The sequence below is a fragment of the Amborella trichopoda genome, chromosome 7 (assembly GCF_054954075.1).
Source record: "Amborella trichopoda isolate Santa Cruz 75 chromosome 7, AtrichopodaSantaCruz75HAP2 v2.0, whole genome shotgun sequence".
NCBI classification, from domain to species: domain Eukaryota; kingdom Viridiplantae; phylum Streptophyta; class Magnoliopsida; order Amborellales; family Amborellaceae; genus Amborella; species Amborella trichopoda.
Genome location: NC_142342.1, coordinates 8,869,505 through 8,941,593, shown reverse-complemented (window position 1 = coordinate 8,941,593; position 72,089 = coordinate 8,869,505). Strand labels below are relative to the sequence as shown.

Sequence of the window (72,089 nt, the reverse complement as noted above, 5' to 3'; positions counted from 1 at the left end):
AAAAAAAATTAAAATTCAAACACTATCGAGCATCTGTGATCGTCTGATCGGGCAAAATTCAATCTAAGCCGTTGGGCTCATTTTTACTTGTGAGCATATATATATATATATATATATATATATATATATATATATATATATATATATATATATATATATATTATTCCCAATGCCTATAGGTGAAAATAAACAATGATTTCGTCTACCGTCATCACCGTCCAAAGTTCATCTCACGGTCACGGTTGTCCGGTAGTGTTTCATTTTTCATTTTTTTTCTACAAATTGGAATGATCTGATATTTGGAGTGTGTGTACATCATAGTCAGGCACACCTAATAAAAATATAACAACAATAATTTAAGAAAAAATGGTCAAAATACCCCTGAAACATTTCAGGGTTATTTTGGTCAATTTATTTCATAAAAAATATTTTTTTGATATTTTTTGTAGATTGGCACATTTTTTTAAACACATGCTCCAAATTTCAGATCATACCAATTTGTAGAAAAAAATGAAAAATAAAATACTACCGGACAATCGTGACTGTGGGATGAACTTTGGACGGTGATGAGGGTAAGCGAAATCACTGTTCATTTACGTATATATATATATATATATATATATATATATATATAGGTGCAGTTGACATACAGATGCATCCGTAGCTGTAGAAGTAAGGTGCACCTTCAAATTTTATCATGGTATATAATTTTTATGTACAATGGTCTTAGGATTATCTCAAAATCTATGTTTATATCTAATTATAAAATTTTAAATTTCAAAAATGGTTAAAATCAAGTAGATCTATAAACATATGAAAATCTTGAAAATGGATGGTGTAGATAATACATTGTAAAATGAACTATTTATGAGACTTAAAATCTCTTTATTTTTCATGGTCATACATCTCGACATCGAGATGATCAATCAAAGGGTTTTTCAACATTAAAACAACCTTTTTCGATGGATTTTTAAGGTGCATCCGTAGTTCTACATTATAAGGTTGCATCCATATATAAACTTTATATATATATATATATATATATATATATATATATATATAGAAAAACACTACGCAACGCCTATAGGTGAAAATAAACAGTGATTTTGCCTACCCCCATCACCGTCCAAAGTTTATTGCGCGGTCGCGATTGTCCGGTAGTGTTTTATTTTTCATTTTGTTTCTACAAATCTTAATGATCTAAAATTTAGAGCGTATATTCATAAAAAATAGGGAAATACTCGAAAAATATAAAAAAAATATTTTACAAGAAAAAAATTGACCAAAATACCCCCGAAACATTTTTGGGGTATTTTGGTCAATTTTCTTTTCATGGATAATTTTTTTATTAGATGCGCCTTAGTAAAATGTATATATCCTCCAAATTTCAGGTCATTCCGATTATAGAAGAAAATGAAAAATAAAACACTACCAAACAATCGTGATAGTACGATAAAACTTGGACCGTGATGAGGGTAGACAAAATCACTATTCATTTTACCTATAAGCGTTAGGAAGACTTTTTCATATATATATATATATATATATATATATATATATGGAAAAGATGAGATCAGCCTACTAGCTCATATGAACATATGAGCCCAACATCCCAGATTGAATTTCGGCCGATCTGACGATCACGGATGTCTAGTAGTGTTTGAATTTTAATTGTTTTTCTACAAATCCAAATCACTTGAAAATTTAGGTGTGTCTTCATCAAAAGTATGTGAATCTTCAAAAAATGTCAAAAAATTATTTACATGAAATGACTTGACCAAAATATCCCCAAAATGTTTTAAGGGGTATTTTAGTCATTTTTATTTTCACGGATAATTTTGTTTATGTTTTTATTAGGTGTTCCTTGATGAGAAGAACTTTCAAGTGATTTGGATCTATATATAAAAAAAAAAATTTCAAGCACTACTGGATATCTGTGATCATTAGATCAGCCCAGATTGAATCTGAACCGTTGAGCTCATATATTCATATGAACTAGTGGGCTAATCCCATCTTTTTCCATATATATATATATATATATATATATATGATTTTCTAGGATTAACGACCCCAAAAAACCAACAAGTTCAAGTTAGAATAAATTGTGAAGCATATTTTTACCCCATTTGCCCTCATATTAATGGAACCCAAAAACTACCCCCAAGGGCAGTATGGACCTTTCCTTCTCTTCTCTCTCTACACCTCATGCTCCCCTAAACCTCTCTCTCTACACCTCACCCTCCCCAATCCCCTCTCTCTCTCTATCTAAAGCAAAAGGCGGTTATGTTCCTTCTTTGAATCAAAAGTCCAAGAGGATTTTCTCTCCGTGTGATCAAGGTATGTCTCATCTCGATCATTAATTTTTGAAATTCAAATTTTAAGGTATGTCTCCTGTGGATCTTTAATTTTTTAAATTCAAATTTTACCTCATTAAAATACGTTTTTTCAAATTTTGAAGTAAAAGTCACAAATTGCCTTCTATAGGTTTTGGTGTTCAAATAATATAGGGGCAATAAAAGTAAAACTGATGTTAAGAAAGGATTCTAATTCGAACCATAGTAATTTTGGGGTGAGGTTTAGAGAGAGATAATAGAATCAAAGGTCCATATTGCCTTTGGGGGTAGTCTTTGGGTTATATTAATATAAGGGCAAAAGGGGTAAAAATGTGCTTCACAATTTATTGATTATCCTATTTTTTAAGAATACACACCTAAAATTTCAAGTTATTTGGATTTATATAAAAAAAATTAAAATTCAAATACGAAATAAGGTCGTGACCGTCAGATCGGTCCAGATTCAATCTAGATCGTTGGGCTCATATGTTTATATGAGCTAGTGGGCTAATCTCAGCAGTTTCTTATATGGAAAATGCTATATATATATATATATATATATATATATATATATATATATATATATATACTACAAAATGCCTATGGGCAAAAATGGATAATGATTTCGCTTACCCTCATCACCATCCAAACTTCATCATATAGTCACAGTTGTCCGGTAGTATTTCAATTTTTGTTTTTTTTTACTGATTGGAATGATCCGAAATTTGGAGCGTGTGTACATCTTAGTGAAGTACACCTAATAAAATTAAAAAAATAATAATTTGTAAAATATAAATGATTAAAATACCCCCATAAATTCCAAATTTCAAGTAATTTGAATTTATAGAAAAATAAAATAAATTTAAATACTACCGGACAACTGTGATCGTACGATGAAGTTTAGATGGTGATGAGGGTAGGCGAAATCACTATTCATTTTTGCCTATAGGTGTTGGGAAGAGTTTTCAATGCATATATATATATATATATATATATATATATCGAGAGAGAGAGAGAGAGAGAGAGTACGGATTCTATAAGGTTGCAACCTTAAATAATCCAATTAATGTGCATCTCCAAATTTTATCATAACGTGCAATTTTTGTATAAAAAATTCTTAGGATTATCTGAAAATCTATTTTTATATTTATTATAAAAATTTAAACTCCAAAAATGATTAAAATCTAGTAGATCTATAAATATATGAAAATCTTGAAAATAAATAGTCTAGATAATGTGTTGCAAGACGGCTTTTTTTTAGATTCAAAATCTTTTGTTGTTTTCATATCCATACATCTCTATATTAAAGTATATAGTAAGATGATTAATTAGAAGGTTTTTCAACATTAAAAGAACCTTTACTGATAGATTTTTAAGGTACATATGTAATTCTACATTTTAAAGTTGCAACCTTATATAAACTTTTTCTCTATATGAGTTTGTCTAGAGTTAACAACCCTTCAAAATACAAAGCTTTTTGGCTGTTATGGGTGTATTTATCACAACAATAGTTATTTTTTTATTAAAAAATGATTTAAATAGATAACTTTATCATCAAAGGTAAATTTAAAATTTTTATAAAAGTACAATAGCATTTTAGAAGTTGGTGTTATGAAATTTTATTTATAGAGTGCTTTCATCCTTTAGTTAAAATTTCAACTTTACCTCTTATAGAGATGTTATAGAGAGGATAAAAATATCCTTTGTCTTATAGTAATATTTACAAAATTGCCCTCCAAAAGTAATTTTGTTTAAAAAATAGACTACAAAATTAATAAATCCACCCCTCACAACTCTCTCTATCCTTTGTGATATGAAGGGTTGTGAAGTTTAGATTATCCCTATATATATATATATGAAAAACTCTACGCAATGTCTATAGGAGAAAATAAACAATGATTTCGTCTACCCTTATCACCGTCCAAAGTTCATCGCACGGTCACGATTGTCCTGTAGTATTTCATTTTTCATTTTTTTTTTCTACAAATCAGAATGACCTGAAATTTGGAACGTATATTCATCAAAAATAGGGGAAATCTTTGAAAATTATAAAAAACTATTTTAGATGAAAAAAATATTTTGATCAATTTTTTTTTCACGAATAATTTTTTTTATATTTTTATTAGATGCGCCTCAGTAAGATATACATACCCTCTAAATTTCAAGTCATTCCAATTTGTAGAAAAAAAATGAAAAATAAAACACCACCGAACAATCGTGACCACACGAAAATATTTAGACGGTGATAAAAATAGACGAAATCACTATTCATTTTCGCCTATAAGCATTGGCAAAACTTTTCCATATATATATATATATATACACAATAAGAAGGAACTACCAATGCCTATGAGAAAAAATGAACGATGTTAGTTTTGGACGACGTGGGAAAATCAACCACACCGAACATATTATATATGTTACAGTCAAGTTTTAATACGAAAAGCACGAAAAACCGCAACAGTCCTCTCTATGAGAGCCATTACGACTTTTCAGGCTAAGCTACAATGAGAGCGGTTGTGAGGCGAAACACTATTCATTTCACCCCAACTGGGTTTTGAAGACTGTTCCACGGAAAGTTTCTTACCTTTCAAAAGCCAAACTCTTACTAAAAAAGTACATGAAATCAATGAATGGGAAGGAGAGCAAATGTGGGGAACACAAACGGATTTATTAAAAAATAAATAAACTCTCTTACATCAAATTTCTCCAAAACTTTAAACAGGGCATAGACTGTAATCCTCTACCATAAAGAATTTCTGAAGAATCTATGGCCACATATATACATGTTTTAGTCACCACTCCCCAGTGCCCAACCTCCCCTCCAAAGGAATTCCTCCAAATAGCAGCCAATGTCCTCTCTCCCTCTATCTCTCTCAAAAGAATTTCTGAACCAGGCAAAACATACCAAATCAAAAATTCCTACCTCCCCACCTTCCTACCCACACCCCTCTTCTTCAGCAAGATCTTAGAACTTGGTACATAAGAAATCCACAGCAAAGGCACCAATGCAGCGAAAAACTGTAGCCCAATGGCAACAGGCAAGCTTCCATAACCATTTGAAGAGACACCCATGAATGAAGCAAGAACAACCCCAACATACCCACTAAATATCGAGGCCAGACAGAGAGCTGACATGAAAAAGGCCAGCAACGAACCTTCAAGACCTAACGGACACTGGTTCGCTAAAAACACAGTGAAAGGCAGAATTTTGAACTGAGAAATTGCTTCCCCAAGTGCCGAAATCCACAAAACATGCGCCTCATTTGAGATCCCCAATCTTAGATTGAGCTGTTTCACTAGAACCAGGTCAAAGAGAAAAGAAGCTGCATATAGAATTTGAACTGCAAAAACCAGTCCTCTCACAGGAACTCCCCTTAGAAATTGGTTATATAAAACAGTCATGGTAAGCACTAAAGCCTGACCTATAACTTTTGATAGGCCAATTTTGGAAGCACCCACCTTGAGGTATTCGGTTTGGAAATAGAAGAGGGTGCCTGAGAGAATGGGCACAATTGCAGTGGAAGCAACAGCCCAAGAAAGAGGGCGGGATATGCTCGGGTCTTTTATGGCCCTCTTAAGGTCAGAGAATTGCTTTTTGATGGTTTCTGACATTGGGTTTTTGATTAGGGTGAGAGTAGCATTTGGAACTGGGTGAACTGGGTGCTTTTCTACAGTTTTCAGGAAAGGTTTCTCTAGTATAGAGAGACTTTGAGGCAGTTCAGTTTTTGTGATTTTTGGGATGGGTTCTGTGAGGAGAGAAAGAATAGGGGTTGAAGAGGGTTGGTTCTCTGTGATTTTTGAGATTGGTTGTTTCAGGAGAGGCACACTGGGGCCAGGAGATGGGAGGTTGAGGGATCTCTCATCAGTGGTGGAGGAGACAAAGAGTTGTAGCAAAAGAAGGAAGACAAAGTTGAGGAACATGACTGTAGGTCTAGTTTTTTCTAGGATTATTCCTCCCCATAAATTGCCCATAATCCCTCCTAAAGCAAGGGCCATAAATGCGAGGGATTGGAGCACACCAGAGGATGATTGGATTTTGCATTTTTTGCTACATTCTGCAAGGAGAGCATCACTCGCTACTTCTGTAATGGACGCACCAAGGTTACTTAGAAGGATTAAAGCCATTAAAGCTGATATGTTTAGTCTTGAAAATGGCAAGAGAGCTATGCTTCCCCACGAAAATGCCTGCAAAAGAACTGGAGATTTTACTTGTTTCAGGACACTTGTATTGGTTTGGATATTCTCAAAGCCATAGAAATTCAGAAATTCCAATCAAATTGAGTATAACTGAGGTAGCAAGTTACTGATTAAAAGATTGAAAAAGTGACCTCAATAAGTGCCGCATAAGTTCAAAAGAACAAGAAATTAACATCTAAAGTTCAGGGAAAAAGAAAGAGGAGTGGCGTCTAACAAAACTCATGTTTGTTACTGCAAAAAACATAAGTCTGCTATTCATTCTAGCCAAAGAAAACAACAGACTTTTTACCTACAGACTTGAATCTTTGCATTTGATAATAGAGAGCAGCACAAAATAGGACAGCATTTATAAGTAAAGTTCTCCAGCAATTAAATATTACAATTAATAAATATATGTAAATTCCCTCCATAAGATGGTAAATCGGAGCTCAAACAAGAATCATATTCGAATGTATAAATTCCCTCACTCATCTTTGCATACAATGATCTCCATGACATTAACCAGTATGTAGCCATGTATACATAACTTCCAGGAAAGTAAATGAATTAACAAGAGAACATGGCATATGAAATAAAATTTTATTTCTATATAAAAATTCAACTAGTGTAGACTGCAGAAAAATGATCAATAATGAAAATAAATTTTTTAAAACTCAGGTGCATCCACTCTGTCTACCTACAGTTACTCAGACTAGGCAAGGTGTGCGGACTCCAAGCAGGAATCAGCTAAACTCAGCTGATTCAGATTCATGCTTTAGTGTACAGACTAGGCTGAGAATGATGGACTCGGCCGAGTCTGTACAGACAATGCGACTCGGGTCAAGCCTTGTTTTCTAACATCATTGATGATGGTAATTATAGCAATGAAATTTTCTATAAATATAGAAAATGATTCATTGATAGTTATTGATAGCTTACTAATTGAATGAGAAGAAATATGAAAAAGAAAGGCAAAGAAATGCAAATAGCATTTCAATTAATTTTGCACAATATACAATTCAAAAAATAACTGATGAAAAACACGAATTCAAGAAAACAGGTATTGTTACTGATAAAAAGAAAATCAAGGAAACAGGATAATAGACAAAAATGAATAAATTAAATAAAAAAGAAGAAGAAAGGGTCATGATATTAAGAGAATCATTCACCAATTGAGGTGCTTCCAACCACTATCAACCCAACTAAAAGCCACAACATTCATGGAAATCAATACGAGGGAGAGAGATAAAGTATTTCTTCACATGTCAACTAATTTCAGAGCTTGCAGACCTAGTTGTAAATTCATATTTCCATCAACTAACAAGCAATAGAGAGAGAGTGAGAGAGAGAGAGCGAGAGAGATTATTCAGAAGAGAGAACAAAAAAGAAGAGAGAAAGATGCGAAAGACTAACCTCCTAGAGAGATATAGGGCAGACGATGCGCATCTCCAATATATACAGAATCAGTGACAAGGCCATAGATGGGCTTGGCCACCATGGGCAAGTTAGCTGAATACTGAACCAGTTGAAGAGTTGCAAGGTCCACACCCAACCCATCTTTGAAGTAAAAATTCAGAGCAAGCCATGGAAAACACCTAAACCCCTGAACCCAATAACTTAACCCACTCATAACCACCATTTCCAATCCATAAACTTCTGCAAGATCCAAGAACCAGTTCTTTCTGTAAGGGACATATTTGGTCAGGGGTGGTAAAGATGTGGTGGATTGTCCGCTGAGGTTTATGCGGGGTTTAAGGGGTTTCCCTGAGTTGTTTTGCAGAGAGAGAATGTGGGTGTTGGAGTCTTTGGGGTGGTTGCTATTGGGGTTGGTCTTGTTTTGTAGAGAGAGAAAGTGTGTCTTGGTGTTTTTGGGGTTGCGTACAGAGGAAGAGATTTGCAGAGTGAGGTGTTTGAAAAATAGAGGTCTGGGAGGGGTGACGGTGAGTACAGGGAGAGAGGAATGATGGATGTGGAGTTTTGGAGAGAGAATCATGGCTGCTGCATTGACAGAGTTGCAGGATTTCGTAAAGTGCTAGGATACAGGGGAGAGAGAGAGCCTCCCCAAACCTATGAGTCCTGTTAGAGAGAGAAAGTAACGATTTTCCAAACTTTTAGAGAGAGAAAGGAAGGCGGGGAGAAAGCGACTCTCTCCACTGAGCAAGAAACGCATTAATGAAAGGGTGCGGTTTGTATACGGGCGAGGCTCTAAACAATCAAAGTAGGGCGCGCTTTTAAAATGGCGCCGAGAATTGTGGTTTCGGAAATATTTATGACAGTATTTTTATTTCTAATTATAAAATTTAAAACTTAAAAAATAATGTAGGTAAAATAGATCTATAAAAATTTAAAAATCTAATCTTTATGACAGTTTTAAAATATACTTTTATTTTTAATTATAAAATTTGAAGCTTTAAAAATAATGTAGATAAAATAAATCTATAAAAATTTGAAAATCTTAAAAATTGATGATCTATAAAATACATTACAATATGCACTATTTTTAAAACTTAAAATCTATCTTTTTTTTCATGTTTATGGTTCTTGATGTCGAGATAATCAATCTGATAATATTTAGACATCAAAACGACGACAGTTAGTGAAAATTTTCAAATGGGCTCTAATTTCATTGTTTAAAGCTTCTATATAAACTTTTTTCTTGATGAAGACAATTTGCCAAGCAAATTGGAAGTCTAATCCGAGGAGAAAATAGTGTCTAGAGAGAATGAGAGAGTTCTCTGGTTTTGTGATTTTTGTTTGTTAACTTATTCTACATACTTTCCAACTTACACGCTATTTTAGACTATAGGGCAACACTTAGCAAACCTATTGCTTTTAGGGCAAATTTGGTTCACGTGATTTAATCATCACGATTGGGATATTGTTGCATTTGAATGATGATTTGTGGACAAAATTATTTTTGACTGTCAAAATCTAGAAAATTTTAAATTTTTTTTAATGATGATTAAAATTATAATTTATGAAATTATCAAAATCATTGTATTTTTTCAGAAATAGTTTATACGAAGAAATTCTCATATACTTAAACGTGATAATTTTGCAGCTAACTAATGGATATGAAAATATTCTCACACTTTATCACATGGAATGTTTTTCGTATGATTAAATTGCTAATTAATGCAAAACAATTTCCAGATATAAGAAACTTTTTTATATATAAATATTTCTTAAAAAATATTTTTACACAAACTAAACATACCTTTACTGCTAAAATAAAAAAATAAAAAAAATTACAACGCTACATCCTCGCTCAAATCCTACCAAAGGTAAGGACCCGACCCTTTCCCCAAACAGCATCAATAGAGAGAAATAAAACAATCAAATGGCTTAGACTTGGTGAAAGCTGAGTGTTCTCTATTTTTAGCACCGTCTTATTCTCACCGTTCGTTAATGTTAAAATATTGCAATAATTTATTAAAGCATTTTCTCGAGAAGGTTCCGTACCCTCATGGATCCAAATGAGAGTGACCCCTTTGTTTTTTTCCTGTTTCCCCCGTGAACTTTTCAGAGTGAGCATGCTACCCATCCTCATATTTTTTAAAAAATGGAAAAATTATTATGATAAGAAGTCTATAGCAAACCATAGTTCATAATTGGCCATTTTTGTAAGGGATTGTCGATAAAGACGAATTTATCTTTGAAAAAAGTTTATATAAGGTTAACCTAAAAATGTAGAATTATATTAAAAAAATGCATCGGAAAAATGTTATTTTGATATTGAAAAACTTTCTAATTGACCATCTCGACATCAAGATGTATGGATATAAAAAAAAAGAATTTTCAATCCCTATAAATAGTGTATCTTGCAACACATTATCTAGACCGTCTCTTTTCAAGATTTTCATATGTTGTTTATAAATCTACTTGATTATAACCATTTTTGAAGTTTAAAACTTTATAATTAGATATGAAAATAGATTTTCAGATAATCCTAACAATTATTTATGCAAAAAATACAACTTATGTTGAAATTTAGATGTGTTAATTGGATTGTTTAAGGTTGCAACCTTATATAAACCATACCTTTAATCATTTGTACATGGATGTCATAATTATATTTGTCCCTTAAAAAAAAAAAATTTGAACTTCATGGCTCATCCCAAGTTATTTAATTTGACCGGTAATGAATGCGACCTACATTTACAAATCAAATTTGACATCTAATGAGTGCTAATGATTTTGACCTTGTACAAAAGATAAATAAGCACTTTATCGACAATCCTAAGGGTAAGAATTTTTCAGATCGACCCAGATCTAAATCCAAATAATATGCGTTAGATCCAAATCTGAATCCAAAATTATATAAAATCTAGATCTGTTCCAAATACAAGGGCTAATTTTGTCGGTCATAGAAGATATTTTGAATGGGCAGTGTAGTGAGCTAGAAAAAGAGAAAAGGGAAAATAACTTTTTGAAAAGTGCCCTAAGAAGAGACCATTGTAAAGAGATTGAATATCCTCTGTCTCGAGAACATAGACAAGAAACATTGGTATTTCATAGCAATGAAATTCAGGCATCAAATTTACACAACCCTACTAAATACAGTCCAACACAAAATAACGTTTTCCTTCCTATAGCAACTCCTCCGACTTTCAAATTTCATTGGGTTTTGTCAAATTTGTAAAGAAGAAAAAAAGATACAAATTCATGATTAATTATCAATTAATAAAACAAATTCCATGAAAACCAACAAGAACTTTAATTCCTTGTGCTAACCTCTGTAATTGGAATCTCTATAGTGCGCTTGGATGCAGGCCTAAAGGCAACCTATGTGGTAGCATCAGTAGTAGAAAATGGGAAAATTATGTAAATATTCGTTATATTTTTTGTTATTATAAAAATACCTAAAATTTTTCGTTATTACACAAATATCCGTTATTTCAACTTAATAATACAAAATTGTCCCTTTTCGATTTTTGAAAAACCATTTTTTTTTAATTTTCGTGTACTTCTTCCTGTACTCCCTCAAATTTCGGTGAGTCATAACGGACTCGCCCTAGTCGATACAGGAATCGGGCACCCCGTGTCGATTCTTCTGCAAAACCGGGACTTCTGCAAAACTGGGAATCATCCGATCCTAGAGGAGAATTGAATTGTCCAATCTTAGAGGAGAATTGGCGATTTTGAATTGATAGCCCCTATTATGTCATAAATCGCGATTCTAATCGCTTAGTGACCCTATTTCATCATAAATCGCGATTCACAATTGGCGATTTTGAATTGATCGCCCCTATTACGTCATAAATCGCGATTCGCGATTCTAGTCGCTTAGTGACCCTATTACGTCATAAATCGCGATTCACAATTGGCGATTCACAATTGGCGATTTTCAATTGATCGCCCCTATTACGTCATAAATCACGATTCTAGTCACTTAGTGACCCTATTAAGTCATAAATCGTGATTCATAATTGGCGATTTTGAATTGATCGCCCCTATTACGTCATAAATTGCGATTCTAGTCGCTTGGTGACCCTATTATGTCATAAATCGCGATTCTAGTCGCTTAGTGACGTCACAGGGTAAGTCGTTACCTGAGGACATTTTTATAAGTTTTTTCAAAAATATTATAACTAGTGTACCCTTTCTCTCCGTCATGCTAACGTTGAGGCTTTTGTAAAGGTATTTATACCTTCTACACTTTCTCCAATTCAATGTGGGACTTGCGCTAAGCCATATTATATTGAAAATTCATACAATATAGGTAATTATTGGACAAAACTCTTTAGCAGCACGTGGTTCTTATGCATGACGTCCCAAGTTCAAATCCTAGTTGAGATGTTATTGTGCAAAATTCCAAAAAAAAGAAGATAAGTTTTTACTTTTGTCTTAGAAAAAAGCTAAAATTTATCTTCATAAAAAAAAACGAAAAAAAGATAATAATATCATAAATTTTTTTTTAAAAAATAATATCATAAAAAAAAAAAAAAAGATAGGTTTTTACTTTTCTCTTAAAAAAAAACCTAAATTTATCTTCACAAAAAAAAAAGAAAAAAAAGATAGGTTTTTACTTTGTCTTAAAAAAATCTAAAATGAAGAAAATAATATGATAAAAGAAATAACGAAAATAAAAAGTAATACAACAAGCAAAAAACAAAAAAAGGTAATATAACATCATCTTTTTTTTTCTTATATATATAAAAAAAGTAATACAAAAAATAAAATATTTTATCATAAAAAGAAAATACAACAAGTATTTCTTGTCAAAAAAATAAAAGATATTTCTTAATACAACAAATATTTTTTAATACAAACTAGGAATAACTAATCTAGTTATAATTTTTATTTTTATAAATGGTAAGCTTTAACATAAATTTAAAAATATTATTTTTAAGATACGATTCATACACATTTGAAATATTTCTCTGTTTCTAACAATCTCTTCCATTAAATTTATTCTAGAATTCTAAAAAATTATATTTTTTAAAAATTTGAAGTGTTATTTCGAAAATTGATGTGCATTCGAATAATTTATATATTGATAATCAAATATTTTATTTATTTATTTGCATTATAAGTCTTGTAATGTATTATTTTTCTTACAGTTGTTAATAATACAGTTTAAATCAATGGTTTAAAAAACGGATCGGTGACCCGAATCGGGCACCCAAAAAACCTATCCGGATCGGCAAATAGGCGATCCGGATCGGGAATCGGGTGAATAAATCAGAATACAGCTTAAAAAAAATCCGAAAAAATTATTAAAATTCATTATAAATATTGTTTTTTAGGAATTCAATAAGAAATGAGGGTACTCCATTAAGAATTTTCATGTTTTTGAATGAATATACGAATATTGATATGTTCTTTCCCTGCATGAACCGCCATTCAGCATTTAATTTACATCACATAAAAGGATAAACATAGATTATCATGGAATAAGTATATCAACATACATGGACTACAATAAAGCATAAAATTAGTAACATATGATCTAAAAATAAAATGATAGACGACGTTATTGTTCTTCTTGGTCATGCTGGTGCCATTGATTGAATTCGTTTAACAATTCATTGATTTGATCTAAAAACGAATCATCGATATTAACAGGCGTCTAACTATTTCCAAATCCCTGAGTGTTAGTTTTTTGTTGTGTTCCCAATCTAAAATCCCCGAAGCTTGTCCATCCTTCTTGCTCACCTGCACTGTCGTGCTCATCCCTACACTGTTGCTCTTGGAACTCGATATGTGAATAATATGGTTGGGATAGGGTGGCCTCAGAATCATCATCTCTCTCATTTTCTCTTTGAATAATATGGATTAAAAAAAAAAAAAACAAATTTTCAAAAAAATCGATCATGGATTAAAAAAAAAAAATCACAAATTTTCAAAAAAATTCTATCATGGATTACAAAAAAAAAATCGATCATGGATTAAAAAAAAAAAATCACAAATTTTCCAAAAATTCTATCATGGATTACAAAAAAAAATTCGATCATGGATTAAAAAAAAAAAATCACAAATTTTCAAAAAATTCAATCATGGATTACAAAAAATTCGATCATGGATTACAAAAAATTTGATCATGGATTACAAAAAATTTGATCATGGATTACATAAAATTCGATCATGGATTACAAAAAAAAATAAAAATAAAAAAACAAAAAATTCCATCGTGGATTACAAAAAAAGAAAAAAACAATTCGATCATGGATTACAAAAAATTCAATCATGGATTACAAAAAATTCTATCATGGGTTACAAAAAAAAAAAAAAAACAAAAAATTCGATCATGGATTACAAGAAAAAAAAACAAACATTTCGATCATGGATTACAAAAAATTCGATCATGGATTACAAAAAATTCTATCATGGATTACAAAATTCGATCATGGATTACATAAAATTCGATCATGGATTACATAAAATTCGATCATGGATTACAAACAAAAAATAAATAAAAATTCGATCGTGGATTACAAAAAAAGAAAAAAACAATTCGATCATGGATTACAAAAAATTCAATCATGGATTACAAAAAACTCTATCATGGGTTACAAAAAAAACAAAAAACAAAAAATTCGATCATGGATTACAAAAAAAAAACACAAACATTTTGATCATGGATTACAAAAAAAAAACAAACATTTCGATCGTGGATTACAAAACATTCGATCATGGATTAGAAAAAATTCTATCATGGGTTACAAAAAAAAAAAAAAAAACAAAAAATTTGATCATGGGTTACAAAAACAAAAAAAAAACAAAAAATTCGATTTTGGATTACAAAAAAAAAAAAAAAACCATTCGATCATGGCTTACAAAAAAATCGATCAAGTATTACAAAAAAATCTATCATGGATTACAAAAAAAAAAAAAAAAAAAAAATTCCGTACGGGACTCGCTGATTCCGTACAGTGAATCGGCGAGTCACTGTGCAGAATCGTCCAGTTCTCTCTAGAACCGGATGATTCCCGTTTTTGTCGCTGATTCGATCCGTCCATGGCGATTCCCGAGTCGAATCGGATGAGTCCGGTTCGACCCGACGTTTTTTTAAACACTGGTTTAAATTAAATGATATTATAAAATATTTTAAATTTTTTATTATTTATATAATAAAATATAAACCAACAATTTTCATTGCAATATATAATATTATAGTTAAATAGGTTGTAATAATTTTGGATTATAGTTAGTTAGGTTGTAATAATTTGGTTTTTTTTTTTTTTAGTGGAGTAGGTTTTTCTACCAATTCGAGATTTTAGTGGCCATTTTTTATCAATTTAATCCATTATTTATTGTAGTCTATGTATAATTATATACTTTATCCATGGTAATTCTATGTTTTTTGTTTTATATGACACAAATTTAATAGTTAACATAAGTTCAAACAGGAAAAGAATATCTTAATTATTCACAAATTGATTAAAAATGAAAAGTTAATAATGTATTATTGGATTCTTAAAAAATAACATTTATAATGAAATTTCATAATTTTTTTGGATTTTTTTTAAAAGTTAATAAGACCGATTTGGCCGATTCTCGATCCGAATCGCCAATTCACCGATTCGGATGGGTTTTTAAGATGCCCGATCCGAGACACCGATCCATTTTTTAAACCGGTTCAAAGTGTTTCGCTCATCATCCATCCAAACTGCATAGAGCACAATGATATTGTTGTTTACCAGAGACCTCCGCAATCTCACTTTAGAGAAAATCCTCGCAACTATGGAATCGTCATCTGCAAAATTTCGAAGGTGAACCTGGTTCCAAGCCACTTCAAGCCCTTCCCCTTGATCAAAGGCCCTATAAACTTGTCAAACAACACCAGAGCCAAGAAGATCGCTATAACAACCGAATCTCCATGTTGGATCAATCTCGGCTCTGCATCCTTATCCACGAGATCAAGGTTAACACATGGCATTTTTTGAGCAAGAACTAGCAATAAGAAGAGGGAAACACCCAATTCTCACTAGAACCGTAAGCTTTGAAATCAATAAAGCGGCCTAATCATCAATCATAGGGTTTCAAAGTGATCATAAGCACAATCTAAGGGAGGGGAATGGGGAAATGGAAGATGTGAACCCTGAAACCATGGACTCGTCTATGAGTTCTAAGGTTTTCAACCATGACAAAGACAATCTCAAATCCAAAAACCCTAGATGCCATATACAGAAATCCAAAAATCTCTAATATGGATATAGAGAATATGAAAAAATAAATAAAGTTTAAAAATTAAAAAATAATCTAGTCTTCCATTGTTTTTATATGGAACACCTACTTGCATCTATCTTTAAGATGGATGCTTTACGTTTTTTGGACCGCATATGTAATCATGCGGTCCAGCCCGTATGAAACAATTTGCCTATAATTATATCATAGATATACAAGACCAAAATCAAAAGAATACCTCCACTATCCTAAGTGTATACATAATAGTCTACATTGACATTCTCACATCCATATTCTCCAAGTGTATGTCAGAGTATCAAAATGCCATTGCCTTGAGGATTATTTTAAAATATATAATGCTTTAAGTAAGTTAGTGTCAGTTTGGATGTATCCAAAATTGTAATATTTTCAAATGACTAGAAAAAAAGATTAAGATAGAAGTTAAAGAATTGTTTGGAGAACCCCATAAAACTTCTAATTCATAAAAAACGATATCACTTTAGCCCCAAAAAATATTCAAGGTGGACTCGAATCTCTTTTGCTTGATTTGCGTTTCTCTTAAAACTCTACCCTCCTGCGCCTCTCTCTCTAACCGTCACGCACTTCCCTCTCCTCCTTGCTTTTCCCTCATCTCCTTCCTGCTTTACCCCCTTTCTCCTCCCTGCTTCTCGTCTCTCTTTCTCTGTAACCTGTCTATTCAAGCTTTAGTAGCCTTTTTCTCTCTAAAAATAGTGGCTCAGGCCCTCCCATCAGCTGTCAAAGACAACCAAACTCCGCCTTTCTTCCAATGGCTCAGGCCCCTCCCATCATCATGCGCCAATAGTTTTTATCATCTTTGAACAGCAGGCTAGGCTCGACAGCCCTAGATTTCGCCTCTTCCTCTCTCTAAGAAAAGTCTCTCTAAGAAAAAACAGCAGTTGAGTTTTTCCTTTTGCTCTTCGAAAAAGAATCAGCTGAGTTTTACCTTTTGCTCTCCCAAAAACTCAGCAAATAGAGATCAATAGATCTCCAACAACCATAACAAGGTAGGACAAACTTATCCGTGTTCTTTGAAAAACCATGCAGTCCCTTCTTTAAAAACTTGGCCGTCCCTTCTTTAAAACCAGCCAGAAGATGCAATATTTCACATATTCAAAGAGTTGGTTTGTATGGAGCAGAGCATTACAGTGAAGCAAGTTGTGCTTGATTTACTCATGAATCTTGAGAGATTATTAAGAACCAATCTTACTGGTTTTCAAACACAAGCTGGGGTCAAGTCAATGGAGACAAGGCGATTCAGAATTTCTTGACAAGAATTTTTGACAAATCAATAAAATTAGACATCCAAACAGTCTACCAACAAAATAAAATTAGACGAGAATGGTTTTCAATTGAGGTTGAAAAAACGTGCAATATTTTTCTCTGTGAATAATGTTTTCTTTGACATCCAAACTGGCCCTCACATACTTTATTTTCTTAGCACCAACAATTCCCTCTAAACTCTATCCAAACCAATCCTACTTCAACACAACTAATATCACACCCACCCCTAATAGAACCCCATAATAACACATTTCACAATATTGGTGTTTTATAGTTGATGGGTTGTTTGCCCCATATTTGAAGAGGATGGGAAACCCTATGAGCCATATCCCTGATTATTCTTGAGTTATTTTTGTTGAATGGAAAGCTCTCGGAGGTGCGTCATTGTTTGATAGATATCCAGTCTGGTGTGAACCAAATCTTGGGAGATAACCTGGTGTAACTCTCACAGGCATGTTGCTATGTGGTTTTGTTTTATTTTCCATAGGCATCATAATGGAGGAGCAGCTAGATCCTAGGGGAGTGTAAGTGATGCAAAAAGAGCCTGCGAAATTAAATTCATCTTTTTTTTAATCTTAGAACATACATGAAACAACAACAAAAAGTAGAGAAATATGGTGTAAATCAAGTCGAGAGGGAGTAGATGCTATGTTTCTTCCTTTGTAAAAACTGTTCCCCAAAAGAAAAGAAAATAAAATAAAATAAATTAAAAAAAAACAATAAATTAAAAAAAAAAAAAACCGAGTTTTTTCCTCTTTCTCTCTTCGTTAAGAACAATTTTTTTTTCCTGACTCCTCCATGCAGCTTTACGTTATCCCAATAGGATATCGAGAGATCTCCTAATGTAAATCATGGAACTATTAACTTAACTGATACTACCCTACCCATAACAATTAATAAATTCCCTCTTTATCCCTCATAATCCAAGCTTAATCCCCCTATATCGTCATCCCAAATGGACCACTAATAAAAAATACTCCCACATCTCTGAAACATAAATTATAAATTTTGAATATCTCTTGTTTGAATAAGTATTTTTTGTTTTCTGTTTTGGTTAAAAACCGTATGTGAAAATATATGGTAGCACATGCAGCCAGTGCGAGCAATACGAGTTATTGATGAAAATTTTGAAAGAATAGAAAACTTTGACAATAAGTTTTTGGTGCGTTGAGAGATTTGGACATGGTTTAAGATTTGGAGATGGTTTATTTTCGTAGAGTTGCTGTTGATAGGAAGTTCGTGGAGGATTCTTGCTCTGAAACCAATTCGGTGGTGGTGGGATCCTTTTCACCTCCCTCTAATGATGTTTTCGGATTGGGTGATTGGGCTAGGAGGGGATGGAGTCTTTCCTACCTGCCCGAAGTTCGATCTTTGGGAGATTATAAAGTGGTCTTCTTTCTTTGATCCGCTAATGGGATAAATTTTGTGCTTTCCCTAGATAGATTTGCCGGAGTTCGTGGTAAGCTTTTATCATTACCTTCCTGGAGTCCTTCGACTCATGGCTCGTTATCTGTAAAGGAATGTGTTTGGGTTTAGATTCTGGGGCATCCCATTACATGCTTGGAAACTTGTCATCTTCCAAAAGCTGGCAAATGTCTGTAGTTCGTACTATGATATTGATTAGGAGACAGCTGCAGGATGTGGTTAATGGTGGTTTGGGCCATGGAGTTGGCTTTTGGCACAGGTGAAGAAGATATTCAAGACCATTCGTAGGCGGAAGTTGATGTTAGCCTTGAAGATGTTGTTAGTTGAGGTTCTGGTGGCTCCCTGGAAGTCTCGGCTTCCCAGCCAATTGACATGCTTGAGAAGCCTATCTGCAAGCATTCTGTATTGACAGGGGAAGCTGTTGGTGAAGATGGTAAGATTGAATCGATGGTGGATGATATAGGTTTCTCGTTTGAGATTCCTCTATATGTTGTTGTGCAGACCATCAAGGATAAGATGAAAGCGGATAGAGAAGCTAAAGCAGCTACAACGAAAGAGTCTTCTGTGATTCTTGAGACTCCTAAAAATCTTATGTGATCCCTGAGACTCCTAAGAAGAAAGCTCTGAGTCACTCGTACCAAAAGGAGAACCTTCCCGTAATGCTTTGATTTCAATGCAACATGCTTTTTAAACATATTATTAATACAAGCTCATAACATTTGTCAAAAAAGTGAGGGCATTTTCCAGCGTTCAGAGTGGCTTAAAAAGGTCCAGTTATTTCTCATCTTCAATATGCATATGATACACTCATTTTTTGTGGAGCAGATCCTTGGCAATTAAGTAATATGTGGAAATTTTTTTTGTATTGTGAGGTGCCTTTGGGGTCTGAAGGTTAATTTTTACTAAAACTTTAATTATTGGGATTGGGTGTGATGATAATTTGATGGGTTCATTGGCTGTTATGATGGGTTGTTGATAGATACCTTTCCCTTTACCTATCTTGGGATTCCCATCTCATCCACAAGGCTTCCAGTCTAGGCGTGGGATCGGATAAACGAGAAAGTTCAATGTAAATTGGACCTTTGGAAACCCAAATACCTCTCCCTGTGCCGTAGGATTACACTTAGCAAATCTACTAGTTTATATGATGTCAATGTTACAAATGTCGATGATTTTAGCAAAGCGTAGTGAATGTCTAATGCAAAATTTTCTTTGAGGATCTTATTATGAAAACTAAAAATTTCATTTAATGATATGAGATAAGAGTGTGCACACCAAATGAGGAGGGGGGACTTGGTATCCGAAAGATGTCTTTGTTAATTCAACCCTTTTATCTAAGGAAAAAGTTTATATAAAGTTGCAACCTTAAAATGTAGAACTACGGATGCACCTAAAAAATCCATCGGAAAAGGTTGTTTTAATTTTGAAAAGCCCTCTAATTGATCATCTCGAAAAAAAAAAAGATTTTGAGTCAAAAAAATGTTCATCTTATAACACATTAGCTAGACTGTCCATTTTCAAGATTTTCATATATTTATAGATCTACTTGATTTTAATTATTTTTAAAATTTAAAATTTTATAATTAGATACGAAAATAGATTTTGAGATTAGCTTAAGAATATTTTATATAAAAATTATATATTGTGATACAATTTGAAAGTGCACTTTAAATGGATTGTTTAAAGCTGCAACATTATAAAAACCACACCCTTTATCTAAATGTTGGTGGAGAGGTGTGCATCATTAGGAGCAGTTGCCGTGAGTCTTAATCCCAAGTATGGGAAGGATACGTATGGTCTTTGGATAGGTCAAGGTAGACGTAATTCACATATTTCTTTTGTGGAAAGCCATCTTGGCCACTAAACAGTTAGTCAGATGGATGATGGCAGGGGTGATGCCACTTTCTTTTGGCATGTTAAATGGCTTGGGGATTGGCCATTGAAATTGTCTTTTGTAGAGTTATTTGAGAGAATAACCGCCGCTGAAATAGAGGTTTCAGATTTAGTTGAAATTAGAGGGGATCAAGTTTCATGGGATATCAATTTTCGATATAATAGAATCTCTTGTAGAATTTTTAATCAATTTCTCTCTTTAATTTAATTGTTGGGTACAATTTTTATTTCAACACTGGTGGAGGATGAGATAGTTTGGGAACTCAAGAATGATAGCTTGTTTTCAGTGAAATTTGTTTATAGGCTTCCTTTAATGATCAGGTGAGGTCGTCACAATATAGTCTGGTGGCTATTTGGAGATGGCCTATCCCACAGATGGTTCAAACTTTTATATGGCTGGTTGTACAAGAGAGAGTGTTGACAATGGATAAGCTTATTAAGAGGGGAAAGGTGCTACTAAATGTTTGTTTCATGTGCAATGGTGATGGGGAGTCGGGGTCCCCTTTAATTTTTTCATTGTCAATTTGTCTCTGTTATTTGAAACTTGTGCTTCCATTTGTTGGGAATGCCTTGGGTGTTGCCTTTAACATTTTAGGCATTCTCACGTGGTTCTCAATAATTTTAAGAGGTGGGCAAATCTTTATGGATGATTTTAAGGGGAGTACTTTTTTGGAAAATTTAGAAGGAGAGAAAAAAGAGAACTTTTGAAGGAGTTTCATTAGGATAGAATTATGAATAATATTCTTCATACGGGAGGTGGTTCTCAATTACAAAAGAAGGATGATGGCTTCCTGAGGTTGATGTCCATTTGAAATTTTCTAATTTGTTTAATATGAAGAGGACTAAATGTCGTCCTATAACTTTTTGGAGCCCACCACTACACACTACATGGTTTCTGTACGCCGAATTTTGATGGTAGCCTTTGGGCAATCTTCTGTAAGAGGAATTTTTAGCCCTTTGGTAATCCTTTGTAAGTTGGCAATCCTCTGTTAGAGGAATTTTGATGGTAGCCCTTTGGCAATCCTCTGTAAGCTGAATTTTGATGATAGCCCTTTGGCAATCCTTTGTAAGCTAAATTTTGATGGTAGCCCTTTGGCAATCCCAATGATGCTGATTTGGGTGGAGTGGTTAGGGACCCTTTGGCAATCCCAAGGACCGAAATGGCGTTCCCTAGGCATTTCCTTTTTGCTTACACAAAATATTGTGGAGTAGTTTCGGCTAATACAACTGAGACGGCTACACTTCTCAATTTGGTTCATGAAAAATTATGGGGAAAAATTAAGGGGACATAATTGAGGGTGATTTTCTAAATGCAGTTCTATGTAGTTGAGGGTGATTCTCTAGATTAGTGGTGTAAGAAAGAACCTTGAGTACCTTGGCAGCAAATTCATTCCTTGTTGCAAATTGTGGATTTGGCCGATAGGATGGGGTTCTTTTCATCATGTTTATAGAAAAGATAACGATCTTGCCGATGCTTTGGCTAAAAAAGAGGCTTCGCTAGATTCTCTGGTTGTGATCTTTGATTTGAGATAAAAATAATTATCGAATATTGTCAAAAAAAAAAAAAAAACAAACAAGTGGCGATGAACCCAAGCTGTTTGGGGTAAACAGCTAGACTATCCTAATTATATTCATATTTCCCTAATTATATTCATATTTTGCTTTAGGGCACTGCAAAACCCAAGGCCTCACTCAAAGGACAAGCGAAATACCCCAAATTTTGGGGTAAATAGCTAGACTATCCCCAATTATATTCATATATAGTATACCCAAATCAAAAGTACTGCCATTTGATGCTATCAAAGTTCCAAGCAAATATTCATCTACCTCTTTCAAGAGACCAAGATTCAACCATTATGTAGATTACTTGTGAATAAATGAGATCTTTCTAAATAATTTCTAAATAATAAGCGAGGCAAACACCTTTACAAATATGCAACTCAAGCCCTGACACTAATCCAACCATGCTTGCACACCCAAATCACCAAAAAATCAAGACTCATGGACTCATGGTGGTGATACCAATTACCAAAATCCATCAATTAATTAATAATGATGGTGAAACTAATTACCAAAATCCATCAATTAGTTGTATTAACTAATGGTTCTAAAACAAAAAATTTTGGTGTCCTAAAACAAAAGAAAGAAGAGAGGGGGCTCATTCAAAAGCCCACTGGTTCTCCCTTCTCACTTGAGCCTCTTCTTCAGGTGAAAAATCATTTTCAATTCCAAAAGTCTTTCGGACCTCTTCAACAGTCCAATCCTTCATGCGATCCGCGATAGTGAAGGAAGTCTTGTCAAGCAAATCCTTTATGTTCAGGTAATTTGCCGCCTGCAAAAACAATACACAGTAAATTAATCAATATGGAAGAAATTGACACCCCAAGATGCTGAGAGAGGCATCATTTGTTTTGTGAAGTCAAGAGAATTCACATTCAACTTCAAAAGAGACAAATGGAAAAAAGAAAGGCAGCTGATGAACGCACAAATAACAATTCAAGAAATCCTCTTGAGTTCGATACTAAGTGAGAAAAAGTATCTTGTAACATACCAACCAAACAAATCCAATGGTCACCTTGCTCTTTGTTATAAACTCCATTACCGACAAAATTCAGGAAGGAAATAAATCCATTGGTCACCTTGTAGAGCAAGGATGAATAGAAGTAGCTTGCAAGGGATAAAGATGTACATGTATCACAAATTCAACTCAATGACCGACTCACCACAAACACCATGCCCATCTAGCAAGAGACAAGATTTACAACATCAAGAGACAAGATCTACAATATGCAGAACTTACTAGTTCGGTAAATTCAACTCGATATATATATCGTTCTTACCATGTCAAGCACTCAAGCTAGAAGGACAAAAGATTCACAACATGCATTACACAAAGTATTACAAGTAGACTACCCAAAAGTAAATGCTTGTTCTAGATAATTATCCTAAAAGGCCGGGATTAAGAAATTTGCAATACGGCCCAATAGAAGAATATGGGATACCACTACAATGTCCTTAAAAGATTTATTTATCAAAAGATTAAAATATTTGTTTCTTACCAAAATTCACTTCCACCGAAAAAAAAGACCACCACAAGGAGAACTTTATTGCTTCTTCTTCGTTATTTTTACTTCTTTTTTCTTTTTCTTTTTTTTTTTTCATTTTTTCTTTTGAAAGATTATCACCATATTTTAATAGTCACCCTAAGGACTTTCGAGTTTTATTTTTTATTTTTTTCTTTTTGATACATTAATACTAACCACTCAATGTGATATTCCAAAGAGCAGAACAACAAAGTGCTACCATTAGTGTATCAGTCCCCTGATCAAAGGACTGCCTAAGTTGCCAAGAAGAAAGCTATGATGTATTAAATAATAATAATACGAAGTCCAAAAGGGCATTCACAGCCTTGTGTCTATATATATATATATATATATATATATATATATATATATATATATATGAGAAAAGTTTATATAGAGCTGAGGTTCTATACAATCAAATTTGAGCCTACCTCAAAAATTTCATTAGAAGTGGTTGTTTTGATGCCCAAATATCTTCAAATCATTTCGACCTCAAGAAGTATGGACGTGAGAAAAAAATGGATTTCAAATTTTGGAAATAGTGTATTTTTTTATGTATATTTGGACCGTCAATTTTCAAGATTTTCAAGTTTTCATAGATATGTCGATCTACACTATTTTTGAAGCTTTAAACTTTATAAATAAATATACAAATATATTTTAAGACTATCACAAAGATTTCCAATATTGAAACCGCATTTCTCGACACTATTGGAAGGTAGGCTCTAATTTGATTGTTTAAAAAAAATTTTAGGATTACCTTAAAATCTATTCATATCTAATTTGAAAATTTTAAACTCCAAAAATGGTTAAAATCAAGTAGATCTATAAAATATATAAAAATCTTGAAAATGGATGGTCTAGATAATGCGTTGCAAGATGCACTATTTTTGAGACTCATTATCTTTTTTTTTTTTTATATTCATACATCTCAATGTTGAGATGATCAATTATAGGGTTTTTCAACATTGAAACAACTTTTTCCGATTATTTTTGAGGTGCATATGTAATTCAACATTTTAAGGTTTCAACCTCATATAAACTTTTTCCAGTACTTTTGTAAACTCCATAAGGGGTAAAGTTGAAATTTTTACTAAAAGACAAGGGCAATCTAAAAATAAATTTTCAAGACACTAACTTCTAAAATGCTATTGTATTTTTATAAAAATTTCAAATTTGCCCTTGCTTATGATTAAGTTACATATTAAAATAATTTTTTAAATAACAAGAAATAATCGTTTTGATAAATACACCCATCACAACCCCTTCTAAAATTTATCTATTTGTATTTTGAGGGGTTGTTAAGTCTAGACAAACCCTATATATATATATATATATATATATAAAACAAGATCAATCACAATCTCATGGAAAGCTCAAAGATGACCAGTTGACTTGATAATCATAGAAAAATAATGAAAATTTTTCTCCCAAATACAAAACATAAAATAGCTGTTCAACATATGGGCACTTCACCAAGAAGCATCGCATGGACAAAAGCTTGAATTTATATAAAGAATGACTAGCCCCCAAAAATGTTCACAATTTTAGACAAAAGAAACAAGCCAATATCAAACTAAGGTGTCCAGAGACGAATATCTAATTCATACAAAAAAAAAACAATTTAAAATATTTCACAGAGAACTTCCAATAATAATCATCTAGCAGTGAAAATGTTAGACACAAGAAGTTCAACCAAAACTACCCTCAAAACAGTGCATAACCCTCCAAATTAATCAACATCTTCACTCATGCCCTAATATCTTACAATCAAATAAAAATACTAGACAATACAAAAAATTCAAACCACCAAACACAAATGCATGCACGAAGTAACCAAATAAGGAAATCAATCACCAATGCATCACAAGTTATTTTCTTCTCCAGATTTCTTTTCTGGAATAAATCAATCATAAGAGGTAAATATTAAAGACTTTCCTCAACTCCCTAAACCACTGCTTAATTTACTTAAAACACTAAAAACCATAAAATCTCCAAAGCCATTGATCCATAGAATCTCCAATGAAATCATAGCCCATTGATCCGTTATTCCCTTTGGTCTCCACCATCTATCATTATTCCCTTTGATCTCCACCATATATACCATCAGAACCCCATTACATACAAAAAACTTACAAACATTAAAATAAACACAAAATAAAATCTCAAAGAAAACCTAATTTGTGACATAGAAAGAGGGAGAGAGTCAAATATTATAATCAAAGGATCATTACAATGAAAATACTTCCACAAATCAACCCATTAAAGAAAACACTGTGCTTATGTTGTAACAGAATCAAGGCATAAGTAAAGCTAGCCAAAACTAATTTTCACAGAGTTTAAAATAAGAAATTTAAAAACAAAATTACATCGAAAAACAAAATATAACCAACATTGCAGAAACGGAAAAAGCAAAGGATGACCTTAAAAGAGAAAAGAAAGAAACCCACCAAAGATTATAAAACGGAACTTCTTTTACATGATCAAAAGTGATGATGAATCAGCAAAGTTAAAACAAGATCTATTTTTGAGACCCAGTTTCTATGCCTAGAAATGAGGACCTATTAATAGATCTATTTTTTAGATGGATTTTTGGACTTAATTTTTAAAGATAAGTAATCTCCAACATGGAGATCATGAATATGAAAAAATAAATAAATTTTAAAACCTAAAAATAATAATTTTACTAGGAAAACATTGCTACCGTTAGTTTCCATTGTTTTTAGATGGAACACCCATCTTTAAGATTTGGATGGCATATGAAGTAATGCAGTCCAGCCTGCATGGGACAAATTTTATTTATGAAAACAAAGAAAAAAGAAAAAGGAAAGAGAAATAAAGGGTCCAGCCCGCACGGGACAATTTTTATTTATGAAAACAAAGAAAAAAGAAAGAAGAAAGAAAAAGAAAGAAGAAAGAAAAATAAAGAAGAAGAGAGAAAGTATATGTACCAGAATGATATCGAAGAGGATTTGCATATCAATCATTAAAAACTGCTCATCCCACTTTGTGAGCTCAAACTGAACCTTCTTCTCTTCTTCCTCTCCATCCTTCCCCTTTTCCTTGTCGTCATGCACATGGTGATTGAGGTACTCGATAACCTTCAAAAGAGTCTTGCTCGAAACATTAGGGAGTGGGATACCCTTCTCACCAGGGATGCACCCACCCTCTATCATGTTCTTGATAGTTTCACATTGTATGGCAGACGCTTCTGCCAATTCAAATATCTGGCCCTCACTACTTTTCAAGAGGATCATCTTCTTCGCTTCCGTCATCGTCGTATCTTTGGTCATCTTCTTGAAACTTAAGAGTACTATCTCTACTTAATAATCTCTCTAATCAATACTTCTCTCTCTACTTAATAATCACTCTAATCAAAGAAACTCTCTCTCTTTTCTGTGAAAGAGAAACTCTGATCCAACTTCTCTCTCTAATCTCTGAACCTGCTTCTCTGTTTAAAACCAGAGATCCTTGGAAACTTATATAGGTTCTTCGGCGCTAACCCCTATCTGTCTTGTACTCCACGTCAAATTATATTACAGGAAGGAGTCTTGAGATAGAAATAGGAAAAAACAAAAAAATATATAGATATAACTCCTTGATTATAGGAAGGAGATAGGAAAAAACAAAAAAGAAGACAATATATATAACTACTTAACTTATCTACTTTTAAGAAATACTTTTAAGAAATACATTATATTATAAGGAGGAGTCTTGAGATAGAAATAGGAAAAAACAAAAAAAAGATATGTACAGCTCCTTGATTATAGGAAGGAGATAGAGAAAAACTAAACAGAAGAAGATATATATAACTACTTAACTTATCTACTTTTAAGAAATATAGATAAAAGGAAACTAAACAGAAGAAGATATATATAACTACTTAACTTATCTACTTTTAAGAAATATAGATAAAAGGATTAGCATTCATTGATGAAAAGCAAAATATTTCTGTTTATTTGTTCTCCTTCTTACACGATGCATCTTCTCCTCACAAAATATTCACATGCTAACATGCTTTTGAAAATATCATTATGTATTAATAATAACAATTAATATATATTTAAATACATGATATCATTCTTTTGAAAATACCATCATGTATTAATAAAAATTAATACATATTTATAGTGCAAATAAAACTATCTGTACGGTATTTTCAAATCGCCGTTTAATAGGCGATGTTTTCAAAAAGTCGCTGGAAACAGTTTTAAAAGGAGATTTTTTTAAAAAGGTCGGAAAAAAATCCCCGCCGTTTTCATAAAAAGGTTTAAAACGCGCTTTTTTCATAATACGATTCAAATCAGGCAAAAAAAATCGTATCCTTTTTTACCTATATTTTTTTTTTGAAAGATTTATTTATTTTTATTTTATTTTTCCTGTTTTGTGTATTGCAGCCATTGCTACTTGCATGCTTTTGAAAAAAAATATTATTTCAAATAAAAAAACCTAAAATAGAAACTTTTATCCCCACTTCGTTCTTCAAAGCCACAGTGGCAGATTGATGGTATGAATTTTTTAAAAAAACTTAAACAAATAGATGCCGATTTCAATTGTTATTCTGGAAAATCATTGTGTAAATGAAATACTGTTTATAGCAAAATCATTTTGTGAAGTAAATCATTGTGTAAAGAAATCATATACATGCAGATTGATGTGATTATTTGTGAAAATACTGTTTATGGCACAAATTAGAGCTCAAAAAATAGTCTTTTACTGATGGATGAGAAGCAGAGAGTGTGACTACAGGACCAAATAATCAATATTTTGTTTTTGATTGTGTAAACTGTATACTTACAGGAGCAAGCAATTGTACACATATGATTAGTTCCCCAAACTTAATCCTTCAGCTCTGCTTGCTGTTTCCCCAAGGAAATGAAAAACCCTCTTCAAACTATCCTGTTTCCCCAAGAAAATGAAAAACCCTCTTCAAACTATCCCAACCAGTGAAAAAAACCCTCTTCAAATTATCCCAAATCAGCATCCCATCTTCCTTTTCTCTATCTAAAAATCAGTTAGGGCCTCTTCCATTAGGGTCTCCTTTTCTATCTCTAAAAATCAGGCCTCTTCTTCCTTTTATCTATATAAAAATGAGGGCCTCTTCCATTAGGGTTTGTGAAGCCCATGAACTCTTTCTTCTTCCTTCTTCTCTCTATTAACCCTAATGGCTGTGAGCCCAGCCCTATTTTCTTCTCTTCCTTCTTCCTTCTTCCTTCTTCTCTCTAAACCGTAAACACAGATGTGAAACAAAAATTTCTACGAGCCTTCTTCTCTCTCTAAACCGTAAACACAGGTGTGAAACCCAAATTTCTTGAGCCTATTTTCAATTAAAGAAATTTATAAAACTTTAACCATAGTCACTATTACGATAGTTAAATCGTTGTAATGAAAATAAAAAAATCGTATATTTTTTTTTTTATCCTGGTAAGTATGTGTGATGTTTACGTATTTAATGAATAAGGTTGTATAGTATATTTTTCATTATACTATAATTAAAGTATTTTAATGAATAAATTTATAGAATATATTTATTTTTACATGTAAGTGATGTTTCTTAAAGTATTTAACGGGTAGATTTATATGATACATTTTTTTGGGTATATAGTAGTTAATTATGTATTTAATATTGGATGATTGAATAAGAGTTACGAGACATTTAAATTAATTGATTTAATTATATTAATCTAATAAAGTTTTTATAGAATAAGTAATTTCTGGTTTTGTTATAATTTTTAATCTTTAGAATTTCAAATTTTCTAATATTATAAATTTATCCGATTTTTTTAGCCTAATCTGATATATTAGCGATATTTTTATATGAAGTATTTTTTCCGATCCATATTTTTTATTCGATTTTTTCATCTGATTTTTAAAATAAAAACGATTTGTATCTGATTTTATGGTGAGCCGATTTATTGGTAGTATGTGACTTGTTAACCATGATAGGACACATTCCTTGGTTTAAAGGAAGAGAAAGAATATATGTACGCATAAGAAAGATATCTCAATATTGTTTTCTTATCTTAATGAGAACAAGAGATACATATATTGTTTCCATATGTTAATTCGATCAAGAGAGAGTGTGAGACTTTTGACAAAGAAAAAATACGCACAAAAGAGAAAATGAGATATTTTAAGAGATATGAAAGATTTGAATGAAAGCTTTGAGAAATAGGATATTTGTTATCCCACCTTTTCCTAAACTTTATCCGGAAAGGATGACAAAGAGAAAATTTATTTCCAAATCTTAATTCGAGAATTAGGATTCCTATGTAGGTGCAGTTTGTAAAGAGCAGACGTGCTTCTTACTTGCTATGTATAAAATTGATCATCGTTTAAAATCAATCTAATAATTTCATTCAATAAAATTCTTGGTCAAAAAAAATTTCATTCAATAAAATCAATCCTCATTGGACAAAATGCTATGCACCACATCCAAGATACCATTTACTACATGAATATTGAACATGCCATTTTCTACAAAAGAATAAAATTTAAAAGCATATTTAGCGGAAGATAGATAGCAAATACCTATTTTATCATGGTAAGTGTTTTTAGGAGAAATAAAATTTTAAAAAAAGAGATGCGTAAAAAAAACTTGTTACCATGATGACGGGAAGAGAGAAAATTTGAGAGAGAGAGAGATATATATATATATATGCGTAACCTATCTGGATTTTATATTCAAATAGGTGTGGCAACAAGTCGGGTCGGGTCCAAATCCAGGCCCGATTAGATCAAAAGTCACCAGATACGGACACGGATCAGGACCCGAACCCAAAAATAAAAAAGGGATCCATACCAGAGAGATAAAGCACACATATTACAATGCATGTTGGGCACATGGCCTTGGCAAAGGGAAATGAGGAAAATAGTTTGATAAGGCTGCAGCCTTATCAAAATAAGAAATGCTTTACCTTATAATTAATCAAAAGATTACAATTCAAATATTTGAAAACTTTTACACTTGGCCTAAATATATTAGTTGTAAAAAAAATTAGGATTTTATGATCTAAAAATCATGCATATTGTAACAAATTATCTAAACTGTCCATTTCATCCTAAAATTAAATGTTTACATATCTTTAAAATTTGTAATATTTGTTAGTTTCAAATTTTATTATTGGTGTTAAAAATTGAATTAGGTCCATTATGGAGATTTCTATTATCCAAATTGCTTTTTGGACGAAGAATTGAGGGCTTTTTAGGCGAAGTTTTTGAGGCGACGCTTTATTTTGTTTCCATAAAGCCTAAGCCCTAAAAAAACTTCATCCAGAAAATAATCGTGTGCTAAATAACTAAAGTTTTTTTTATTGGATGAATAGAGAGAGAAAAAGAGAGAGCATGGTACAACAGAATGCTGGGCGCGTGGCCGTAGACAAAGAGAAATAATTACGTGTTATATAAATAAATTTTTTTATTAGGTGAGTAGAGAGAGAGAGAGATAGAACGCCTGTTACAATTGCAAGTTGGGCACATGGCCCTTGATAAGGGAAAATGTGGGTGCTTGGATTTTATTGGGCATTGGTTTAAACAATTAACTTCAGATTTTTAAGGGCTTCAAGAGGGTGGCACAGAATTAAATAGATAATGATAACCTTGGAACATTGAAACGAAAAGGCTTTAAATAATAATATTTGATATTACTTAAATAGTATATTGGTGCGATGAGGTTCAGGTCGGGTACAGCCGTCCCCGAGCCTGATCCTTTGGGTCCAAAATTTGAACATATCCGGACCCGAAGTCAAGTCTACCTGTCGGATTCTGGGTCTTCCGGTCCATTGCCACCCTAGCAAGAGGATTCCTCCCCTATAAACTTATTATCTCCCTGATTTCTTTATCCATGAGTATTTTTCAAACCTATAATCTCTCTCTCAACCAAGAAGTCATTATTATCATGAGCTTCTCTTTATTAGTGGTCATTACTCTCTAATTTTGTTGTTTTGTTCTTTCTTTTATGCATATTTTTTCTTTATCTTGGAAAGAGGTTTTCTCTAATCTTTTCCAAGAACCAAGTACTTGGTATCTCAACCTTCTCTTTGACATAATAGGGATTCTGTCACTATCATATCAATGTCTATATTATGCTCCCATATCTATATTCGTATGACTTCAATTGCAAACGGTTCTTCTGTTTAGAAACAAAATGTTACAATTTTTTGAAAATATTTGCTCCATTGGACCATTTGTATCTATATGCATTAGGATCCCAATTGAACCATTTCTTGTTTCTCTTTTTCAAATATGATATGTTCTTTTATGTTGTTAAAATATGATGGTATTTGATTGTACATATTTATATGAATTATTTGTTAATGTGGTAAGAGAAAGAGAGAGAGAACATATAAATATAAAGAGAAATTACATGTAAGCCTATCCTTTCTACTTTTGCTTGCTTTTATGGGATTGTTGGAGATGAATATATTCAATTAAGTCCCTATTATGAAAGTCTTCCATATCAAATTAAAATCTGAAAGCTTTTGATTGTATATATTTATATGAAATCATGAATTTTTTGGGTGTTTGTATATTGGTCAATGTTCTAGTTTAGGGAATAAGTGGGACGGTGTAAAATCAGCCTCTATTTTAGGGGTTATGAAGATATTTGTTCATATATAAGAAAAGTTCTTTAGACATGGCTTAACTTTAAATAGAGAAGTTTAGGTCATGATGTAGGTTGTCGCTCTATTTTTTTTCTAAAAAGAGAATAAATTATGAGTTTTATGTTGAGATGAATAGTAATCATTTTTTCAAAACTTCAATTAGTGAGTTTAGTCGTCTGCCACAAAAATAATGTTGGATATTAATTTTGACTTTTTCTTTTCTTTTCCTTTTTTTAATATTCTATGCACCTACATTTTTTTACTTTAACAAAATATGATGCAAATAGCAATCCCTCTAACATTTAATTTAATGTTATAAGTGTACATGGCATATGAACTTGTGAAAACTTGCCTTTATGACTCTTGATTTAGAATCACATGCTTTTAATATGATAGGCCTTTGAAATAACATAGTTCTATTTTAAATAAAGCTTTTTTTTTTTTGTGTTATAAAAAGCCTTTAAAGCATCTCTACGTTGATTTGTGAGGCTAAATTCAAAAAACAAAAACGCATGATGAGGACATTGAAAGAAAAAAATATGTTAAGCATTAGCGTATACTAAATAAGCATAATCATATATGAGTATTATTTTAATAGACTCAACTTTAGTTTTACACTCACGTACCTCTGATTTGTAATACAACTATACAACTTTTTTTTAGTAACGATATTGTCCGTAATTAGGAGGGATACCATACATACTTCTATAAGAAACTAACTCTATCCACTATAAGGAATAAGTGTTCTTTCTATCAAATTTTTTAATTTTAACCATATTTAATTTTCTAAAATACTCCTGGACAAAAATGTTACTACATAATGAAATAAAGGTATTAAATACATTAAGCAAGTACTTGTTGGATTTATTCAAGACATTTACCACGAAACGGAAGAAAATTGGAAAGATAATCCAGTGGTTTTCCATGAAACAACAGAAAGTTTCTCAGAACATCTGATTTCCAATGACATCCAGAACATGAAAAGAATAACTAGAAGAAAAAGATAAAAAATAAATAAATAATAAAAAAATTGAGGTATTCCAGAAGATTTTATCCGAAGGAAACACCAAATTGCTGTTATTGTCCATACCTCACTAAACACCCTAAAATGCTCTTGCTTTTCTGAAACAAACTCTCGTAATATTCAAACACTTGTCAGCTACTAGATAACAACCGATTACCCCCTAATTAATAGTAAGTTTGACCTTTGAAAGAAAAATAATAACGCAAAGGCCTAGTCATGCAATAAGAACACCAGATTATATAATCAGAAACATACCAGATCCTTGAGTTATTACTGGACGCCATCCCATGACATGAACCAGTATTTTTTCATATATATCATCAGAAATAACTAGAAGCAGAAGATTTTGCTAACTTGATAAGATGGTAAGAGAGACATCCATTGAGGTGATCGTTTTCCCATTCCATCGGATATGTCCTTTTCATAGTCTCTTAGATTATAATAAACAGTGTCCACTGGGGTGATCACAATGGTAAATTATCATAAGATGCTCGCTCTCTCCTGCACTTGTAGATCATCATACGAAGCTCTCTCTCCTGCACTTACCCATTTCACCGTATCATATGGACTACAGAAGAAACAGTGTCCACTGAGCTCATCACAATAGATAAAATGATGGATGGCAATGGAAAGAGACTGTATCCAACAGTAAGACTGAATCCAATGATGGGTTGCACAGTCCATCATCATCCATTTTTTATAGGATGATCTAGACACATGGCCTACCCTTTTTACACAGTCCATTGAATTAAGATATAGTTTCCTGTTTTATAAATACAAATCCAACTACTAAACCCATACTCACCATCACTAAGAACTAGAGCCATGTCGCTGTCAATCACAGCTGGGATACGATGTGCCATAGTGAGGACTGTGAAATCTCTGAACTTTGTTCGAATGATCCTCTGAATTAAGTTGTCTGTGGCCGTGTCGACAGAAGTTGTTGCTTCATCAAGCACCAATATACATGCCTGCTTTGGACGGGCTTGACCCGGTGACAGAAGGTGCCACTGCCCAACTCCCATTTTCCAGAACTGTACATGAACATATAGCCACCAAAGTAAAACAATTCAATTCCCGTGTATTGAAAAGGAAAAGAAATTTCTAGGGAGATTTTAAGGAATTCTAGGTGAAAAATAAGAAAGCTAAAAAGTAACAAACATTGGAGAGAGCGATAAAATTGGAAAATCTATTTATTTTCTACCTTTCCTTTCTATGCTTCCTTCAATAGGTTACATGGGTTTGAACTTATACCCTCACGGTTGCAACAAATACCTTCCATCTGAGCCATGGCTCAACTATTTAAAAACAAAAAAGAGTTTCTTACAATTATATTTATCTTAAACTATCAACATATCCTTCTATTTCCTCAAAAACTTACACTTCCATTTGCACATAAACATATTTTATTTCAAAAATTTGTGCAAAACAAATTTAAAAAAAGAGTCAAGATCTTGCCATATTATCAAAAGCTTTCATGGAATTATAAAGGGAAAGAAAAAAAGATGATAATTGTTAATATAAACTGCTAAGTAACATCTTAGCTAAAGGAATCCACAAGCACACATAAACAGTTGTATTCAGGAGAAACATACATACCTAAGGGTCAAGCTACTGTTGTTTTCTATTGGTAATTTCTCCAAGCTGACACCAGACAAGTACCTGGGAACTACCAAATAAGATCAGATCAGAATGAAGAGCTAACATCATCTTTTTTTCCACTTCAAAGAAACTTCACAATCTCATTAAAGAAAAAGTAAGGAAACATAAAAGCCACATGCTAAAGCATTTTGAATTTCTTTTTTCTTTTGCATTTTCTGATACTTCATAAAAAAAATTAAGGAAACATAAAAGCCACATGCTAAAGCATTTTGGATTTGTTTTTTCTTTTGCATTTTTTAATACTCCGTAAAAAAAAAAGTAAGGAAACATAAAAGCCACATGCTAAAGCATTTGGATTTGTTTTTTCTTTTGCATCGTAATCTCATTAATAGAGCAAACCCAGAAAGACTCACTGGTAAACTTGAATTTTGAAGTCAGGTTTCTCAATGAGATGAGAGGATTAATGAGTAAGAGATAAATACTAACCTCCCATACTTGAAGTCAGGTTTCTCAAAGAAAGTAATAGCATTTGCTTCACCATCCATTTGACAAAACCAACAAAAACGACAACCCACCATATGGGATAAAATGTGAACAAAACAGTCCAGGTTCATTGACAGCCACAAAGGCATAAATAACAATCCAAGCAATCCTTGCACAGGGTGCAAATGAGAATAAACCAAACTAAGTCAGAAAAGAAACCACTTAGCTAAGAATGGCACATATTAACACTAATAAACTAATAGGACATGAGACATGAGAAAGCAACTTAGGCAACATTGCTATAAACTATATTACCAACAAAATTCAGGAAAGAAATAGATCCATTGATCACCTTGCCGAATACTGATGAATAAAAGGTATTTACTAAGGAGAAACATGAACATGCATAATAAATTCAACTAATAGGCTAGGGGTGGCAATTGGGTCAGATCCTAGGCTAGGTCCATGTCTTGGATGTACTGGGTCAGGTCCTGCTCATTTCCAAATGACTTTTACCCCACCCCAGTCGTGCCTGGGTCCGAGTCCGGCTTGGACCCCTAGTCGAGCAGGGTTGGGTACAGATCGGGACCGACCCAACCGACTATATACTATAACAATATGTAATTTTTTTTTGTTTTTTAATCTCTGGACTCAGGTTGGGGTTGGACCCGATCCGGGTCTGGCTCCATGTGAAACCTAGTTGGGTAAGGTCTGAGCCAGGGTCGACCTGGACCAACCCTATAGGTCGCCACCCCTACTAATAGCATTACTCACTACAATCAACAGGTCAATCTCAAGCTGGCAAGACACAAGATTTAATCAACGCACAACTAACAAGTTTGATAAATTGAACTTTATGTATAGTTATAGCATGTCAAGCAAGAAGAACAAAAGACACGCACCATGCATGGCACGAAGGGTCATAACAAGCAGACAATCAAAAATTAAATGGTTGGTCATGATAATCATCCTATTTAGTCAAAAAATAAAGTAAATATGGGGCCTACAGATTACCAAAGACTAGGCATGAGAAATTTTGTAATAACGTCCAATAGAAAAATATAAGATACAGTTAAAATTTCCATGAAAAATTACAATATCAAAAGATAAAAAAATATTTGCTTCCCTTCTACCAAGAGGAAACCATCTCACCACAAGAAGCCAACTTTGTTGTATTTTTTCTAAAGTTTAATTCTCTATTTATTTTTTTTTCAGTCAACCATCAATGCTCCTTTTTTTTTCCATTTTTGATACAATAATAGTAACCACTCAATGTGATACTTTGAAAAGTAAACAACACTCAGCCATGTGTGTTGAATAATGGTCTCCTGATAGGAGTGCCATAGTTGTCAGGAGAAAGCTATAATGAATTAAACAGCAACATTGTAGGGTCAAGAGGGGAACTCATATTCAAAATATACAAAATGTTCAATCTCAAGATCGTTGAAAGCACAAACAGATGAAAAGAGGAGGAATAGTTGGTTGAAAACATCATCATCATCATCTGAGACTTATCCCAACTATTTGGAGTCGGCTAGTTGGTTGACAACGATATAGAAATAATGACCCATGTTTCTCCCAGGTACCAAAGATAATAAAGGAATCCAACATATAGGCACTTCATCAAGAAGCATCACATGAACAAAAGCTTGAACTTATGTTAGGAATGTCCAAACCCTTATATTGTTAACAATTATAGACAAGAAGGGACCGCAAGCAGATATCAAACTATGGTATCAAGAGGTTGCATATATAATTCACAAAAATAATGTATAAATAATTCGTAAAGAATTTTCATTAGTACAGTTTGTATTTGTTTGCATCATCAACATCACACAAGCCTGAATAACTTATTTATCTAATAAAAGTACTAGATCATGCAAATACTCAAACCACCAAGTTAAAATAATAAACAGATAGAAATCAACCACGAAAGCATCACAAGCTTCAAGTTTTCTTCTATAGAATAAATCAATAACAGGAGGTAAATATTCCAAGTCTCCTCTCAACTCCTAAAACCACTATTTAAATAAGTTTAAACACAAAAAACCTTACAAGCTTGTAAATCCTACCCATCAATCAATTCCCTTCTAGTCTCCACCATATATTCCCATCATAATCCTACTAAATAAAAGCATCTTAAGTAAAGCAACTTAAAAGACTCTAAAATAAACACAAAATAAAATCCCAAAGAAAACCTAATTTGTGACTGTAGGGATGCCAAAATCACGCCCAAATGGCATTCCCTTTTTCATGAGTGGTATTTTCCTCATAAAAGAAAGGTCTTTTATAGAGGCACATAAAAGTATATTTGTAGAGAGAAAACAAAAAGAGAGAAGTGTAGAGAAGTTTTAGGAGGTAGAGATTGGGGGTTTCTTGCCCAAACCCTAACACCATTGTGGCCTCATATTGAGTCGGTTTTTCATCGATATTTCTTTGCAGCGATGGTCTTGGTCGACGGTGATGAAGAGATGAGTCAATTGATAGTGGTATTGTGGTAGAAAATTTATACTTGAGCTTTCTTTGCCATTGATTGAGGTAATCTCTATAAAAGCCCAAACTTGTAGATTTTTTCCATTGATAGTAAATGCATCCTTGCCACTTGTCCATAGATGTAGCCCATTTTGGATGAACCACGTAAATGTGCGTGTGCCTTTTACTTATGTTGTAGTTTGGTGATTTCCCATTTTACTTGTTTTTCTTGTTTCTACATTTTTCCCAAATGTATTGCACACATTATTGTTTTTGGGTATTTTGTTTGCATGTTGGAATCATTTTTGTAGGGTGCTCACACATCAAGTAGGGATTTAGGCGATCCCGATTTTCCAACAAGTGGTATCAAAAAATGGCATCTCACAAGTTTGAGGTGGAGAAATTTAATGGGAAAAGGTGATATTGAAATTTGGTAAATAAAAATGCAAGATTTAATGGTACAGCAAGGGCAACACAAGGCATTACTTAAAAAGATAAGAAACCAGTAAATATGACCGATGATGATTGGGAGGAACCTGATACAGATGGCACGAGCCACTATTCGCTTGTGTTTAGAGCAATGGTTTACAAAACGGATCGGTGACCCGGATCGGGCTTCCAAAAAACCGATCCGGATCGACGAATCGGCGATCCGGATCCGGAATCGGGTGAATCGGTCAGAATAAAGCTTAAAAAAAATCCGAAAAAATTATTAAAATTCATTATAAATATTGTTTTTTAGGAATTCAATAAGAAATGAGGGTACTCCATTAAGAATTTTCATGTTTTTGAATGAATATGCGAATAATGATATGTTCTTTCCCTGCATGAACCGCCATTCAGCATTTAATTTACATCACACAAAAGGATAAACATATAATTATCATGGAATAAGTATATCAACATACATGGACTACAATAAAGCATAAAATTAGTAACATATGATCTAAAAATAAAATGATAGACGACGTTATTGTTCTTCTTGGTCACGCTGGTGCCATTGATTGAATTCGTTTAACAATTCATTGATTCGATCTAAAAACGAATCATCGATATTAGCAGGCGTCTGACTATTCCCAAATCCCTGAGTGTTAGTGTTTTGTTGTGTTCCCAATCTAAAATCCTCGAAGATTGTCCATCCTTCATGCTCACCTGCACTGTCGTGCACATCCCTACACTGTTGCTGTTGGGACTCGATATGTGAATAATATGGCTGGGATAGGGTGGCCTTAGAATCATCATCTCTCTCATTTTCTCTTTGAATAATATGGATTAAAAAAAAAAATAACAAATTTTCAAAAAAATCGATCATGAATTAAAAAAAAAAATCACAAATTTTCAAAAAATTCTATCATGGATTACAAAAAAAAATTTGATCATGGATTAAAAAAAAAAAATTCACAAATTTTCCAAAAATTCTATCATGGATTACAAAAAAAAATTCGATCATGGATTAAAAAAAAAAAATTCACAAATTTTCCAAAAATTCTATCATGGATTACAAAAAAAAATTTGATCATGAATTAAAAAAAAAATCACAAATTTTCAAAAAATTCAATCATGGATTACAAAAAATTTGATCATAGATTACATAAAATTCGATCATGGGTTACATAAAATTCGATCATGGATTACATAAAATTCGATCATGGATTACAAAAAAAAACAAAAAAAAAAAAACAAAAAATTTAATCGTGGATTACAAAAAAAGAAAAAAACAATTCGATCATGGATTACAAAAAATTCAATCATGGATTACAAAAAACTCTATCATGGGTTACAAAAAAAGCAAAAAACAAAAAATTCAAACATTTCGATCATGGATTACAAAAAAAAAAACAAACATTTCGATCATGGATTACAAAAAAAAAAAAAACATATCGATCATGTATTACAAAACATTCGATCATGGATTACAAAAAATTCTATCATGGGTTACAAAAAAAAACAAAAAATTCGATCATGGATTACAAGAAAAAAAAACAAACATTTCGATCATGGATTACAAAAAATTCGATCATGGATTACAAAAAATTCTATCATGGGTTACAAAAAAAAAAAAAATTTGATCATGGATTACAAAAAAACAAAAACAATTCGATCATGGATTACAAAAAAATCGATCAAGTATTACAAAAAACTCTATCATGGATTACCAATAAAAAAAAAAAAAAAAAAAAAATCCGTACGAGACTCGCTGTTTCACTGTTCGGACTCGCCGATTCCGTATAGTGAATCGGCGATTCACTGTACAAAATCGTCCGGTTCTCTCTAGAACTGGACGATTTCCGAGTTTTTAACTGATACGATCCACTTTTTGAGATTTCCGAGTCGAACCGGGTGAGTCCGGTTCGACTCGGCGTTTTTTAAAACACTGGTTTAGAGCAATGGTTTAAAAAACGGATCAGTGACTCGGATCGGGCTCCCAAAAAACCGATTCGGATCGGCGAATCGGCAATCCGGATCGGGAATCGGTCAGAATAAAGCTTAAAAAAAATCCGAAAAAATTATTAAAATTCATTATAAATATTGTTTTTTAGAAATTCAATAAGAAATAAGGGTACTCCATTAAGAATTTTCATGTTTTTGAATGAATATGCGAATATTGATATGTTCTTTCCCTGCATGAACCGCCATTCAGCATTTAATTTACATCATACAATAGGATAAACATAGAATTATCATGGAATAAGTATATCAACATACATGGACTACAATAAAGCATAAAATTAGTAACATATGATCTAAAAATAAAATGATAGACGACGTTATTGTTCTTCTTGGTCACACTGGTGCCATTGATTGAATTCGTTTAACAATTCATTGATTCGATCTAAAAACGACTCATCGATATTAGCGAGCGTCTGACTAGTCCCAAATCCCTAAGTGTTAGTGTTTTGTTGTGTTCTCAATCTAAAATCCCCGAAGATTGTCCATCTTCATGCTCACCTACACTGTCGTGCTCATCCCTACACTGTTGCTGTTGGGACTAGATATGTGAATAATATGGCTGGGATAGGGAGGCCTCAGAATCATCTCTCTCATTTTCTCTTTAAATAATATGGATTAAAAAAAAAAAATAACAAATTTTCAAAAAAATCGATCATGGATTAAAAAAAAAAAATCACAAATTTTCAAAAAATTCGATCATGGATTACAAAAAAAAATTCGATCATGGATTAAAAAAAAAAGTCACAAATTTTCAAAAAATTCAATCATGGATTACAAAAAATTTGATCATGGATTACATAAAATTCGATCATGGATTACATAAAATTCGATCATGGATTACAAAAAAAAACAAACAAAAAATTCGATCGTGGATTACAAAAAAAGAAAAAAACAATTCGATCATGGATTACAAAAAATTCAATCATGGATTACAAAAAACTCTATCATGGGTTACAAAAAACACAAAAAACAAAAAATTCGATCATAGATTACAAAAAAAAAAACAAACATTTCGATCATGGATTACAAAAAAAAAACAAACATTTCAATCATGGATTACAAAACATTCGATCATGGATTACAAAAAATTCTATCATGGGTTACAAAAAAAAAAACAAAAACAAAAACTTCGATCATGGATTACAAGAAAAAAAAACAAACATTTCGATCATGGATTACAAAAAATTCGATCATGGAATACAAAAAATTCTATCATGGGTTACAAAAAAAAAAAAGAAGCAAAAAATTTGATCATGGATTACAAAAATAAAAAATAAAAAAAATTCCGTACGGACTTGCCAATTCCGTACAATGAATCGGCGAGTTACTGTGCAAAATCGTCTGGTTCTCTCTAGAACCGGACGATTCCCGTTTTTTCGCCGATTCGATTCGTCATATAGCGATTCCCGAGTCGAACCGGGCGAGTCCGGCTCGACTCGGCGTTTTTTTAAACACTGGTTTAGAGAATGAAGTGTCGTTCAATATTATTGGGAAAAGATGACAAAAGATTTGTGGGAAAAGAGGGTGCAAAAGTGTTGTTCAATATTGTTTCTAAGACGAATTTTCTTTAAAAAAAAATTATATTCTTTAATAATGAAAGAGGGTACAAAAGTGTCGAAACACTTAAATGAATTTAATAATATCATTTGTCAACTTGAAAGTATTGGTGTGATAATGGAGGATGAAGATAAGGCGGTCAACTTGTTTTGTACATTACTGAAATCCTACGATAGCCTTGTTACTACATTGAGTTGCAGTAAAGAAGATTATCTTGATTTAGGCTCAATTTGTAGTGCACTTCTTGCCAATGAACGTCAAAAGAAGGAATCAATGGATGATTTGATAGATTCAAGGATGGACGTTCTTATGGCAAGAAGCCAATCAAAGTCAAGTTGGTTTTATGACAAAGGTTGTTGGCTTTGTTGCAAGCTTGGCCAAATAAAGAAAAATTGCTGGCAAAGAAAAGGGCAAAATACCTCAAAGTGTTTCGGTTTGGTAAAGGAAGGGAAAGGTCAGGCCAAGAATGAGACTCGCCAAATTGAAGAATCAACATCCGGTTATATTGAAGAAGAGGTGTTGGTGGGATGTAATCCCATGTACTATCAAAGTTGGGTTCTTAATAGTGGAGCCACACATCATATGTGCCAATATAGATCGTGGTTTGATATGAGTCATGTGAGGGCGGTTTAGCATCAATGGCAAATGATTCAATAAGTAAGATGATCGTAATGGGCACGACTCACATAAGGATATATGATGAGATGGTTTGGACACTTGAAAATGTGAGACTTGTGCCGGATTTAAAGAACAACTGGATTTCACTTTCTTCGCTTGATGTGGAAGGCTACAAATTTACCGGGCAAGGTGTAGTGGTCAAAATTTCAAAAGGGGCTCTAGCTATGATGAAGGGAGTCTGAGAAGGAAATTTGTATAAATTATTAAGGAGCATAATTATAAGTGAAAGGGTAAATTTCATTGTAGAGAAAGGTGTAGCTCAAAAGGGAGCATATGGTTTGACAATTGAAGATCTTGGTGACACAAAGTAAGGTCTTGATAAGGATATTTGGCAAGGTGGGGAAATTGAAGATTTGGGACTTTCACAAGGGAATGTGAAGTCAGAAACACCACATGAATTTCCTTTGGGTCAATGTTCAAATTTGGTGAACGAAGGATCGATGTGATTAGAATGTTGCATGCTACTCTAATATTGATTTTGATGTTTACCATGATTTGTATGCGATTTGTTATTTCACTTGTTTGTGGTTTTCTTTATTGGCTTGTGTTTAGCCTAGGAAATGTTTTTTGGAATGCAGTGGATACTTCAAATTTTGATAACTATGGGCAAGCATTGCCAAGGTTATGAACATAAAGAAGCCTACGTGGGAGAGACTTATGCAAAGGATCTCAATGATATAAGATCAAGCATTGGTTTGTTGTTGTAGGTGTGTAGAAAATGATTCACCTAGACCATGTGTGAAGGCAAGATGGCCTCAAGAACTCAAGGATGGGAGTATTGAAAAAGGTGGAGTTTGCATGAGAAGCACAAGCATGAAGAAAGATGAGCAAAGCATGCTTATGGAGGTTATTGGGCTAGAGAGCTTGCGAAATTGGCTAAGTTCTCTAAGTTCTTCAAAAAGGGAATAACGGGATATGGTTGGGAAGGCAAGGGTGTCATTCTACATCAAGGTGGAGATTGTTGCGACCTGATGTCAAAATCACTCATATATGGCATTCTCTCTTTCACTTACAATTGTGTTCCATAATAATTTATAAAAAATTCCTTCCTAGACTCCCTTCATCATAATTAGAGTCCCCTTTGAAACTTTAAACACTCCATCTTGCCCAGTAAATTTGTAGCCGGAAATATATAAAAAAGAAAGTATAATTAAGCTTTTCTTTAAATCTGGCACATGCCTCACATTTTTCAAGTGTCTGAACCATCCTATCATATATCCTTATGCGAATCGTGCCCATTCTGATTGTCTTACTCATTGAATTGTTTCCCATTGATGCTAAACCGCCCACACATGCCTCATAAGCATCAAACCACGATCTATGTGCGCACATATGATGTGTGGCGCCACTATCAAGAACCCAACATTGATAGTACAAGAGATTACATCCCACTATCAACACCTTATCTTCAATATAATCGAATCTTGATTCTTCAACTTGGTGATCCTCATTCTTGCCCTCCCCTTTCCCTTCTATTCCTAAGCCGAAACATTTTGAGGAATTTTGCCATCTTTGTTGTCAACAAGTTTTCTTGATGTGGCCAAGCTTGCCACAAAAACAACAACCTTTGTCATAAGACCCCCTTGACTTTGATCGGCTACTTGAGGATTCTCTTGATGAACCAATCCGTTCATCCAACTAGCCTCTAGCTATAAGAACATCCATCATCGAACCCATCGAATCATCCAACGATGGTTTCTTTTGAAATTCATTGGCAAGTACACTACAAACCGAGCACTAATCAAGCGAATCTTTTTTACTACAACTCAATGTAATAACAAGGCTATCGTAAGATTCCGGCAATGTACAAAGTAAGGTGACTGGCTTATCTTCCAATCTCACATAATACTTTCAAGTTGACAAATGATATTATTAAATTCATTCAAGTGTTCTGACACTTTCGCATCCTCTTTCATTCTCAAGAAATAGAACTTTGGCTTTAAGAAAATTCAGTTTGTGAGAGATTTTTTTTATACAAACTTAACAATTTTTCCCACAAATCTTTTGTTGTCTTTTCCCCAACAATATTAAACAACACTTTATTCGCTAAACATAAGTGAATAGTGACTCGTGCCTTCGTATCAAGTACCTCTCAATCATTATCGATCATATTTAATGATTGCTTATCTAAGTAATGTCTTGTGTTACCATTGATGTACATTTAATCTTGCATTTTTAATTTCCAAATTTCAAAATTATTTTTCCTATTAAACTTCACCTCAAATTTGTGAGATGTCATTTTCCCAAAAATACTACACTACTTCCTTGAGCTCAGATACCACTTGTTGGAAAATAAGGATAACCCAAATCCCTACTTGATGTGGCGAGCACCCCACAACAACGATTCCAACACCCAAACAAAATACCCAAGAACAATAATGTGTGCAATATATTTGGGAAAATATAAAAAAAGAAAAACAAGTAAAATAAAAAATCACCAAACCACAACAAAAGTAAAAGTAGAAAGCACACACATGTACGTGGTTTACCCAAAATTGGTTACATCCACGAGCAAAGGACAAGGATGCATTCACTATCGATGGAAGAAATCTACAAGTTTGGGGTTTTGTAGAGATTACCTCATATAATGGTAACGAAAGCTCAAATAGAAATTACCTACAACAATACCATCATCAATCGACTCTTCTCTGTCAACGTCGACCAAGACTGTCGCTGTAAAGAAATGTCAATGAAAAATTGGCCTAATAAGAGGCCACAATGGTGCTAGGGTTTGTACAAGAAACCCCCAATCTCTACCTTGCAAAACTTCTCTACACTTTTTCTTTTCGCTTCTCAATATACAAATGCACTTTTATGAGTCTTTCTTCTATGAGGAAAAATACCCATCATGAAAGAGGGAATGCCATATGGGAGTGGGAGTGATTTTATAAATGGGAATGCTAAATTAGGATAACTCAAATCCCTACTTATTGTGGTCAGCACCCCACAACAATGATTCCAAGAATGACTTCCACGAAAAATATATATATATGAATATACTTACAATAAAAATACTTCCTCAAATTAATCCATTGTGCAAACGAACCATAGTTATGTAATAGAATCAACGCATTAGTAAAGGGTAGCCAAAACAAATAAAAAAACTAAGTTTTAAACAAGATTACTACATCAAACAACATAAAATAAAACACATTACATAAGGGAAGAAAAGGATAACTCCATCAAAAAAAAGATTATGCAGAAAATAAGAAACCCAAGGGAAATCAATAGATAACTCCACAAAAAAGAAGGGCACCGGCGGTTCCGAGCAGTAAAATGATGATTCTCTCCGGTAAAACGGTGATTTGTGTTGGGTAGGCCTTATGAGAGCTTGTATTCAAATATTTGATATAGTGGAGCATACACTCAGTGGAAACATGGTCCTGCTGGACCGAGATAGGAAAATTCTACTTGTTGATACTTTGACTTAACTTTACGTGCTAGTCCAATCGAGTTGAAAAACCCTTATCGATGAGAGTTAGCAAGATCATCCCTTGATGAGGTCGGAACTGCTCAGGAGAGTGAGCTAAGGGACTGTGTGACCCTTGTGTGTAATGGTAGGCCTTTAGAGACAAAGGCCTAAGCCTCATCACTACACCATCATACAACATGTACACATGACAGTCGTATCGAGAAACCAAGTCACCATTGAGGATGAAGCATGTACATGTGCGAGATACCCCTATGCACCATAGAGCTGTGGTTGCAATAGGTCTGTGACATTGGACTCATCTCTAGGGGAGAAACTTTAATCCATAAACTGAGATTGTGTCCTGCAATAGTCTGTCGAAACTGTTGGGTCAGTTTGAAAAAGCAAGCGTGGATTGTAATTCACAATAGAAGATGGAGGGCTTCAACGATATTATAATTCTTAGACCTAGTTGGATCTAATTCCCATCAAAATTATTTATATTTAATTATTTTGAAGTTAAATGATTTTTAGATTGATTATTTGAATTCTTATGAGTCTCTGGATATTTTATTTTTGTAAAATGGATTTATAAATTAAGAGATTCAATTTTCAGTATTTAAATATTCAAATAGAAATAATGTTTATTTCCAATATTCTAAAAATAATTTTATGAATTTTATAAATTCACTAATTATATGGGGGCCCACCGTGGCTATGGGCCCACCATAAAATATATCACATGGAGAATTTTGTAAGGTCCCCCATGAGGCCACCTAAGGTGGCACGCCAACCCAAATTGATCCTTATTTACTATTTTGTATTGAATTGATATAATATAGTATGCTTTGAAATTATGGAAGATTGATTTCAATAGATATATTATGCGTTAGAAGATTATAGAGAATTAAAATATGATTGACAATATTTTTCATATTTGATGGGTTTAAGTTTAAGAAGCTGAATAATAAGGTTCTAGCACCTTCCTTTGAATCATGAAAGTTGATCTAAGGATTGGATTGCTTAGATCTTTCACCCCACAGGTCTTCGATGATCAATGGTTTGAATCTAATCTCCATGAGGATCACTAACCCTAAAGAAACCCTAAACCTTAGAAACTCTATAAATAGGGGCTCTCTCATCTCTAAATCTCTACACCTCTCATCTCATTCTCTCTCCTAAGGCTGTACGCCACCCTCTAGGTTTTCTCTCTCATCTATCAAAGATATCTTTCTCATCTCTCCCTTAACATAGTTTGTGGGTAAGAGGGGGCACGCCCCAAGTTAGGTGCAAGAGGAGGTATGCACATACAATCTCTAAGGTATTGAAGCATCGGTATGCTAAGTTATGTTCCATTGCTCTCATATTTTGTAAAGGTAATAGATGTAGCTTTTCCATACTTTGTAAATTTGAGATAGACTACTGATTTTGTGCACCATTGTAAGAGAAGACCTGGTGTGGGGTATACTAAGTCTGGTTGAGGTAATCTTTCAGCATCTCGTTTTATGCTTTGCAACTTTTTATTTCTTGTGCCTTCTTATTCCCATAAGCATTATGTTTCTTTTGTTTATTGAATAAAAAATATTGTGATTAGTAACAACAAATGAGAAACTTTTAGTAATTTATTTGTTTCTCTTAAGCTGAATTAATTGTATTTGCAGTTGTATTAATACAATTGATACAACCATTGTATGTATTTGAAACGTTGTAATTATTAATACAATTAATACAACAATAAGTACAATTAATTCAACTCAAGATAAACAAATAAACAACATTTTATTTGTTTATTACAATATCTTTTATTCAATAAAAGAAAAAAACATAATGCTTATGGGAATAAGAAGGCACAAGAAATAAAAAGACTGCAAAGCACAAAGCAAGATGCCAGCACCTCAATCGGACTTTAGTTCACTCCACACCGAGTCTCCTCCTCTAATGACGCACGGGATCAATGGTCTATCTCAAATCTACAAAGTATAGGAAAGCTAAGGCTACAACCCTTACAAAATATGAGAACAATAGAACATAACTTAGCACACCTAAGCCTCAATACCTTAGAGATTGTATGGGCAAGCCCCCTCTTACACCTAGCTTGGGATGTGCTCCCTCTAACATTCTAGCTATGCTAAAGGAGAGATGAGAGAGATATCTTACAAAGAGGAGAGAGATATCTTAGAGATATGAGAGAGAAAACCTACAAGGTGGCGTGCCACCCTAGGAGAGAGAGAGTAGAGAGAATGAGATGCGAGGTGTAGAGATTTAAGGACAGGAGAGCCCCTATTTATATAGTTTCCAAGGGTTAGGGTTTCTTTAAGGTTAGCCATCCTTATGGAGATTAGATCCAAACCATTGATCATCGGAGACATATAAAGTGAGACATCTGAGCCCTCCAATCCTTAGATCAATCTTCATGTTTCAAAAGAAGGTACTAGAACCTTATCTTTCAGCTTCCTAAACCTAATCCCATCAAATAATGAAATATGAAAAATCTTATCAATCATACTTCAATTTTCCGTAATCTTCTTACACATAATATATTCATTGAAATCAATCATCCATAATATCAAATCATTCTATATTATATCAACCTGATTGATAGCCTAGGTGGCTTTAATACAAAATAGTAAGTAAGAATCAATTTAGGTTGGGCATGCCACCCTAAGTGGCCTTATGTAGGGACCCCACAAAATTCTCCATGTGATATATTTTATCGTAAGCACCATAGCTCATGGTGGGCACCCATACAATTAGTTAATTATAAAATTCATAAAATGATTTTTAGAATATTCAAAATAAACATTATTTCTATCTGAATATTTAGATACTGAAAATTGTGCATCTCTTAATTTATAAATCCATTTTGCAAAAATAAAATATCTAGAGCCTCATAAAAATTCAAATAATCAATCTAAAAGTCATTTAACATCAAAATAATTAAATCCAAATAATTTTGATGGGAATCGGATCTAACTAGGTCTAGGAATTATAATATTGTTGAAGTACTCTAACTTCTATTGAAGACTATAATCCACACTTTTTTTTTGAAGTTGACTATAATCTACACTTGCTTTCTCAAACTGACCCAGTAATTCCCATGACCCATAGTCCACTACAGGGGTTTATGATTGGGTTACCAAAGTCAGCCAATAGGTAAGAAGACACAATCTCAGTCTATGGATTACAGGTTCTTCCCTAGAGACGAGTCTCAGGTCACATAGACCTGATGCAACCACAACTCTATGGTGCACATGGGCAATCTCTCGCATATGTACATGCTTCAACCTAAATGGAGACTTGCTTTCCCAATACAGCTATCATTTGTGAAAGTAGGACAAATGTGATATAACACAATTTAAATAACTTTTTAATTTTTATATCTTCCACCGACTAGAACACTTACAATGGTCCAATTACAATAACCCAACTTAAAAAGAAAAGAATAAATAAATAAATTGGTTCTCACTTGCCGCCTCCGATTACAACTTTTTTTTATTGAAGGACGAAAGTATAGGTAAAAGAAATTACAAACAATGTGTTGCAAAAATATAAAATAAAGATGTCGAAAGATCCCCTCAACCGAACTTAGAACACCCCACACCAGGAGTCCTTCCTCCAGTGGCGCATGAGATCAATGAACTTTCTCAGATCTTCAAAATATGGGAAAGCACTGGTTAAACCTCTCCACAAAGTATGAGAGCAAGAATCTTATCAAGGCCCAGTGCCTTAAATCTATCTTATCAAGGACTCAATGCCTTAGATTGATGTGTGGGGCATGCCGACCTTCCATTTACATCCTATTGCCTTACGATGTCGAGGTAGGGTACTAGTTCCCGTACATGGTTTTGATTTATGGAAGAGTATTCATCTTTCATGGCTTCTACCAATGGTCCTTTTCAGAACAAGTTATGACTTTTTGGTAAGTAGAAGACTCATGATTTGACTCATCCCTAACCCTTTCATAGCGTTCCCCCAGGTAAACAAAGTTATCAAGGTACATCGATGGTCTTGAGACTCGATTACTTCTTCTATGTTGGGGTCAGGTTCAAGTTCTTGATTCCCAACCATGTCAATAGCCTCCACAAAGAGATAGGCTTGTTTGTCATTAACTCTTGCTTCAAGGAACTCATCCTCAAAGAAATGGGCATCGTGGATCTCAATAACCGCCCCATTATGATGGTTGTAAAATTGATACCCCTTACCATGATCAAGGTAGCCAATGAAAATGGTCTTGATGGTTTTGGGATCTAGTGTTATCTTATTTTGGTATGGGATAATAATATGGGCTAAGAAACCCCATACTCTTAAATGATCGAGGGACGGAGTACAACCAGTGAATATCTCATGAGGAATACGAGGAGCAACTTTGGTGGGAGCCCTATTTAGGATGTAACCTACCGTCAATATTGCTTCTCCCCAAAACTCTAGGGAGAGTTTTGCGTGCCCCATCATACTTCTCACCATTTTTACCAAAGTCCTATTCTGTCTCTCGGCAACTCCATTTTGCTCTAGTGTGTAGGGCATAGTGTATTGATGGATAATTTCATGCTCCACACACAGGTCTCTAAAGAGATCGGATGAGTACTCATCACCCCTATCAGTTCTTAGGAATTTGATTTTCAAGTTGGTTTGGTTTTCTACATCGGCTTTATATTCCTTGCATTTATCTAAGGCTTTGAATTTTGCATGCATCAAGTATATGTGGCCATATCACGAGTGGTCATCAATAAAAGTAATGAAATAGAAACACTTTCTACAGCTTTTGATAGCCACGGTCATAGGACCGCATATGTCACTATGAATGATTTCTAACAAGTTAGAAGCTCTTTTTGCCCCGGTGGAATTTTTTCTTAGTAACTTTCCTTGCACACATGATTCACATACTTTTGATAGATCTCCCTTATAATTTTCAAGGATCTCATCTTTCCTTAATCTTTCCATTATATTAAAATTTATGTACCCTAGTCGCATATGCCATAGAAAAACATCCACATCATTCGAAGACGATACATAAGCAATATCATCCTTTATTTCAATTGAGTAAAGGTCATTCACACATTGACCAGATATGATAATATCATTGCGGTTTTTCACACCAACTTTATCACGGGAGAAGATGATGATAAAACCGGCCTTAGTGATTTTAAGAACTGAAACCAAGCACTTCCTCATGTTAGGAGCATAGAGTGCTTGCTTTAGGAACAAGATCTTTTCATTCTTCATTTCAAGCACATAATCACCAACCCTAAGACCTCGGTCTTTTGATTTCCTTCCATAAATATGTGTTGCTCACACGGCCCCACGAGAGTAAACCTGCGGAAGCCATCCTTGGTGTTTGCCACGTGATCCGTAGCTCCAGAGTCAAGACACCAAGATGCTCCCTTGGGGTCAGCTAGCAATGTTTCAAAGACCACACATGCAATTTCCTCATTGGCCCCAGGATTTTTGTTGAATCAATTCTTTTCTATGTGGCCAACTTTCTTGCATACAAAGCAAGTCCTAGTCTCTTTCTTTTTGTTATCGTCTCTCTTCTTATTCTTTGCTTTTCCTCTCTTCTTATTCTTATTCTTGCCCTTCCCCTTATAAGGCTTAAAGAAGGGTTGAGTTTTACCATATGTACCGCAGCTCTTGGAGTCAGTGCTTTGCGCACATTCCTCCTTTCTTCCTTGCCTTTGCGCAGTATTATGAGCTCCTCTAGTTTTGGAGCCGTTTTGTCGAGCTGAGAGTGATGTGCTGAAAGTCTCCCATGAATTAGGAAGAGAGTTCATCTTAAGAACCACTAGCATAGAATCTAAACGTCGCATGCCGGTAGCCTCCATCTCTCGAATAAGTGCACGAATGAGATGCACATGATCAGATATCTTCGCACCTTCGTCTATCTTTAGTTCATTGTACTTCTTCATGGCCATTGCTTGCCTCATAAGAGTTGGATATGCGTATTCTTTCTCAAGCCTCTCGTGCATGCTTCTCGCAGTTTTCATTGATTCATACTTAGATGCATATGAGTCAATCATTGAGCATAGTAGGATATTCTTAACATGAATATCTCTACATTTCTAAGAAGCATATGCATCTATCATTTCTTGTTTTGAATTGCTTCTTGGATGATGAGAGCGATCCTCGGATAGTACTCCATCCAAACCCTTGTCATAAAGCACAAACCGTATTTTCACTTCCATGAGGAGTAGTTCAATCCATCAAACCTTTCGGCAAACCTTTTGGCTTTAGGATCTCAGAGATATAGGTTCGAGCAGCCATATTTCTTTTCCCAAAAGGTCAATATATTTCTCAAAAGAAAAAAATAAAAATCCTATGGGCAGCAAGAAACCTCGCTCTTATAAGGCCCTTAATGGCCACAGAAACCCAACAATTGGTACAGGTCGGTGATGAAGTTTTGGCCCTCATCTCAAGAGGCCTACCATCACACATAAGGGTCACACATGGCTCATCCCCTTGGGCAACTCTAACCTCATCAATCTAACCCTCATCGGTTTGTGCTTATGCTCAAGCAAGAAAGGTTTCCGACCTCATCAAGGGATGACCCTGCCAACCCTCATCGGTTCGTGTTGTATGCCTAGGATATAAGAATTTTCCCACTCCACTGGCATTTGCCTATCTCGGTCCAGCAGGACCATGCTCCCGCCGAGGTTATGTTCCACTGTATCAAATATTTCAATACAAGCTGTCCTAAAGCCTTAAATGGCCGCAAAAACCAACAATCAGTAGATAACCACATAAATAGAAAGTAACCAAAAAGCAAGGATCCCATCAAAAAGGAAATTAACCAAAAAAAAAAACAAGGAAACAGTGTAGCAACAAAAGTCCTAAAGATCCAACAATAACCCACCACGCAGTTAAATAAACACATATATTAGTTCCACTATATCAAATATTTCAAGCTGTCATAAAGCCTTAAATGGCCGCAGAAACCAACAATCAGTAGATAACTGCATAAAAAAGAAATAAGCAAAAAGCAAGGATCTCATCAAAAAGGAAATTAACCAAAAAAAAACAAGGAAACAGTCCAGCAACAAAAGTCCTAAAGATCCAACAATAACCCACCACGCAGTTAAATAAACACAGATATTAAACAGAACCACTTCATTGACACAATCAAAATTGATGATGAATCAGCATAGTTAAATAGATGTAAAACAGAACCAATTCATTTACATAATCAAAATTGACGATGAATCATCAAACTTAACAAAGATAGGAAACAGAACATAATCAAAATCAGCAAAGTTAAAAGAAGCATTAGAAGTAAAAAAAAAACAATCCACATAAAGATAGAAGAGAATAGGAAAAGGAGAGAGGAAAGTGAAGTGAAGAGACGAGAGAGAGTATCTGTACCACTGTGATATCGAAGAGGGATTGCATATCAACCTTAAAAAATTCCTCATCCCACTTCGTGAGATCTCGCTCATCATTCTTCTTGTCTTCCTCTCCATCTCTCTCATCATTCATCTTGTCTTCCTCTCACTAGACAACAGCGATCCTCGATCATTTTCTTAATATTGCACGACAGCCTCTCCTACAACTTCAAAAACCTCTCCATCACTACTTCTCAAAAGGAAAGTAGCCTCTTCTACATCTACACTCTCCATTACTACTTCTCAAAAGGATAAGGATCCTCTTCTTCTCTTCAGAGATTTCTGCAACTCTGCCCAACAACAACAACAAAACTCTGGAAAACAACAAAACCCTAAATCCAAAACGTTCCTGGAACTCTCGCTCCAACCTTCAACCCAAACCCAACCTTTTCGATAAAGTTTCTTCTTTCCCAATCCAAACTTCTCTATCGAGAAATAGTATTCTATTGCTTCCCAATTCAAAAACTTAAACGGGCACGCTTCAGTACTTTTAATCGCCCGCTTTCAATTATATCGAAGATAAATGGTTTCATTGTAAATTTTTTCATAGATAAATTACCCCGTATCCATTATAATAACAATGTAATATATTCACCGATTATTATATGAGAAAAGTTTATATAAGTTTGCAACCTTAAAAATGTAAAATTAAATATGCATCTCAAAGATCAAAATCCATATGATAAGTTGTTTTAATGTTGAAAACTCTTTAATTGATTATCTCGACATCGAGATATATAAATATGAAAAAAAAAAATTAAGCCTCAAAAATAGTGCATCTTACAACACATTATCTAGATTGTCCATTTTTAATATTTTTTTATAGATCTACTTGATTTTAAATATTTTTGAAGTTTAAAATTTTATAATTAGATATAAAAATAGATTTTGAGATAATTCTAAGAAACTTTTACATTAAAACTACATCTTATGATAAATTTTGGAGGTACGTCTTAATTGGATTGTTGAAGGTTGCAACCTTATAAAACCGCACCCCTAATATGGATAGAACACAATAAGTGATAAACTTATTATGTTTGTAGTTCTAATCTAATATGGATAGAACATAAATAAGCGAAAAACCATTTTGTTAGTAATTATAATAAGGATGCCATAATAAGAAGAATAATAATAATATCATTATTATTCAGAAATTATCAAAAATATCTTTCTTTTAGATTATTAAAAATAATTTTCAAAATTTTCAAAACCTTGTTCATACCTATTTCTCAGTATTTTTTATAACAATTAATAAATTCGCTCTTGACCCCTCATCAATCCCTCCGCATCTTCATCCCAAATTGGTGACTACTAAAAACAAGATACACCCACATTTCTAAAAGATAAATTAAGAAAAATTTAAAATTTGAATATCTCTTGATTTTCGTTATTAAGTATTTTTGTTTTATGTTTTTGCTAAAAACCATATATGAAAATATATGGCAGGACATCTAGCTGGTGCAAGCATTATGAATTATTGATGAAAATTTTGAAACTTATTGCCTGTCAACGACCACAATAACCACGTACACTTGATCAGTGCATAGAATGAAGTTCACTGCTAATGGCAGTATTGAATGCTAGAAGTACTAATCATGGTCAACGAATTTCTCGAAAACATAGTGGATCGAAGAGACCTTCACCGTGTTTTTGTTTTCGTTTTCTTTTCTTTTTTTTTTTGCTCTTTATAGGTAATTAGGTGGGAAGACAAGCCCCAACCCCTTTTTTTCAAATAGTTTAATAGTTAGTTTTAAAATATTAATGGGGTAGTGTCCGCGAGAATGAAAACCACAACGTAATGATTACAGCGTGGGATTGTTACCACTACGACCCTAACCCCTTTCTATTGCAATGCGTGTGCTATTGAAGTTTTTGACATTAACACAAATGTCACATAAATTTCAATTATTAGAGTTTATAGCTATAACTGGCCGGATATTGGTCTCATCATTGACAACCGCTTACCGAGTTTCTAATAAATGTCACCTGCTTTTTTAAAAAATGATTAATAGCTGAAACACTATTGCTTTCTTCTTAAAATTCGAAAGAAACAATACTATTTTCTTTTCATTTCTGTGTATTACCTGGTTTATTTGAATGGAATTGTGCGTATTACCAGGTTTATTTGAAAATAATTGTATACAATGAGCCCATTTACCTTTTGCTAGAAGGAGGTTACAAATACCCCTAACCATTCCATTTCAAATAGGATAGCTTGGGGTGCGTTACGAGGTTCAAGAAAAATTTAGTTGAACTGTGAACCCATTCAGTGGCACAACCACCTATTTGCAATCTGGCGATCAAGAGTAATTGTGGTCTTATTCTGCAATCTGGCGATCAAAAGTAATTGTGGTCTTATTCCAAAAGTAAATGGTCTCTTTGTATATTTAAAAATATCGCTCATATTTGACCACCAAGCAATACTTGACCATGTCGTCAGTTGCTTGCCGCTCACCATGGTCGTAATCATTTATGATGGGCATAGTCCATCATCTGACTCCATATATCCAATTTGATAACGGAATTTTGAATGTCGAACCTCAGAAACAGGTACAGCTTGGTTTTCTTAAGGGATATCTTGTAGATTTCAATCCCAGGCATACCTCATATGCCAAGAAATAGAAATTCATACTCCTGTCTACTAACACAACACTATAGAGTGTACATCAGACAAAAGCCTTTGGAGGTGAATGGAACCATATTATTACCAAAATTTCTCTTTGAACAGTGCCACCGCCTATACACATGCGATGAAAATAAAATAAAAAATAAGGAAAATAGAACAAGCAAGTGGCAATGAACTGAACTTTCATTATTTCCGATTGGCCCAACAGCCAACTCTCAACTCAACTTGCACAGATTGGCCCAACTCTGATGCCATTCTCTTTCTCTAGTGAAACGTGATAGATGGAAGCTCGCTGTCTCTCCTGCACTTCCCAATCCCATCATTGCAGATTCTTTTCAAGGGGATCAGGGTAGCAACAAAGAATGATAACAACATACTTCCCTTTGATCATCCCCTAACTTCGAAATCCTAGTTTGTTGGCATGATATGCAGAATACTGATTTTTTAGCCAGTCAGCTGGGTTTACTCACTGTTAATATGCATGACTTTCCTCTTTGGAACTAGGAACTTTAACATTTCAGGCTTCTGAGACACTATTTGATCTCAAAGTGTACTCAGTCACAAGCTTCAAGAACATGGATGACTTGTCCTCCAGCAACCGCAAGGGAGTATCAATCTCTACTACCTTACCTGAGGAAGATATCATACAGGAATGGGATGCAAGCATTTTAGAAATGAATCAAAGAGAAATGAGAAACGCGTGGTTTGCTATGACAATGAAATATTCTTAGAACTTCAAATGATGACCAAATATCAGAGAAACAAAAGAAAAGACAGAAAACAATTAAGTGGTTTTCCATGAAACAACTGAAATTTTCTCAGAACATCTGATTTCAAATGATATCCAGAATGAAAAGAAAAACTCAAATACACAAGAACGAACAAACAAACAAACAAAAAAAGAAGAAATTTGAGGCACTCCAGAAGTTTTATCTAAAGAAAACACCTAATTGCTCTTATTGTCCATAATTCACAAAACACCATAAAAAAGCTCGTGCTTTTCTAAAACAAACTCTCATAAGTTTCAAACACTTGTCAGTCACTCGATAACAATTGATTACTCCCTAATTAAGAGTAAGTTTGTTCTTAAAGAAAAATAAGAACACATCAAAGTGTAGTCATTCAATAAGATCGCTAAATTATATTAATCAGAAAAATACCAGATTATTTGGGTTATTACTGGACATTCATCCTTATATGCCCATGACACGAACCGGTATTTTTCCATATGTACCATCAGAAATAACAAGAACCAGAAGATTTTGCCAGCTAGATAAGATAGCAACAGTATCATCCATTGAGGTGATGGTTTTTCCATTCTATCAGATAACAACTTTTCCATAGGCTATTAGAATATCATAATCTAAAGGAAAATATCAATCTAAATGAAAGCATATGCTACAATCTGATGGACTATTGAAAAAACATTGTCCACTGGGGTCATCACAATCGATAAAATGATAGATGGAGATTGAAAGAGGTACTCCACAGAAAGACATGATCGCAATAATGGGTTCCACTGTCCATCACCATCCATTTTTTAAGGGATGTTCCTGAACCATGGGCTACACTTTTTCCACAGACCAGTGAATTATGATATACTTTCCCATTTTATGAATATAAATTTAAATACTAAACCCATACCATCACTAAGAACTAGAACCAGGTCGCTGTCGATCACAGTTGGTATACGATGTGCAATAGTGAGAACCGTGCAGTCCGTAAACTCTGTTCGAATGATCCTCTGAATTAAGTTATCGGTGGCCGTGTCAACAGAAGCTGTTGCTTCATCGAGTACCAATATACACGCCTGCTTCAAAAGGGCTCGGCCGAGTGATACAAGCTGCCGCTGCCCAACACTCCAGTTATCTCCATTTTCCAAAACTGTATATGAACATATAACCACCAAAGTAAAAAATCCAATTACCTGGCATTGAAAAGGAAAAGAGTGATTTTAAGAAATTTTAAGAAAATCTTATTTTATTGTTGAGGAATTCTAGGTGAGAAATTAGAAAGCTAAAAAGTAACAAACATTGGAGAAAGAAATTTTTTTTGAAAATCTATTTATTTTCTACTCCGTTTCTATGCTGACTTTGATAGGTTACGTGGGTTTAAAGTTTACACCTATACCCATGAGGTTGCAACCAAGGTTTTAAAAATCACCGGGTTGGGTCGGAATCGCCCGATCTGACTTGGGAATTATCAAGACCATCCCAGTTCTCTTAAAATATTGGGAACTGAATGGTTCCAGATAGAATCGGCTAGTTCTCTGATAGAACTAACCAATTTTGTTAGGGAACCGGACCCGATCACTCGGTTCCCACAAAAGTTTTTATATTACGATTTTTCTTTTTTTCAGTTGTTTTTATGCTTCTATTCACCTAATTCTCTAGCCCCACTACCACATCTAAGCAGGGTAACAGAGTCTAGCCCACTTCCACATCTGCATGGGGTGCCAGAGTCTAGACACCGCCACATCTGCACGGGGTGTCTTTGGCATGCTTTACCTTTTTCTAAGGTGTGCCTCCCTATGTAAAGTCACTCGGTTCCACTTGTCCGTCCTAGATCTCCGATGTAGGACTAAGTGTCAACACCTTTCCAGCGTGCTCTCTCTCTCTCTCTCCAATCCTTTTATGAAACCCATGTTTTGAAAGCCGTTGTGACCAAACCAATTAGGTGAGAGAAAAAGAGAGTGTTGGGGCCAGAGAATCAAGTGAATAAGCACACCGGTGCAAATGTTGTGAAAGAGGAAATATTCAATATATACAAAAATAATGTTCAATATGTCCCATATTACATATATTGGACCAAATTATACACACTGCCGCATCACACAAATGCATTACAATTTTCACAAAAGACATTATATGGTCCCATCTCTCATAAAAATACATTATATGGTCCAATACGTTTGTGCATGAGAGAGAGGGAGAGATGTCCAATGTACTTTTGTATGTGTGTGCACGAGAGAGAGAGGGAGAGATGCCCAATGTCTTTTGTATGTGTGTGCGAGAGAGACAAACAACTCCAAAACGTTTGTACGTGTATATGTATGTGTCAGAAAGAGAGAGAGAGAGAGAGAGAGAGAGAGAGAGAGAGAGAGAGAGATGTCCAATGTGCTTTTTGTGTGTATGAGAGAAAGAGAGACCCAATGTGTGTGTGAGAGAAAAATCACACACAACAGTGACAATTAGTATAAAAAATCATAAAAATCATTTTTTTGATCGTTTCTTCACAAAAAATCACAAAATGAGTATCAAACTTTTGTAGCGCTGCATCGAAATTAGTATCAATAGAGAGACAAAAAAAGGTGTCTCAATATTCACGCATTTTCGCACAATATTGAAAGTCCATAATGCATTACCTCCATTTCTTTCAGAACTCAAAAAATAACAGTTATAACAATTTCTAATACTTTTCTGATTTTTTTAAAGCCAAATCAAGCTGATCTGACCGATCCAACGATCGTTACTCCACAAATCTAGATTGGTTTTTGGGATGGGCGATCCGGGTCATCGATCCAGTTTTTAAAAATATTGGTTGCAACAAACACCTTCCATCTGAGCCAAGACTCAAATATTTAAAAAATGAAAAAGAGTTTTTTACAATTATATTTTTCTTATACTGTTATTATACCCTTCTATTTTATACTTCCATTTGCATATAGATATATTTCATTAAAAAACATGCAAGTTTCACGAAAAAAAATGTTAATTGATAATATATATATTGCTACATAACATCTCAACTAAAGGAATCTTCAAGCACACAAACAGTTGTATTCAAGAGAAACACACGTACCTGGAGTGTCAAGCTTCTGCTCTTTTCTGCGGATAACTTCTCCAAGCTGACACTTGTCAAGTGCCTAGGAAGTATCAAATAATATCAGATCAAAATGATGAGCTAACATCATCTTTTTTTCCACTTCAATAAAACTTCATAAATATCATTAAAGAAAAAGGAAAGGAAACAAAAAAGCCCACATGCTAAAGCATTTCGGCTTGATTTTTTCCTTTCGCATTTTCTGATACTTCATACTCTCAACAAGGGAAATTGAGCAGACTCAGAGAGCCTCACTGGTAAACTTCAGTTTTGAAATCAGGTTTAGAGAAGGATTAATGGGTAAGAGATAAGCACTAACCTCCCATACTTGAAGATCAGAGTGCTCTTCAAGGGGATCGAGGTTGGCTCTAATGGTTCCTTCAAACAAGGTGGGGTCTTGGGGAATGATACTAAGACGAGTGCGCAGGTCATGAAGGCCAATTGTGGAAATATCAATGCCATCAATAATTATTTTTCCATCTGCAGGTTCAATAAGACGGAAGAGAGCTTGCATCAATGTGGACTTGCCACTTCCAGTGCGCCCAACTATACCGATCTTTTTCCCACCAGGAAATGTACACGTTATACCATGAAGAACCATAGGCAGAGTATCCTTGTAACGCACCTTTAGAAAAGAAGAGGAAGGAATTTCAGAAACCATGAGGTGTAGGTGATAGGTAAATGGAAGAAGAAAAGAAACAGGAGACCATCAGCAGCTTCAACTATCTTGACAATAGCTTAATATACAAATGTATGTGTGTGCATGTTCGCACGCGTGCACGCATGTGTGTGTGTGAGAGAGAGAGAGACCAAGCTGAAGCATAGTATTTATCTTGAAGCATTATATCAGATGACCCATAACATAAAGGAGAATAGCTGCATACCTTCAGATCAATCAATTCAATTGTTCCATCATGTGGCCATGAAGATGGAGGTCGCGAATTTTCAATAACAGGTGGAGCTTCACCTGGGATTTGGCAGTACTGATGAATGCGCTCAATAGAAATAATTTTATTTTCAAGTTTGCAGAAGCTTAAAATCCATCGTGATAAACGAGCATTCAAATTAAGCCCATAAGTCACAGCAAGGCCTGCCATACCTGTAAAAAATAACCAATCAATTGCACCAAAATGATAAAAAAGTAGCCTTTTTTTTCTTGAGAAAATAAAAAAGTAACCTTTTTAGTGTCATGTATTCCAAATCAAAAGATATATTATTCATTTGAAATTTGAACAACTGGTTCTAGTATCTAAGTGAAGATAGAGAGAGAAACATACTGGGATCAATACTCCCATGAGGAAAGCTCACAAGAAGAGCCATGCAGAAAGCAAATACACACGTTGATATGAGTTCCATGCGCAAGCATAACCACTCTATGGCGGCAAGGCTGCAGAAGAAAGGGCGAGCAAAGCAATCAAGAAGATACAAGTTCCTTTTCATGAAGCGTTTCTCTTGTCCAAAGCCCCTAATGGTAGCTGCCCCAGCAATTGACTCCCCAAATAGATGGATAATAGGAGATTTTTGGATGCTAACAATGCGAACAAGCTCTCTTGATGATGCCATATAGTATTTCTGTGAGCACAACACAACATCAGACCTTCATTGCATCTTTCATGGTACAGATGAAGATAAAAGAAAACAAAAACATTGAGGGAAAGCACACCATAGTCCTAAAGACTGAAAAACCATCATCAATTGAGGCCATGACTGTTTTATGTGAAGACAGATGTTGATGGAGCACAGGAGCAGTATGACCACATGCTTTCTCTGCTGGGTCGCACTCTCTCTGTCACAGCTCATTATTTCACAGGAAGGTCGGGATCCTAATGGACTGCTTCATTGCAGTCCCTTTAACCAAAATTTATTTTTCCTTAATTGCTAAAAACAACAGAAAGCACAACATTATCTTTATTTTGGTATGACAAATTTAAGACCTTACACTACCAAGGGATAAAAATGTCAAAGAAGTGATGAAAAGAATTCTACTGAAAAATACAAGAGGACAGGTTTTCATAGGGTTCATGCAGTCCAAAGCATGAAAGAGCCACTCAAACCAAAGAGAAATACATTTTGCAATAGGCAGGCATACTTCATCATTCCCTACAATGGACAATTACTACATGAAGAGAGATAGCAAACCCAACCAAAAACAGTGCCACTGAAAGATAGTTAAAGGTAGACTCACTATTAAACCGAGATCCACAATCAAGAAGAAACCAGAATGTCTTTCCTATCACAATTAACAGACCGAAAAATATGGATTTTGAAACCTGTAGCTCATTCAGGCGCTAGAGCACCATAGTGGAATTGTGATGTCCCAATGGATTTCCATCACTGTTGATGGGCTGCAAGACTAAAACTCTCTTGAGAAGTCGTCCCACTAATTGCCATCAAAGATTAACTAAAGTGTCAACACTGGAGATTTAGGCCATTAACAAATAGGTTTGGAGCTCACGAATTGGATTGGGTGCAGCAAACTAAACAATGGGCTCCATCATGCTAACTCACAAACCCTAAACTATTTGTGTTTTGGATTTTACTGATTTATGAATTAGATCAATTCAATTGCAAACCAGGAAAACAAAGAGAAATAGGAATACAAGTATTGGTATAAGATTTGTCAACGAACTTTGCAAACTCAAATGAATAGCAACTTGGCATCTATCCAGTTTGCATAATCTCAATCATCCAATGCATAATCAGGGCTTCACAAACCAACCCAAGGAAGGTTTAAGAAAGCAAAGTGGACACAAAAGTTGCCACCAAGTACATAACTAACAGAAAAAAAAAATTGCCAACAGCTATACCACCTAAACCAGATAATAAACATAACCAAACTCAGTAAAGAAACTCTCACCTATAAAGCAAAAACTGTGTGTCAGAGTAGTGTGAATTAAAATTACAAAGCATATTATCTAAAACAAACTGCATATGTCAAAATAAAATAGAAGATATGCATTACATAAAAAAGGTTGATTACCTGCATCGACCAGCATGCTATAGCCATTGGGATAAACAGAAGCAAAACTTGCCATGTGACTTTGGTCATCACTCCAACTATACCAAGAAGCTGAATTGTTGTCGAGGCAAACCCACCAAGTCTGAAAGGGATATCAAGATCCACAACACTCTGATCTATGGATACCTGATAAACCATCATGATAAAAATTTAGCACTAGAAATTGCAGGGTGGCCTGTTGTATCCAAGAGAATCTGCCACTAGACAAAGTGAGTATAAAATAATCCAAGGACTACAAAAAACAAGAGTCCGATGGATCCACAAACATCTAATAAAATGATCAGTAGTGAGGAGAGTGAGTGGGACACAAAATAATAAAACACCAATTATGGGTCCCACTCTCTATCACTATCCATCATTTCATTGGACGGTGATGAACCCAATAGAACCTGCTTCCCTAGCCCGACGAATATTGGACTATTGTGCATTCTTCCATAGGCAAAAATCAGTGTCTGTTCTCCTTGTGCGTAAGAACTTACACGATTCAAGATTCGCCCAGCTGGAGTAGAATCAAAGAAAGACATTGGTGCCCGAAACACACTTCTTAACATTTTTATGAACAACTTTTGCGCAGCTGCTAAACCAAAGGTAGCAACAAGAACAGCTCTCATAAACACAAACCACGAGCTCCCAAAAGCAAGGGCCATGTACACAACAAGGAGCACAGTACTACTCGTTCTCGGCTGATCCCCCTTGGTCTGTGGGTTCGCCCATGCCATCCACCAATTGCTTGCTATTTGGAGCAGCTGAAACGTGGCTTGTGCAAGTATGATTAGGGGTATAAGCAAACCTTTATAAGCCGCTGTCATATATGACCAGTACACCTTTAAGCTAATCCTCCCTCTTTCTCTCTCCTCTTCTTGAACCAGTTGTTTCTTCCTCATTCGTTTTGCTTTCTTCTTTTTCTCCTTGATTGCACTCACATCTGCCGACGACTCCTCTTTGTTTTGCTTGGACAAATTATCAGTTCCAGGTTTTAATTCACAATCCTTTTCATATAAAACAGAGTCTTCATCCCCAAAGGTCGCAACAGAATCTTCACCCATGGATTCCGGGATATCCATAGCTTCAATAGCTTCATGGTGTGCTGAAACTAAAGCATTGAAATCAGTTCCAGCCTGCAAAAGATCCTCGTACTTTCCTGCCTGTATTATTCGACCCTCTTTAAGGACCTGCACAACATAAAAGACTTAGAAAAACGCAAGTTTGCCTCACATGTTATGCCCACACCTTCTTGCTGTCCTAGAAATGACAATTTTATCACCACAAAACATGTCTATCACATCTATTGCTTGAATACTCCTAACATGATTTACTCTTAACATAATTCCAGGGCATGCACCTCAAATGCATAGTGTAGAAAGGATATTGCCTCTCTTTCAAAGTGTTAGGGAGTGTGTGTTTGTGTGCATGTTGTGCGCATGCATGTGTGCATCTATCGAATAAGTATGTATGCACATACGTACATACATAGGTATGTATGTGTAGGTAGGTAGGTAGGTATTTATGTATAGGTGTATTGGTGTGCATGTGTGTGTGTGTGTGCATGCCATTAACATTGTAAGTTATCCCTTGGAAGCCAGATTCTTCTTCTAGGGTGGTGCGCTTGCCCCTAAATGTGGCATTCCTTTCTGAATCTTACCCGATTCCTATTCAAACTGCTGCCACTGCGCTCCCATCCTGCCATGAATCTGGCTTCTAAGAGTGAGCCTAGGCCCATCTAAAACATAAATTTGTACAGAAAATGCCTTTATAAGTGGATCTCTGTAAACAAACAAGGGCAGATGTCAGAAATCATAGTTGCGGGCCTTAGTTGATTGCAGCTGTAAAGATATTAAATATAACACTTAAACTTCCAACAATTATGATATGGGATATTGATATTCAAAGCTCTAAATCCACATCAAGTCTAGAGAATGGATTCTGCACTTTAAATGAGATGCGAGAATCTAAAATTAGACTCCAAGTATAACTGATGAGCAAACGAGACTTCTTATGATCCAGAACACATACCAAAAGAAATCTGATAGAAAGAACTCATAAATGTAAGCATCACTAGTATAAATAACTCATGCAACCAGTCCTTGAAGAAGTCTCAAATCACGCTCACAAGGAAAAGTCGTCTATACTTTATATTATCTTGATCTATCCTTTAAATATCATCAATGATGATTGATGAGAAGTCTAAAATGTAGTTTGAATGTCGCAGAAGCATATCATCTCTTGGGATTATGAAAAAAGTGTATCTAAAGAAACATTAACTTTCAAAGATTCACAAGTAGCATCTAGTGTTCTGTCTTTTCAAAAATTAACAGTTGGGTTGTCAATATTTTTGTTTTTCAAATGCTTTTGCGTTCTCTAAAACAAAATGGGAATTAAGAAGAATGTCACATTTGAGGAAATTATCAAGAAACCAAACTACCCACTGTTGAAAACTTAAAAAGTAAACGTTCAATACAGGGTAAGAGATCCCTGGAATACTCTGTCTTTCATGAGCATTACAGTAACCTGAAGCACCGCAAGTTCCCACATAGAAAGAGTAAGTGAAGGATTATACACTTGCAACACAACCTTTTAGTAACTACTAAAACATAAACTAAGAATATGCTCTTGGTTTGATGAGGAAACATTCCTAGAGGGAAGGAACGCTTCACTCAATCGTAAATTCCTCACACGACATACGATTTCCATGCATAACACAAAGGGCAGCTCTTATGACTTGAAAGTAGTGTCCTATTTTGGGAAATGGCGTAGGAGAGGACAGAGATGCACAAAACCTGCTAGAAAAGCAATTGATTTATAATATGGACATTTACAACTACATAGAAGATTCATTCCTATGGACTGAAACAGCTCACTCTATATCGGTTTTTGGGCCCCAATAGAAACCACTTTCATCTTACTCCAAGTGGGACAAACAGATTGGAAGTTTATTATACTTCAATAGACAATGTTTGGCCTCACAGAGGTCCTTGGAAAGGTAAATTTGGATGAGAGGTCAGCTCTACCTCAAATTTGGAACTATTAGTTTCCATCTTCCTTGGTCTCTCCTGTTAAACTATTCACCAATCCTCATGATCCATGATATCCTAATTTTCTCACCATCAATGAACACTACCAGAATGGGAACACAGCCACTCTTATGGAACTAAACTTCAAAAAGTTATCACCGGTTATCCTGAAGCAAAGTTAAATGCCCCTATGGCTCCATCATCCTAATAAAACTAGGCAAAATCCTCTAGTTTACTTGCAATCTATGTAAACCCCAACCTCAAATTGCAATACACTTACTTATAGATGGTTATACAAATTGATTTTCCAAGTCACGTTCCAACTGCAGTGTCTTTTGCTCCATTCTCAAAAAAACTGCAGTGTCTTTTGCTCTTTGTTAAGAAACATAGGAAGCACAAGACTAACAGACAATTTTTATTATAGTTAGAGTTTGAATTGAGTACCTAACCATCCATCCTATACCCACCTTTTTCCATGTCGATTTGAAGCATACCAAAATTAAGCCATGTGATGAATAGCCTAATAAAACAAGTGCCTTTTTGACACAGTGCATCTTTACATGCTGAGCTGTCCAGAGAAGCCATATGGAACCAAAGGACTAATGACAACAATAAGAGCCCACCCCATCAAGGGGATGCTTCTCTCTTAAGCATCCAACAATGAGATATCATAATGAAAAGGAGAACGTATATGAAAAAAGAAGCTATTAGGAAAACACCAATGATAGAAAGTTAGAATCTTCTATCCTGAAGGAGGATTTTAGCAAGATACCTCACCAGAAGTGACTTAAGATGAAGAACCAGAAAAATAATATAAAAGAACTCTTAAAATGTAAAAAGTCAAGAGGTACTTTTTTATGGAAGAGCTCTTGAGAGCTAGCACACTTATATCTCTGCAGGCTTATATTAAACGGATAATAGGCCTGACACTCTTTATCAAGTCACTCATGCAAAATTTGGGACATAAAGCACAAACACAAGAAATGAGATTGAGATTCTATTGTTAACACCGGTGTTTAAAAAATTACTGGCTCGCCTGGTTCAAACCAGAACCGGTGGGTAGGCAATCAGGTTCTAGAAAACTCAGGAGTCATCCAATTCCACCAGTTTTTCAATTTTCCTTTTATTTTTTCTTTTGTGTCCATACAATGATCTAAGTCAGGAATGACCCTACGGGACCAGGTGAACTGGAATCAGTAGATTGCATTTCTAAACACTGGTTAACACTGTCCCTCAAACTCAACATCTTATAAATGTAGGTCTCAAATACAGCTTTCAAAATATTTCATATGCTCCTCTGATTTATCTTGAATGCAGCTAGTTTCCTCGCCGAGTATTTAAATATCTATCAACTCTGATTATTGATAACTTAATCATGTTAATGCCAACATGCAGGTGCAGAAAGAAATACTTCTAGGACTAGAAGGACAGTTTAACGAAAAGACCAGACCGTGAATGACATCCAAATTGCAAATCCAAGACACCAAGCCACATATCACAAATAACGAGACAGAATATGCATTCCAAGAGCAAGGCTTACTAATCAATACAGTTTATAATGATGACATGAGGAACTGAATCTTTTGAAATATAAAGTCCATACATCACAATTTGTAAGAAAAGAATTAAGTCACATACCAGTATCAAATCTGCGGCTGGCAGAAATTCAACTTGATGAGTGACAAAGATCACAGTCTTGGAAGCCAGGGCTGAGCATATGTACTCCTGCAGTAACACATGTTAAGTCATGAGCGATAGGACTTGAAACCTAGACCTCTATAATTTACTGAAAGAAATGAAAAAAACATTTTTTTTCTTCTCTTGTGAAGAAGAAATATCATTAGGGTGACTGCACACTCACTCTAAACAATTCTGATCCTGTATGCGCATCAACTGCACTAAAAGGATCATCAAGCAAGTATATGTCACCATCTTGATAGAGTGCCCTAGCAAGTTGCACCCTTTGCTTCTGTCCTCCACTTAGATTTATGCCTCTATCTCCTATTATTGTTTGATCACCATGAGAGAACAACTCCAGATCCTTCTTCAGTGCACACGCATGAAGAACATTCTTGTACTTTGCTTTGTCCATTGGACTACCAAAGAGAATATTTTCCTCTATGTTGCCAGACTGAATCCAGGCTGACTGACAAACATATGCAGCTGACCCACTAATTTTAACCTGAAAATGCCGAAAAACATGTAAGTGGACAAACATAGAGCAATATGACTAGTAAATCATTGCATGAACAAAGACAACCATCTTAAATTTCTATAATAAATGAAAACAATAAATAAATACCGAAAAGAATAAATATGATATAGTTGAAAGAAAAGCAAACTGTTTACATTGTGTATAGCATACTTTACGCAATGGATCTCAGTGACCGATGGTGTAGACAAACCATTGTTCTGCCTGAAGCCCACCATTGTCCTTCAGAGACAAGGGCTCATCTTCACCACCAACAATGGGCAATGGATAGTCCTCTGCATAGGGTACACAAACCCATTGCCAAATTTGCTGCATTACGTAAAGAGGAAAGCTTGAAAATCAAGGGCAGTTTGTAGGTTTGAGAAGACTCACCTCACCCGAGACTTTAGGCATCTCTCCGAGGATGCAAGAGAGGAAGCTCGATTTGCCAGCACCAACCATACCACAAACTGCAACCCGCATTCCTTTTTCCACTTTCATGTGAATTCCTGAGAGCGTAGGCCTAGAAGAAGAAGGATCCCAACAAAAGGTGCCATCTTTGATTTCTATGGCAGTTTTAGTAAGCTCATTTGGAATTGTGATTGTAGCATCATCCCTCAACTCCTCCTCTTGCAAAAAACCTGAAATCCGGTCCAGAGACACCTTTGTCTGAGCCATCATAGAGACCAAATCTGGGAAATTCCTTAGGGGCTCTTGAAGTATTCTAAATGTGGCCAAAGCAGATAACACACCCCCTGCAGTAAGCTGGCCACCTAATAGTATACAGGTGGCAAAAGTGACCACTGAGACAAAAATGGGAGAACCCCAAAAGATGAAAGTAATGAAAGCTTGAGAGTAGAGAGCCTTCCTAAGAAATTTGAATTCCACTTCTCTCATTTCTTCGAGTTTCACTCGATACCGATCCTCCCATGCTTGCAACTTCAAGATCCTCATGTTCCTCAGGCACTCAGATGTTTTCCTCATCCTATCATCCTTGGCCGACATCAACTTATCTTGGTAATCCTCTTGCACTTTTGCAAGAGGAATCGTAACAAGAATAGAAACAATTGTGGCCCCAAGAGTAGCAAGCGAGGCTATACCCACATTTTTATAGAGAATTGCCAGTGCTAAGACTATCTGTAGAGGTAACATCCACATATCATGAAGATACCATGAATAATCACCGATCCTTTGAACATCGACTGCCATATAATTGACAATTTCTCCACTAGTGTGGCTCTGTCTGGCTGTGCTAGAGAGACGAAGCCCCTTTCGATAAACCATGGCAGTCAAGGCCCCCCTGACATGCATTCCTAAGATATCAACCCCCATATACCATTGCCTAGTGGTTATGGTCTCGACAAGCTTTGCAGTGAAGAATATTGAAGCTAGAATGTAACCTTCATGAGGGAAAGTGATGTTCCCTCCCAAATACTCCACAAAGTAGCTTATAAGATAGGGACCAACAAAAGTAACGAGCGTGTTAAGGCCAGCAAAGATGGCATTCCAAGCTGCCTCCTTCCAAAAAGACCTAAAAATAGCTAATGCTAAAGACGGTTGTTTCGATGGATTCTCAGACTTCAACTTCTCCCAGTTAGAGTTCAATATCTTGTACGAGGTTTTGGACCGGTCTTTAGGAGCTAAGAGGGGAACATCCTTGAGTTCTAGAGGCCTCTTTGCACCAATAGATAAAAGTGGGTTTAACCAAGAGAGGGTGACCAAGCTAAATAGATTGGCATCGCCATAAGGGGTCACCTTTTGGCAACCCAACTCTTCACTAAGCAATGGTTCTTGGAGGTCGGAATCTATCACTACTCGAATACTAGTATCACCATGAAGTGCAACAAAACACAAAAAAGCAATAGCAGGTGTAGAAGCAAAGTTAGAAACAACATGGGCATTGAAGTTCAGTGACCCATTGATTAAGCCCCTACCATCAAAGTATATGGTGCCTAGGCAAATGGCAAACGAAACAAACCACCATAAGCGAAGAAAAAGTGGGTGTCTCTCTGAGGCCTTGCATTTCGAATGCAAAATGCAGAGGCTCATAACTGACCATGAGAGAATTTGCACCAAGGGAAGTAAGTAAAGGGACGTCGAGTGTTTCCCTCTCAAGAACTCATAAACAAGAGTGGCAATTTGAATCAACGACACGTAAATGCAACAAAAGAGTGATACCCAAAATGAATTACCTATCAGTGCTTCACATGGGATGCCAGCTCTATGAGTGGAAATTGAATCATCGTGCCTTTCTTTGAAGATTGGAGCTCGCCCTATGCAGGAAACGATTCGCCTCGTCGAAACAAAGAAAAAGACTAGAGAGAGAATCATGAAATGGGTCAAGAGTGAAATCCTCTCTACCAATGGTAGTTCTCTCAGGATAGTGAGAAACGCAGCTCGACCTGGAAAAACTACAAAAATGGTGGAGGCAAAAGATAGAGAAGGAGAGAGCAGAGAACCCATGTTTGCAGGAGAATAAAAAGATGGAGACTTTGGGTGGTTTTAAAACTGGAAAAGCAAGCCCCTGCAATTAATTCACTGATGCACATACCACCAGTTGTTGGGTTATCAAGAGGTAGAAGTTATGCATTAGAGAGAGAAAGAAAATGGTGACAGCTGCATGGTGAAGAGATACAAGAGGCAGGAAGCCCTAGTGGGGGAAATAAATTTGAGGTTCTTACAGACACATTGCATATACAACAAGAGGACTTAAATACAGGGATAAAAACGAGATCTCGGGTTGTTTTTTCTGCTCTCTCTCTAAAATGAAAATGACTGAGATTTGGAGATAAGAAGCAAAAACTGACCCAATTCATATTTTGTTGTTTACCTCATATTGGGATTCCGAAATTATCTGAATTGTGAGACAATGGGGTTTCTCGAGGCAATGGCAGCAGCTCTGTTACTCTGCAAATGAAGAGCGCCCACACCGTTTTAGAGAGAGAAAGAAGGGATGCGAGAGTTAGAGAGAGAAAGAGTATGGTGGGTTTTGATTTTTGTGTTTGGTTTTAGCTTTTTGATACCAGCTACTGCCGTGTAAGGACCAAACTCCAATAAGCACTTGAAGATAGGGGGGTAGAAACAGAGCAGCTTTTGAGTTTCACTCTTCTTTCTGCAAGTATTTCAAAGCGTTTGGTGAGGCATTTATAGAGTTCCCATTATGTATATCTGGCCTTAATGAAGTCATTAGTAACAGGATTACAGTTATGATACTGATGTTGGACTAATTCAATAAATTATACCTTCCCCCCTGGCATATAAGGAAAGATTACAGTTTAGAGAGAGAAAGAGAGATCTAGAAAGAGAAAGCTACGGGGTAGGACTAGGAGAGAAAAGAGAGATCTAGAGAGAGAAAGATATGAGGTAGGACTAGGAGAGAGAGTGAATGGTAATATTCAATGGAATGTCTCAAACTTTTCCTTTTTTTATCTCTAGTTTTTCTTAGAGTGGTGAGAGAGAGAAAAAGAGAGAATAAATAGCAATATTAAAGAGTGTACGAAATCCATTCGAATTGAATGAAGAATATTTTAGTGATCATTTTAATCTTTACAGGGTTTCATTTCCGGGTTGCAGTTTGTGTAGAGCCGAGGCTCGAAACAGTCAAAGTGAAATGCACTTAAATGCGATTTTAATACTAGAAATCATTGTGATAACCTTAAAATTTATTTTCATCTTTATTTATAACATTTAAATTTTTTTAAAAATAGTGCAGATCGAACATATCAATGCAAATTTAAAAATCTTGAAATTAATGGTCAAAAAATACATTATAAAATGCACTTTTTTCAAAACTTGAAATCTATTTTTTTCTTATGTATGTACATTTTGATGTCGAGATGATCAATTTGACGATATTTAAACATCAAAACAAGCTCTCGTAGTGAAATTTTTTATATAGGCTCTAACTTGATTGTTTAAAGCCT

The 72,089-nt window shown here is 34.6% G+C and overlaps 3 protein-coding genes and 1 long non-coding RNA gene across 16 annotated transcripts; all 4 read right to left on the bottom strand.

Annotated features, from left to right (window-relative positions):
• Positions 1-4,983: 4,983 nt before the first annotated feature.
• LOC18444126 (putative folate-biopterin transporter 9, chloroplastic) lies at positions 4,984-8,719 on the bottom strand. The gene is made up of 2 exons (XM_020673449.2): positions 7,926-8,719; positions 4,984-6,532 (listed from the first exon to the last, which is right to left on the bottom strand). Exons 1-2 carry the CDS (start codon positions 8,503-8,505, stop codon positions 5,256-5,258), a joined length of 1,857 nt encoding a protein of 618 aa, XP_020529108.1. The 5' UTR covers positions 8,506-8,719; the 3' UTR covers positions 4,984-5,255.
• Positions 8,720-22,608: 13,889 nt separating this feature from the next.
• LOC105421411 (SKP1-like protein 11) lies at positions 22,609-29,264 on the bottom strand. 2 transcript variants are annotated; one of them, XM_088872783.1, is made up of 3 exons: positions 28,644-29,168; positions 26,797-27,395; positions 22,609-23,094 (listed from the first exon to the last, which is right to left on the bottom strand). In XM_088872783.1, the coding sequence occupies exons 2-3, from the start codon at positions 27,136-27,138 to the stop codon at positions 22,921-22,923; spliced, it is 516 nt and encodes a 171-aa protein (XP_088728909.1). In that variant the 5' UTR covers positions 27,139-27,395; positions 28,644-29,168; the 3' UTR covers positions 22,609-22,920. The 2 variants fall into 2 exon arrangements, with proteins under 2 accessions (XP_088728909.1, XP_011627046.1); XM_011628744.3 differs by having other exon boundaries at positions 26,797-29,264.
• A 4,425-nt stretch (positions 29,265-33,689) lies between these two features.
• Positions 33,690-53,773, bottom strand: LOC105421412 (uncharacterized). 7 transcript variants are annotated; one of them, XR_016059905.1, is made up of 5 exons: positions 53,478-53,773; positions 35,561-35,726; positions 35,072-35,141; positions 34,278-34,506; positions 33,690-34,040 (listed from the first exon to the last, which is right to left on the bottom strand). It is a non-coding gene; the product is annotated as an uncharacterized LOC105421412 (long non-coding RNA). The 7 variants fall into 7 exon arrangements; XR_016059906.1 differs by having other exon boundaries at positions 33,690-34,008; XR_016059908.1 differs by having other exon boundaries at positions 35,072-35,134.
• A 2,403-nt stretch (positions 53,774-56,176) lies between these two features.
• Positions 56,177-71,303, bottom strand: ABCC5 (multidrug resistance-associated protein 5). 6 transcript variants are annotated; one of them, XM_020673478.2, is made up of 12 exons: positions 68,560-68,693; positions 68,325-68,462; positions 67,837-68,157; positions 67,614-67,700; positions 63,444-64,136; positions 62,926-63,090; positions 61,223-61,517; positions 60,830-61,044; positions 60,265-60,570; positions 59,925-59,988; positions 57,768-58,007; positions 56,177-56,753 (listed from the first exon to the last, which is right to left on the bottom strand). In XM_020673478.2, the coding sequence occupies exons 2-12, from the start codon at positions 68,403-68,405 to the stop codon at positions 56,641-56,643; spliced, it is 2,580 nt and encodes an 859-aa protein (XP_020529137.1). In that variant the 5' UTR covers positions 68,406-68,462; positions 68,560-68,693; the 3' UTR covers positions 56,177-56,640. The 6 variants fall into 6 exon arrangements, 4 of the variants coding, with proteins under 4 accessions (XP_020529137.1, XP_006854369.1, XP_088728906.1 ...); XR_016059900.1 differs by lacking the exon at positions 68,325-68,462 and having other exon boundaries at positions 57,768-58,050; positions 68,560-71,303; XM_006854307.4 differs by lacking the exon at positions 68,325-68,462 and having other exon boundaries at positions 68,560-71,303.
• Positions 71,304-72,089: the final 786 nt, after the last annotated feature.

What these genes read in the sequence shown, in the direction of transcription:
- LOC105421411 (XM_011628744.3), bottom strand. Translation starts at nt 27,138, where the DNA reads ATGACCAAAGATACGACGATGACGGAAGCGAAGAAGATGATCCTCTTG. An exon ending in TCCTCTTCGATATCATTCTG is followed by an intron (nt 23,095 to 26,796) that starts GTACATATACTT and finishes TTGTTTTTGCAG; the next exon opens with GCGGCAAATTACCTGAACAT.
- ABCC5 (XM_006854307.4), bottom strand. Translation starts at nt 70,629, where the DNA reads ATGGGTTCTCTGCTCTCTCCTTCTCTATCTTTTGCCTCCACCATTTTT. An exon ending in TGCCTAAAGTCTCGGGTGAG is followed by an intron (nt 68,158 to 68,559) that starts GTGAGTCTTCTC and finishes CGGCATTTTCAG; the next exon opens with GTTAAAATTAGTGGGTCAGC. An exon ending in GGTTCTAGTTCTTAGTGATG is followed by an intron (nt 56,754 to 57,767) that starts GTATGGGTTTAG and finishes TATCTTCCTCAG; the next exon opens with GTAAGGTAGTAGAGATTGAT.
- LOC18444126 (XM_020673449.2), bottom strand. Translation starts at nt 8,505, where the DNA reads ATGATTCTCTCTCCAAAACTCCACATCCATCATTCCTCTCTCCCTGTA. An exon ending in GCCCTATATCTCTCTAGGAG is followed by an intron (nt 6,533 to 7,925) that starts GTTAGTCTTTCG and finishes TAAAATCTCCAG; the next exon opens with TTCTTTTGCAGGCATTTTCG.